Source organism: Ranitomeya imitator, chromosome 3 (genome assembly GCF_032444005.1).
Source record: "Ranitomeya imitator isolate aRanImi1 chromosome 3, aRanImi1.pri, whole genome shotgun sequence".
In the NCBI taxonomy this organism is placed as follows: domain Eukaryota; kingdom Metazoa; phylum Chordata; class Amphibia; order Anura; family Dendrobatidae; genus Ranitomeya; species Ranitomeya imitator.
In genome coordinates this window covers 562,829,391-562,901,479 of record NC_091284.1, presented here as the reverse complement: position 1 = coordinate 562,901,479, position 72,089 = coordinate 562,829,391, and positions in this window count along the sequence as shown.

Sequence of the window (72,089 nt, the reverse complement as noted above, 5' to 3'; positions counted from 1 at the left end):
TTGCCGATTCCGAAGAGGCCCTGGACGCATATTTCCATGGATTTTATTTCTGATCTCCCTGTTTCTCAAAAGATGTCGGTCATTTGGGTGGTTTGTGATCGCTTCTCTAAGATGGTCCATTTGGTACCCTTATCTAAACTGCCTTCCTCCTCTGATTTGGTGCCATTGTTTTTCCAGCATGTGGTTCGTTTGCATGGCATTCTGGAGAACATCGTCTCGGACAGAGGCTCCCAGTTTGTTTCGAGGTTTTGGCGGTCCTTTTGCACTAAGATGGCCATCCTCAGACTAATGGCCAAACCAAACGAACTAATCAGACTTTGGAGACATATCTGAGATGCTTTGTTTCTGCTGATCAGGATGATTGGGTGTCCTTCTTGCCTTTGGCTGAGTTCGCCCTTAATAATCGGGCCAGCTCGGCTACTTTAGTTTCTCCTTTTTTCTGCAATTCTGGTTTCCATCCTCGTTTCTCTTCAGGGCAGGTTGAGCCTTCGGACTGTCCTGGTGTGGATGCGGTGGTGGACAGGTTGCAACAGATTTGGACTCATGTGGTGGACAATTTGACATTGTCCCAGGAGAAGGCTCAACGTTTCGCTAACCGCCGGCGTTGTGTTGGTCCCCGACTTCGTGTTGGGGATTTGGTTTGGTTGTCATCTACTCACGTTCCTATGAAGGTTTCCTCTCCTAAGTTTAAGCCTCGTTTCATTGGACCATATAAGATTTCTGAGGTTCTTAATCCTGTGTCATTTCGTTTGGACCTTCCAGCTTCTTTTGCCATCCATAATGTGTTCCATAGGTCGTTGTTGCGGAGATACGTGGCGCCTATGGTTCCCTCCGTTGATCCTCCTGCCCTGGTGTTGGTCGAGGGGGAGTTGGAGTATGTGGTGGAGAAGATTTTGGATTCTCGTGTTTCCAGACGGAAACTCCAGTACCTGGTCAAGTGGAAGGGTTATGGTCAAGAAGATAATTCCTGGGTTTTTGCCTCTGATGTTCATGCTGCCGATCTTGTTTGTGCCTTTCATTTGGCTTATCCTGATCGGCCTGGGGGCTCTGGTGAGGGTTCGGTGACCCCTCCTCAGGTCATAACAGTGAGGGTAAAGCTGGTCGTGCAGTGGTTTGGTCAATTGGTGGTTACTGCAGGTTGTAGGCTTGCCGGAAGATGTGAATATGTTGTGGTAGAGAGTTCCAGAGTAGGGGTGATGCGCGAGAGTAATCTTGTATGCGATTGTGGGAAGAGGAGATAAGAGGGGAGTAGTGAAGGAGATCTTGTGAGTTTTATATTTTTTTATTCTGTGGAAGCACAGTTGAAAAGCAATGCCTGACTTATATTTGTTCATTTTCATAGATTTTTAATTTATTATTACTTTTGTCAGATTCAAATTATTTCTGTGACCATTGTGGGTTTTTCTATCATTAACCCCTTTACCCCCAAGGGTGGTTTGCACGTTAATGACCAGGCCAATTTTTACAATTCTGACCACTGTCCCTTTATGAGGTTATAACTCCGAAACGCTTCAACGGATCCTGGTGATTCTGACATTGTTTTCTCGTGACATATTGTACTTCATGATAGTGGTAAAATTTCTTTGATAGTACCTGCGTTTATTTGTGAAAAAAACGGAAATTTGGCGAAAATTTTGAAAATTTCGCAATTTTCAAACTTTGAATTTTTATGCAATTAAATCACAGAGATATGTCACACAAAATACTTAATAAGTAACATTTCCCACATGTCTCCTTTACATCAGCATAATTTTGGAACCAATTTTTTTTTTTGTTAGGGAGTTATAAGGGTTAAAAGTTGACCAGCAATTTCTCATTTTTACAACACCATTTTTTTTTAGGGACCACGTCTCATTTGAAGTCATTTTGAGGGGTCTATATGATAGAAAATGCCCAAGTGTGACACCATTCTAAAAACTGCACCCCTCAAGGTGCTCAAAACCACATTCAAGAAGTTTATTAACCCTTCAGGTGTTTAATAGGAATTTTTGGAATGTTTAAATAAAAATGAACATTTAACTTTTTTACACAAAAAATTTACTTCAGCTCCAATTTGTTTTATTTTACCAAGGGTAACAGGAGAAATTGGACCCAAAAAGTTGTTGTCCAATTTGTCCTGAGTACGCTGATACCCCATATGTGGCAGTAAACCACTGTTTGGGCGCATGGGAGAGCTCGGAAGGGAAGGAGCGCTATTTGACTTTTCAATGCAAAATTGACAGGAATTGAGATGGGACGCCATGTTGCGTTTGGAGAGCCACTGATGTGCCTAAACATTGAAACCCCCCACAAGTGACACCATTTTGGAAAGTAGACCCCCTAAGGAACTTATCTGGATGTGTGGTGAGCACTTTGACCCACCAAGTGCTTCACAGAAGTTTATAATGCAGAACCGTAAAAATAAAAAATCATATTTTTTCACAAAAATTATACTTTTGCCCCCAATTTTTTATTTTTCCAAGGGTAAGAGAAGAAATTGGACCTCAAAAGTTGTTGTCCAATTTGTCCTGAGTACGCTGATACCCCATATGTGGCAGTAAACCACTGTTTGGGCGCATGGGAGAGCGCATGGGAGAGCTCGGAAGGGAAGGAGCGCAGTTTGACTTTTCAATGCAAAATTGACAGAAATTGAGATGGGACGCCATGTTGTGTTTGGAGAGCCACTGATGTGCCTAAACATTGAAACCCCCCACAAGTGACACCATTTTGGAAAGTAGACCCCCTAAGGAACTTATCTGGATGTGTGGTGAGCACTTTGACCCACCAAGGGCTTCACAGAAGTTTATAATGCAGAGCCATAAAAATAAAACAAAATTTTTTTCCCACAAAAATTATTTTTTAGCCCCCAGTTTTGTATTTTCCCTAGGGTAACAGGAGAAATTGGACCACAAAAGTTGTTGTCCAATTTGTCCTGAGTACGCTGATACCCCATATGTGGGGGGGAACCACCGTTTGGGCGCATGGGAGGGTTCGGAAGGGAAGGAGTGCCATTTGGAATGCAGACTTAGATGGAATGGTCTGCAGGCGTCACATTGCGTTTGCAGAGCCCCTAATGTACCTAAACAGTAGAAACCCCCCACAAGTGACACCATTTTGGAAACTAGACCCCTCAATGAACTTATCTAGATGTGTTGTGAGAACTTTGAACCCCCAAGTGTTTCACTACAGTTTATAACGCAGAGCCGTGAAAATAAAAAATCTTTTTGTTTTCCCACAAAAATTATTTTTTAGCCCCCAGTTTTGTATTTTCCCAAGGGTAACAGGAGAAATTGGTCCACAAAAGTTGTTGTCCAATTTGTCCTGAGTACGCTGATACCCCATATGTTGGGGTAAACCCCTGTTTGGGCACACAGGAGAGCTCGGAAGGGAAGGAGCACTGTTTTACTTTTTCAACGCAGAATTGGCTGGAATTGAGATCGGACGCCATGTCGTGTTTGGAGAGCCCCTGATGTGCCGAAACAGTGGAAACCCCCCAATTATAACTGAAACCCTAATCTAAACACACCCTAACCCTAATTCCAACGGTAACCCTAACCACACCTCTAACCCTGACACACCCCTAACCCTAATCCCAACCCTATTCCCAACTGTAAATGTAATCTAAACCCTAACCCTAACTTTAGCCCCAACCCTAACTGTAGCCCCAACCCTAACCCTAACCCTAATCCTAGCCCTAACCCTAACCCTAGCCCTAACCCTAGCCCTAACCCTAGCCCTAGCCCTAACCCTAGCCCTAACCCTAGCCCTAACCCTAGCCCTAGCCCTAACCCTAGCCCTAACCCTAGCCCTAACCCTAACCCTAGCCCTAGCCCTAACCCTAGCCCTAACCCTAGCCCTAACCCTAACCCTAACCCTAGCCCTAACCCTAGCCCTAGCCCTAACCCTAGCCCTAACCCTAGCCCTAACCCTAGCCCTAGCCCTAACCCTAGCCCTAACCCTAGCCCTAATGGGAAAATGGAAATAAATACATTTTTTTTTATTTTTCCCTAACTAAGGGGGTGATGAAGGGGGGTTTGATTTACTTTTATAGCGAGTTTTTTAGCGGATTTTTATGATTGGCAGCCGTCACACACTGAAAGACCCTTTTTATTGCAAAAAATATTTTTTGCAATACCACATTTTGAGAGCTATAATTTTTCCATATTTTGGTCCACAGAGTCATGTGAGGTCTTGTTTTTTGCGGGACGAGTTGACGTTTTTATTGAAAACATTTTTGGGCATGTGACATTTTTTTATCGCTTTTTATTCCGATTTTTGTGAGGAAGAATGACCAAAAGCCAGCTATTCATGAATTTCTATTGGGGGAGGCGTTTATACCGTTCCGCGTTTGGTAAAATTGATAAATCAGTTTTATTCTTCGGGTCAGTACGATTACAGCGATACCTCATTTATATCATTTTTTTATGGTTTGGTGCTTTTATACGATAAAAACTATTTTACAGAAAAAATAATTATTTTTGCATCGCTTTATTCTCAGGACTATAACTTTTTTATTTTTTTGCTGATGATGCTGTATGGCGGCTCTTTTTTTGCGGGACAATATGACGCTTTCAGCGGTACCATGGTTATTTATATCTGTCCTTTTGATCGCGTGTTATTCCACTTTTTGTTCGGCGGTATGATAATAAAGCGTTGTTTTTTGCCTCGTTTTTTTTTTTTTTTTCTTACGGTGTTTACTGAAGGGGTTAACTAGTGGGCCAGTTTTATAGGTCGGGCCGTTACGGACGCGGCGATACTAAATATGTGTACTTTTATTGTTTTGTTTTTTTTATTTAGATGAAGAAATGTATTTATGGGAATAATATTTTTTTTTTTTTCATTATTTTGGAATATTTTTTTTTATTTTTTTTACACATTTGGAAAAATTTTTTTTTACTTTTTTACTTTGTCCCAGGGGGGGACATCACAGATCAGTGATCTGACAGTTTGCACAGCACTCTGTCAGATCACTGATCTGATAGGAGTGCAGGCTGCTTCACAGTGCCTGCTCTGAGCAGGCTCTGTGAAGCCACCTCCCTCCCTGCAGGACCCGGATCCGCGGCCATCTTGGATCCGGGGCTCGAGCAGGGAGGGAGGTGAGGAGACCCTCGCAGCAACGCGATCACCCCGATTGCTGCGGGGGGCTCGGGGAAGCCCGCAGGGAGCCCCCTCCCTGCGCGGTGCTTCCCTGCACCGCCGGCACATCGCGATCATCTTTGATCGCGGTGTGCCAGGGGTTAATGTGCCGGGGGCGGTCCGTGACCGCTCCTGGCACATAGTGCCGGATGTCAGCTGCGATAAGCAGCTGACACCCGGCCGCGATCGGCCGCGCTCCCCCCGTGAGCGCGGCCGATCGGCTATGACGTACTATCCCGTCCAGGGTCAGATAAGCCCAGGGCACCTCGACGGGATAGTACGTCTAAGGTCACAGAGGGGTTAATTGATGGGTACCAACAATTTTGACCATGTGTGTATAGGCTACATCGCAAGCGCCGGTGCCATTTTGCTGGAGACAATTTTTTTTCTCCAGCAAAATGGCGTCAGTGGCAGTTGCGCAGTAGCATCTATCGGTACACGAAAATGAATAGAGATGAGTGAACCTTCCCCACTGGGGTTTTTGCAGACTGCAGACAGGATAGCCAGGATCCAGCAACTGGTGAGCGAACTGCAGAGTTTAGGCTGGTCAAAAGAGAGAAGGAGACAAGCCAGGACAGGGCAACCTGGGGGTGTTGTTAGGTATCACTGGCAGCAGTGACGAGGGTTCATAGAAAAATTTAGGACCTGTCATCACATCTTGTTCAACCTGCAGGCAGTAGAAACGGAACACTTGCGTTGAATGCTGCAAGAGCTGATGGCTGGTACCAGGGTCTCGTTCCTCAAAATGGAGGGGCAACAACACTGGTATGCAGTGGCTTTTATCCAAGAAGAATGGGAGCAGGATGGACCTTTGTTGTGAAATAAATGAACCTTGGAAAGGCTTCGTAAGCAGCTCGAGGCGGGGCTATCACCCCCGAGAGATTGTATTGTCTTTGATTTTCCCTATGTGGGAGCAGGCAATGGTGCAGGTGACATAGGGGCTGTTTCCCATTTCTACATGCCGGAGGCTCAGGCACTACCTGAAGCCTGGTCACTTACAAATCAGGCATCTTGGAATCAGGCTCCAGGAAGCAAGTGGTGGCAGTCCCTTCAGCCTCCCAAAGAAGGAGAAGAAGGAGGAGAAACCTGAAGAGGATTACAGTATTATCCTCCTCATTATTTTTTTCCTGGCTTTGTACTTTGTGCAAAGCCTTTATGAGTGTAAGAGTACATCAACTACACTTTCAAAATGTTTGAATGAGTCCTGCCAGTTGTTGCCTTTGAGCCCTAGGCTATCCCTAATCCCTGGGTTACTTCTGAAAATGGAGATGCCCAGTTCTTCTACCTCTCTTTGCTCCTGCAATATCCTATGCAACTCCCACCCTCCCCCCAAGGGCGGAAAGGGGTAGCAGTAAAAGGGGTATCACCTGCTGGATAGACATGGGAAAACAGTGACACAATTAAACAACAGACATACAGGTTAAAATACAAATGGCAGATGGGAGCACAGTAAAGAGGCAGAAAATGGGATGGAAAAGGTATTCACAACAAACCGCATACAACAATCTCAAAACAAGAAGAGCAACTTTCCAAAACACCTTCTCCATTGGAGCCAAGAACAGGATGAAAATTCTATTGCTTGCATGGAGGGAAGCCAGGCACAGGTTTGTATAAAGGTTGGGTGTTAGTGATAAGCGAGTGTTCTCGTTACTCGTGTTTTCTGAGCATGCTCGGGTGTTCTCCGAGTATCTTGGGCATGCTCGTAGATTATTATGTTGTATTCTGCGGTTACCACTATGCTATCTCAAGAGAGACTTGCTAAAGCAGCCCAGGTGTTCAGGAATACGGGCTCTGATTCAGCAGAAAGTAATGATTTTGCCACACATTTAATTGAAGCTGAGAAACTCATGAAATTAGAAACAAGACTATGGTGGAATCATACCACCTTGCAAAATTATGTGGCGAAAGAAATGATTCCACGTGGTTTGAGAATCAAAAAGGTCTCGACAACTCCTTATTCTGAGGAATTTAAAAGGGAGTGGAATCAAATTCTTTCCATCTGCTCACTAAATCTAATGAAATTAATCATAAAAAATGAACAAATGAAATTAGAGGAAACGCAAATTAATGTGGGCAAAATAAATAATACTCTGGAAGAATTTAAAACGTTGCCACTTTTTGAGTCCTCTTTGAAACAACTGAAAGATAATGTGAGCATGTTGGAAAATGAAATTATGAACCGAAAGAGAAGAAAATTTGAGAGAGATCTTAACGACTATAAGACTGATAGTGTTTATGATTGGGGTAAATGGGAAAGGATGCATAAAATACCCAAACCCATTTTGAAAAAAAGTTATTCCCAAAACAAACCGACCGAAAGACCACAGGTGTTTTTTACATCAACAGAGCCGGAGTCGTCTGACACCAATGCAAGCACGTCTGATTTATCAGTTGTGAGTAATACTCGAGAAAATAGAAAGAGATATACAAAAAACTCAAAAAACGCAAGAGAAGAGCTGGGAGAAAGCACAAGAAACCAACAGGGAATTACCACTCGATACAGAAGGAAATACAAGCAATAAACAATGATAATGTGATAAATTTATCTTCTCAGTCTCTTACCAAAGACCAACTGGATGTATTAGCTTTGGGCTTGAATTTTGCACCGGATTCTGATTTTGATCTTTTTTTGACAATTCTAGACATTAATAAATTCATAAGAAACCTCACCATAAAAAGACATTTTTTCTTGGAAAAGGATGTATCAAAACGAACAAATACAACTCCTATAGAAGTGAACGAGTTTGAAGGTTTGGAATTCAGAGAACAAGTAACATTAAATTGTTTATTAAAATTATCCAAAGATCAACAAGAAGAAACTACTACTGATAGATGCAACTCCTCTGAAAATTTTACAACAAAAAATCCTTACTTCTATCCTCTACAATCTCGAGTAGAATGTATGGATAAATTCCAGGAACTAATTGAAAAGGATCTAAAGAACCTCAAAGATGGCTGGAATAAGACTAATTGTAACAATCTATCCCGAAGACAACGTAGAGCACTTAATGAACTTAAAAATATGAAAAATATTATCATAAAAAAAGTGATAAAGGAGGTCTCATAGTTATTCTTAATGAACAAGATTATAAAGATAAAATGTTTGATCTCTTATCTGATACTTCAACTTATGAGAAACTTCCAAATAATCCAACTAATAATATTAATGCTAAAATTGCTAAAATTATAGAAGAGGGTCTTAGTCTATCAGTCATTGATAAGAAACAGGCTGACTATATATATGTACAATTTCCTAAATTACCCATTATGTATGGGCTACCCAAAGTACATAAAAGTGACGGCATACCAGCTATGCGTCCCATAGTGTCAGGTATCGGATCCATGACAGAACATTTATGTGAATGGGTGGATTCATTACTGAAGCCTTTAGTCAGCAAGTTACCAGGTTATATAAAAGATTCAAAAGAGGTTCTAAAAACACTGAGTAGTTGGAGATGGAAACATAATTACACTTGGCTTAGTTGCGACGTTGTGTCTTTATACACAAGTATTCCACACAATGTGGCCATGGAAGCACTTCAATTCCATCTTACTGAGTCCGGGCAATTTTCCCAAGATCTCGTAAATTTTACGTTGCAAGTTTCTTTCTTTCTAATGAAGAATAATATTTTTTCTTTTGATAGACAAATTTATGTACAAAAGTCGGGAGTTCCGATGGGTGCCAAATACTCCCCCTCCTTAGTGAATCTGACTATGGCATATTGGGAACAAAAATTCATTTATTCAGTTAATAACCCTTTTTTGGACCACATCTCCTGGTATGGCAGATACATCGATGACACCCTCATTATTTGGGGGGGCGATGTGTCTGCCATACCGGGATTTGTGGACTATATTAATGCCAATGATTTTGGGATCAGATTCACGTTTGTTTCTGATCCACACAAAATTTCCTTTTTGGACCTTGAGCTATCTGGGCATGTGAATGAAAATATTGTTAGCAAGACACATGTAAAACCAATTAGTGGTAATGCAATTCTCCACGCTACTAGCAGCCACCCAGCACACACAATCAAAGCGATACCAACTGGGGAATATACAAGATTAAAACGTAACTGTAGCAGAGAAATTGATAGGGATAGTGAATTTGAGAGCTTAAGAAACAGATTGAGAGCTCGAAAATATCCACAGTGGTCACTAGATAGAGCTAATGCTATAGTTAATAAGAAAACGAGGGAAAACTTGTTGGTCTCTGATAGGGTTAATAATACGCATGTCACCAAGTATGAAAATAAGCCATATGTTTCTTTAAAATTTAGTCCTCAATTTGACTCTATTAGAGACATTATCAATAAAAGATTACCTATCTTATATGAGGATTCCACGCTGATGCATATTCTTAAGGATGGCGTTAGCGTGGTGTCCAGAAGAGCCCAAACTATAGGGGATTCTATCGCTCCTAGTGCTCCTTCGGCGAGCTGTAAATCCAGAACCTGGCTCGATTGCAAAGGATTTTTCAGATGCGGTACCGCTGCGTGTAGCACTTGTGCACACGCACATTTGGGAAATACGTTTCAGAACTCCGAAAATACAAATAAATACAATATCAAAAGTTTCATAAATTGCCATTCTAGGAATGTGGTTTATAAGATAGACTGTATAACCTGTGGAATCTCCTATGTAGGTTGTACCTCGAGAAAAGTAAAAACACGGGTCACCGAACATTTGAGGGATGTGAACAAATTGAATATACCTAATAGAAACATCTCTATGGTGTCAAAGCATTTTGGTACAGTGCACGGTGGTGATGTATCCAATCTTAGAGTACATGGCATTGAAATAGTATATCCACATAATCGTGGTGGAGATATAAAAAGACGCCTTTTAACTAGAGAGGCATTTTGGATATATAATTTAAACACCCGTTTTCCCGCAGGTTTAAACAAAAGAAATGAAATATTATATCATTATTGCTGATGTTTTAATTGTTTTGCATTTAATTTGTGTTTTATTTAGTTATTTGTTATATGTCTCTGTTATATATGTTTAGGACCTTTCCGGATTCATCACGTGTTCATTTGGAATTGTGTAATTGGTTAATGCTAGGTATATTTAGACCTTGTTATCCGGTTTATCCTAAGGCATGAGTAAGATCCTTATGGATCGAAACGCGTAGCCGAGACTATCGCTTTCATCCACCTGTCCACTATGTGCGTTGGATTACCATTTTTAAATTTGGATTAATAAAGACTTTCACCTTTTTATTGGAGCTGGAGTTCCCATTCATCTCTTCTATTTGCACTCGTAGATTATGTTTGTGTCCCGGCAGCTGCATGATTTGCAGCTGCTAGACAGCGTGAATACAGGTGGGGATTAACTAACAAACAGGCAATCCCTGTATGTGTTCAGGTTGTCTAACAGCCGCAAATCATGCAGCTGCGGGGACACAAACATAATCTACGAGCACGCCCAAGACATTCGAGAGAGCACCCGAGCCTGCTTGGAAAACTCAAGTAACGAGCATACTCGCTCATCACTAATGGGTGTGATTCCAATATGTAGCACAGCCAGTAGATCATGAACTCTAAAGCCTTTCCATGCCACAAAAAGCCTGTTAGCTCATGAATGGCCATGTAGATTTAAAGAGGACCTGTGCTCAGCAAATCACCACAATTTTCTAATCTTCGATGTACCTCAGGTCCCAGCAGAATGCAGCACATTTGTGAAAGAGGATGGTGGTGGCTTGGCGTTTGTGCTATTTTTGATCAAAAACAGTATTACTAAAAAATCTGTGTTATTTAAATGCACTTTTTGCTTTTTATTTACTTAGCTACAGCAGAGTTTTTGCTCATTTTTTCTCTTGTAGGTTTCATATGTTTTATGGCCAATGTGAACATGCGCTTATGAGCTGCATGTATACCAACTCAAGTGAAGCTTAGTTTTTGTGTTTAGTCACATAGAATGATTGCAGACTTTTATCAGAAGACAACCCTTTTAATGTATGGTAAGAAGACTTTAAGGTATCTTTAGATGACATGAACACTTGCAGTATTTGGTCAGTATTTTACCTCAAATACTGATGTAAAACAACTCACCAGATACTCAATGTGTGTACTTGGCCTAACAGTCAAACTTTTGTACTTTAACAATAGAAAGAATTAAAGAGTGTTATAGGTTATGTCATCACTTTATGACAGGCAAGGTCAGGCCTTTAGAACTCCCACCAATCCTAAGAATGATAGAGTAGCACAGCCCCATTCAAATAAAAAATGGTCATCTGCAGTTCCCTGTATGGCCAGGACCACCAATGTGCAAGAAAATCAATGAAGGTAATGCAGAGCTTATTCTCAGTATTGATGAGAGTCATAGAGATTAGTGATGAGCGAGTGTACTCGTTGCTCGGGTTTTCCTGAGCACGCTCGAGTGACCTCTGAGTATTTATGACTGCTTTTAGCCAGGCTGAGTACATGTGGGGGTTGCCTGGTTGCTAGGGAGGTCAAGTGAGCGTGCTCGGGAAAACCCGAGCTGCGAGTACACTCGCTCTTCACTAATAGGGATCTGACATCTAGTAATGAGCGAATTTGTTCAGAAAACGATCACCAGACATAAATCTGGAAAGAATATGGCACATTCGGATTCGTGATTGGAAACACAAGCAAAATTTTATAAAATCTTAAAAACATTCGGTAAAAACTGCGGGAAAATATTTGCATTGCCACAAAAGTATTTTCAGCACTTTAGCAAGGATAATGGTGGTGTATCATGAGCATTTGGAATGCATTTGATGAGGGGAGGGGGTTTGCAGACCTCAGAGGAGCGGTGTTCTTGTAAACAGTTGTTTTGTTTTTTTCCCCTAAGGCTACTTTCACACTAGTCCGTCAGTATGGTCCGTCGCAAACCGTCGGCCCGATGTACCAACTGACAGTGTGATTGATTAGCACAATATGGGCAGTGGATGCAGTTTTACAACGCATTCGCTGCCCATTGTGAGTTTCGGGGAGGAGGGGGCGGAGTTTCGGCCACGCATGTGCAGTCGAAAATGGCGGACCCGACGCACAAAAAAGTTACATTGAACATTTTTTGTGCATCGCGGCTGCCAAAACAACAAAGCTTCCGTCGCACGACGGATACGACGTGTGGCAATACGTCGCAATGCATCGCTAATGGAGAATGCATCTATGGAGAAAAAATGCATCCTGTGGGCAATTTTGCAGGATGCGTTTTTCTCCAAAACGACGCATTGCGATGTCCGTCACATGACGCTAGTGTGAAAGTAGCCTAACTTTATGTGTGCACATTGCGGCTAGCCAATCAGGGCGCAGGAAACACCCACAATGTCCTGATACAAAAGCTTGTGTCATTGGCTGCTGAAATCACATGTCCCTCTCCATATAAAGAATGGACATCTTGTTTTAGCATCATTTTGACACTGCAACAGCGCAGAGAGGCTGCTCGTGATGCTGGCACTGTTAGCAGCTAGATTTTAGATAGGCGGTTGCATATCAGTCAGCTAGCGGAGCTAGGAAGTGTCCAGTGTGGCTGTTAAATTTACTTTCCAGCTTTTTTTTGCCATTACTGAGGTCCACAGACAAAGCCAGCAGGACAAATGTCCTACATGTGTGTTGTGCACTGCTTTTATTGTGCACCATACACGAGTATATATTCTAAATTAAAAAATGTCACTAGCTAAATGTGAAACAGCCTGCTGTATCCCACCTTGTCATTTAGTGCTGTAGCGATATGAAACTGTCTGCACATTAAAGGCACATTAAAAAAATTATTTTTTTTTTTACAGATAGATAGACAGCCCGTCATATCATACTTTGTAATTATGTTGGGTTGAAATTAAGTTGAAGAGGCATGATCCAGAGGCCACAAAAAGTTCTTCTGTTCCTAGTGTCATACAGTAGGGGCCTGACTTTAAAATAGTTTGAAGCATCTAGTGTGTCATAGAGGCCTTATCCAGACTCCACCAAAAATTCTTGTGTTCCTAACATTATCATACAGTAGAGGACATCTGACTTTCAAATTGTAGCATATTTTCTTTGTCATACAGGTCTCATCCACACTCAAACAATTATTTATTCTAGGAGTAACACAATACAGCATGGCATATTTCACCTTGGAATTTACTGTCACTGAAATTCAGCTGTTTGCAGAGGTCGTGCAGAGTTTAAAATCAATTTTTTGTTGCTAATTCTGTGCTCCTACCAGATTATCTGAGCAAAATGACTGGGAAAAAGAGAGGCCATGATGGAAGGGGAATTAGGCTTGGTGTTCAAGGTGTATGTGGGGTAGGTGATAATGTTTGTGAAAGCACTAGTGAACCAATGTCACGTCCTATGCAAAGACAACTGACAACTTCTGTTACTGGATGGGCTACTGCACTACCTTTCTTTGGCAGATGCACAGCGGAATGCCTTGTTGATGAGGCCCAGAAAGAGCATATGCTCGAGTATATGGCAAGTGCAGCTTCAAGTGGCCTCTCCTCTTCTTCCTCGACCTCAACATCACACCCAGTACAGTCCACAAAGGTGGCACCCAAATTCCCCTTGCTCCCTCCCACGTCTCAACTCTCCAATCTTACAACTGACTGTATGGAACCACAGATGGGTGAGTCTGAAGAACTTTTCACACTATGCCATGGTCATCAGAAGTGTACTCAAAAGCCTCACGGAGTCAAAAGGAGGAAATCTGCACCACTGAACAAATTTTTTTTGCTTGGAGCAAGTAGGGTCCGTACAGTACCCTGACCCTCATCATCAGACATTAACTTCTGGGGGAGGTGATCCTGATGTGACTAGGATATCTGAGGTTCATTCGGAATGTACTGTGCTGTCAGAGCAGAAAGAGGAGGAGGGTGCCTCCAAGACCGAGGAATATGATAACAAAGAGGATGATAAGGTGTTAGATCCCAGTTGGCGTGAACATAGAGGCACACAGCTGAGTAGGTCTTCTGAGGAGGAAGACGAGGAGGTTACTTTGCACCAGATATCGCAGACACGTAGTGATGCAGCCATGATGAGCAATGCATCCTCAGCCACAACTGTGTCAGTGACCAGCAGCATCCACGGATCTGCAGCTCCCAGGGTTTGGAAGGGATGCCTACCCTGGGCCAATTCACGTAATCTGCCAACTTTGCAAAAAAAAAAGTGAGTCGAGGTAAAAATTGCAATAATTTGACTACCACATGTATGAACTTTCACATGCCCAATCAACATGCGCTACTGTGGGATTCCCACTGTGCAAAAATGCAGACCTGCAGACCTCAACAACCATCAGCAGACCCATCAATCGCATCTACTGCTTCTTCCTTCTCCTCTTTTACTGTGCCAACTATTGAGATGTAGGTCTTCGATTGCAGAACCTCGGGTCTTTACCCTCTCCAGTCATGATGACTGAAAGGTTGCCATCAGCTGTAATGGAAGCGGACATGCCTGCTGATTTTGACTGATCTCAGAGAACAAGCACTGCACAACTTTCTCAATCCACCATAACATCTCTGCCTGCACCTCTCTCACGGTCCAGCAGTTTGTCGGGTTCACCGTACTCCACCTTCTCTCAGCACTGCAGCCAGCCCACGGTTCTGTAGATGTGGTCACGTAAAAGATTGTTTCCTCATTCACATGACAAAGCTAAGAAGTTCCATCATCTCCCATCTGTTGGCCACGGAAATGCTGCATTTCATTCTGGTAGATACAGACTGTTTCTGGAAGCTTATGGCCATTGCAGTTCCCCAGTATCAATTGTTCAATTGCCATTACTTTTTTAAGACCTCAGTGCCTGAGCTACGCCAGCATGTTGCAGACAATATCACCCATTCCTTGACTAAATCTCTGTCTGCCAGAGTGCATTTCACCACAGACACTCAGATGAGTAAGCATGGCCAAGGGCGTTACATCTCGCTGACTGGGCACTGGGTGATTCTGGTGGCTGTAGTGGCAGGCACTGCTCAACAAGTCTTGGAATCACCAAGCCTTGCATGAAAAACCTCTACATTTAACACTTCCTCCACTGCTTCTGCCTCCTCCTCTATCTCCTCTAGGGCCCCCACCTGCACCCTCAACCTCAGCCTTAATGAGACAGTGCAGAGCAAATCCCCACCACCTCTCTAGTGCGCAGCCAGGGCTCACCACAATCAGGCAGTATTACAATTGATATGCCTTGGAGATCATATAGCTGAAGAGTTGTGGGCAGCTCTCCAGGCTGAGTTTGATCATTGGCTGCATCCAGGGAAGGCCTTGTCTGATAACGATGTTAACCTGGTGGTGGCCCTATGGCGAGGCAAGTTCACACACATTATATACAACACTGATATGTGGTGAACCATAACAGCAGGAAGTGACCAGAGACCAAAGAAAATGAGTAAAATATATATCTTTTATTAAATTACAATATAAAAAACATGTAAGAATATAATTTAAAAAGGCAGGGGAATTAAGGGTAACCTCAAAGAAAAAAATGACTAATAACATTCCATATATGGCCTAATTTCTGAAACTTAACATGGACAAAACAGAATTCATCATCTTTCCCCCATCTCACGCGACCCCCCCAACGAACCTATCCATTACAGTAAATGGCTGCCCACTCTCCCCAGTCCCACAAGCTCGCTGCCTCGGGGTAATCCTTGATGCTGATCTCTCCTTCAAACCACATATCCAAGCCCTTTCCACTTCCTGCCGACTTCAACTCAAAAATATTTCACGAATCCGTTCATTCCTCAACCATCAATCTGCAAAAACCCTAGTCCATGCCCTCATCATCTCTCGCCTCGACTACTGCAACCTCCTGCTCTGTGGCCTCCCCTCTAACACTCTCGCACCCCTCCAATCTATTCTAAACTCTGCTGCCCGACTAATCCACCTGTCCCCCAGCTATTCCCCGGCCTCTCCCCTCTGTCAATCCCTTCACTGGCTCCCCATTGCCCAGAGACTCCACTACAAAACCCTAACCATGACATACAAAGCCATCCACAACCTGTCTCCTCCATACATCTGTGACCTCGTCTCCTGGTACTTACCTACCCGCAACCTCCGATCCTCACAAGATCTCCTACTCTACTCCCCTCTTATCTCCTCTTCCCACAATCGTATACAAGATTTCTCTCGCGTATCACCCCTACTCTGGAACTCTCTACCACAACACATCAGACTCTCGCCTACCATCGAAACCTTCAAAAAGAACCTGAAGACCCACCTCTTCAGACAAGCCTACAACCTGCAGCTACCACCGATCGACCAAACCGCTGCATGACCATCTCTACCCTAACCTACTGTATTCTCACCCATCCCTTGTAGATTGTGAGCCTTCGCGGGCAGGGTCCTCATTCCTCCTGTACCAGTTATGACTTGTATTGTTTAAGATTATTGTACTTGTTTTCATTATGTATACCCCTCCTCACATGTAAAGCGCCATGGAATAAATGGCGCTATAACAATAAATAATAATAATAATAATTGACATTCTCCTAAATCAGAGCGTATATCTATCTCCATGCAGCAACTATAGAATGCTATGGTATCAAAATGTTACCTGCTTAGGGTGTGTAGTTGCTGCCAAGTGGTGCAGTCAGAGAGAGGTGATTGTTATGACCTGGTGGTCAGGACAATAATGGACCTGGTGGTTAAGAGCACACGAAATGACCTGATAGTTATTGATAATATAGGACGAGCTCTGGGACGTGGGAACTCTGCTGACCGCAATCCCTAATCCTATCACACACACTAGAAATAGCCGTGGATTGCTCCTAACGCTCCCTATGCAACTCGGCACAGCCTAAGGAACTAGCTAGCCCTGAAGATGGAAAAATAAAGCCTACATTGCCTCAGAGAAATTCCCCAAAGGAAAAGGCAGCCCCCCACATATAATGACTGTGAGTAAAGATGAAAATACAAACACAGAGATGAAATAGATTTAGCAAAGTGAGGCCCGACTTACTGAACAAACTGAGGATAGGAAAGGTAGCTTTGCAATCAGCACAAAAACCTACAAAAAGACCACGCAGAGGGCGCAAAAAGACCCTCCGCACCGACTCACGGTGCGGAGGCGCTCCCTCTGCGTCCCAGAGCTTCCAGCAAGCAAGACAACAATCAAAATAGCAAGCTGGACAGAAAAATAGCAAACCAGAGAAAAACAAGCAGGCACTTAGCTTCTGCTGGAAAGACAGGTCACAAGAACGATCCAGGAGTGAACTAGACCAATACTGGAACATTGACAGGTGGCATGGAGCAAAGATCTAAGCTAACGAAATAAACTCGTCACCTGTGGAAGGAAACTCAGAAACACCCACAGCCACCAGAGGAAGTCCATGGATAGAACCAGCCGACGTACCATTCATGACCACAGGAGGGAGCCCGACAACAGAATTCACAACAGTACCCCCCCCTTGAGGAGGGGTCACCGAACCCTCACCAGAGCCCCCAGGCCGACCAGGATGAGCCAAATGAAAGGCACGAACCAGATCGGCAGCATGAACATCAGAGGCAAAAACCCAGGAATTATCTTCCTGACCATAACCCTTCCACTTGACCAGGTACTGGAGTTTCCGTCTCGAAATACGAGAATCCAAAATCTTCTCCACTACATACTCCAACTCCCCCTCAACCAACACCGGGGCAGGAGGATCAACGGATGGAACCACAGGCGCCACGTATCTCCGCAATAACGACCTATGGAACACAATATGGATGGCAAAAGAAGCAGGAAGGGCCAAACGAAATGACACAGGTTTGATAACCTCAGAAATCTTATACAGACCAATGAAACGAGGCTTTAACTTAGGAGAGGAAACCTTCATAGGAACATAACGAGACGACAACCAAACCAAATCCCCAACACGAAGTCGCGGACCCACACAGCGCCGGCGGTTAGCGAAACGTTGAGCCTTCTCCTGGGACAATGTCAAATTGTCCACCACATGAGTCCAAATCTGCTGCAACCTATCCACCACAGTATCTACACCAGGACAGTCCGAAGACTCAACCTGCCCTGAAGAGAAACACGGATGGAAACCAGAATTGCAGAAAAACGGTGAAACCAAAGTAGCCGAGCTGGCCCGATTATTAAAGGCGAACTCAGCCAACGGCAAAAAGGACACCCAATCATCCTGATCAGGAGTAACAAAGCATCTCAGATATGTTTCCAAAGTCTGATTAGTTCGTTTGGTTTGGCCATTTGTCTGAGGATGGAAAGCCGAGGAAAAAGACAAATCAATGCCCATCCTAGCACAAAAAGATCGCCAAAACCTCGAAACAAACTGGGAACCTCTGTCAGAAACGATGTTCTCCGGGATACCATGCAAACGAACCACATGCTGGAAAAATAATGGCACCAAATCAGAGGAGGAAGGCAATTTAGACAAAGATACCAAATGGACCATCTTAGAAAAGCGATCACAAACCACCCAAATGACCAACATCTTTTGAGAGATGGGGAGATCCGAAATAAAATCCATAGAAATATGCGTCCAGGGCCTCTTCGGGACCGGCAAGGGCAAAAGCAACCCACTGGCACGAGAACAGCAGGGCTTAGCCCGAGCACAAGTCCCACAGGACTGCACAAAAGAACGCACATCCCGTGACAAAGACGGCCACCAAAAGGATCTAGCCACCAAATCTCTGGTACCAAAGATTCCAGGATGCCCAGCCAACACTGAACAATGAATCTCAGAGATCACTCTACTAGTCCATCTATCAGGGACAAACAGTTTCTCCGCTGGGCAACGGTCAGGTCTATCAGCCTGAAATTTTTGCAGCACCCGCCGCAAATCAGGGGAGATGGCAGACAAAATTACCCCCTCTTTGAGAATACCCGCCGGCTCAGGATCACCCGGAGAGTCAGGCACAAAACTCCATGACAGGGCCTTCACATTCTTAGAGCCCGGAAGGTACGAAACCACAAAATCAAAACGGGAGAAAAATAACGACCATCGAGCCTGTCTCGGATTCAACCATTTGGCAGACTCAAGACAAGTCAAATTCTTGTGATCTGTCAAGACCACCACGCGATGCTTTGCTCCTTCAAGCCAATGACGCCACTCCTCGAATGCCCACTTCATGGCCAACAACTCTCGATTACCAACATCATAATTGCGCTCAGCAGGCGAAAACTTTCTAGAAAAGAAAGCACATGGCTTCATCACCGAGCCATCAGAACTTCTTTGCGACAAAACAGCCCCAGCTCCAATCTCAGAAGCATCAACCTCAACCTGAAACGGGAGCGAAACATCTGGCTGGCACAACACAGGGGCAGAAGAAAAACGACGCTTCAACTCCTGAAAAGCCTCTACAGCTGCAGAGGACCAATTGACCACATCAGCACCCTTCTAGGTCAAATCAGTCAACGGTTTAGCAACACTAGAAAAATTAGCGATGAAGCGCCGATAAAAATTAGCAAAGCCCAGGAACTTTTGCAGGCTCTTCACAGATGTCGGCTGAGTCCAATCGTAAATGGCCTGGACTTTAACAGGGTCCATCTCGATAGTAGAAGGGGAAAAAATTAACCCCAAAAATGAAACCTTCTGCACTCCAAAGAGACACTTTGACCCCTTCACAAACAAGGAATTCGCACGAAGGACCTGGAACACCATTCTGACCTGCTTCACATGAGACTCCCAATCATCCGAAAAAGACCAAAATATCATCCAAATACGCAATCAGGTATTTATCCAGGTACTCTCGGAAGATGTCATGCATAAAAGACTGAAATACTGATGGAGCATTGGAAAGCCCGAATGGCATAACCAGGTACTCAAAATGGCCCTCGGGCGTATTAAATGCTGTTTTCCATTCATCGCCTTGTTTAATACGCACAAGATTATACGCCCCTCGAAGATCTATCTTGGTGAACCAACTAGCCCCTTTAATACGAGCAAACAAATCAGACAGCAACGGCAAAGGATACTGAAATTTGACTGTAATTTTATTGAGAAGGCGGTAATCAATACAAGGTCTCAAAGAACCATCCTTCTTGGCCACAAAAAAGAACCCTGCTCCTAACGGTGATGACGACGGGCGAATATGGCCTTTCTCCAATGATTCCTTTATATAACTCCGCATAGCGGCGTGTTCTGGCACAGATAAATTGAACAATCGGCCCTTAGGAAACTTACTACCAGGAATCAAATTAATTGCACAATCTCAATCCCTATGAGGAGGTAGGGCACTGGCTTTGGGCTCATCAAATACATCCCGATAATCCGACAAAAACTCTGGAACTTTAAGAAGGAGTGGAAGACGAAATAGACAAAAATGGAACATCACCATGTACCCCCTGGCAACCCCAGCTGGACACAGACATAGATTTACAGTCCAATATTGGATTATGAATCTGTAGCCATGGCAACCCCAAAACGACCACATCATGCAGATTATGCAACACCAGAAAGCGGATATCCTCCTGATGTGCAGGAGCCATGCACATGGTCAATTGGGTCCAGTACTGAGGCTTATTCTTGGCCAAAGGCGTAGCATCAATTCCTCTCAATGGAATAGGATACTGAAAGGGCTCCAAGAAAAAACCACAGCGCCTAGCAAACTCCAAGTCCATCAAATTCAGGGCAGCACCTGAATCCACAAATGCCATAACAGAATAGGATGACAAAGAGCAAATCAGAGTAACGGACAATAGAAATTTAGACTGTACCGTACCAATGGTGGCAGACCTAGCGAACCGCTTAGTGCGCTTAGGACAATCGGAGATAGCATGAGTGGAATCACCACAGTAAAAACATAGCCCATTCCGACGTCTGTGTTCTTGCCGTTCAGCTCTGGTCAAAGTCCTATCACACTGCATAGGCTCAGGTCTATGCTCAGATAGTACCGCCAAATGGTGCACAGCTTTACGCTCACGCAAGCGTCGATCGATCTCAATGGCCAAAGACATAGACTCATTCAGACCAGCAGGCATGGGAAATCCCACCATGACATCCTTAAGGGCTTCAGAGATACCCTTTCTGAAGATTGCTGCCAGGGCACATTCATTCCACTGAGTGAGCACAGACCACTTTCTAAACTTCTGACAATATATCTCCGCTTCATCCTGACCCTGACACAGAGCCAGCAAGATTTTCTCTGCCTGATCCACTGAATTAGGTTCGTCATAAAGCAATCCAAGCGCCAGGAAAAACGCATCAACATCACGCAATGCCGGACCTCCTGGCGCAAGGGAAAATGCCCAGTCTTGAGGGTCACCACGTAACAAAGAAATAATGATCTTTACTTGTTGAACAGGGTCACCTGAGGAGCAAGGTTTCAAGGCAAGAAACAATTTACAATTATTTTTGAAATTCAAGAACTTAGATCTATCACCAAAAAACAAATCAGGAATTGGAATCCTAGGCTCTGACATCGGATTCTGAACCACAAAAACTTGAATGTTTTGTACACTTATAGTGAGATTATCCATCAAAGAGGACAGACCTTGAATGTCCATGTCTACACCTGTGTTCTGAACCACCCATATGTAAAGGGGAAAAGAGAGACAAAACACACTGCAAAGAAAAAAAAATGGTCTCAGAACTTCTCTTATCCCTCTATTGAGATGCATTAGTACTTTGGGCCACCTGTACTGTTATGACCTGGTGGTCAGGACAATAATGGACCTGGTGGTTAAGAGCACACGGAATGACCTGATAGTTACTGATAATATAGGACGAGCTCTGGGACGTGGGAACTCTGCTGACCGCAATCCCTAATCCTATCACACACATTAGAAATAGCCGTGGATTGCTCCTAACGCTCCCTATGCAACTCGGCACAGCCTAAGGAACTAGCTAGCCCTGAAGATAGAAAAATAAAGCTTACCTTGCCTCAGAGAAATTCCCCAAAGGAAAAGGCAGCCCCCCACATATAATGACTGTGAGTAAAGATGAAAATACAAACACAGAGATGAAATAGATTTAGCAAAGTGAGGCCTGACTTACTGAACAGACTGAGGATAGGAAAGGTAGCTTTGCGGTCAGCACAAAAACCTACAAAAAGACCATGCAGAGGGCGCAAAAAGACCCTCCGCACCGACTCACGGTGCGGAGGCGCTCCCTCTGCGTCCCAGAGCTTCCAGCAAGCAAGACAACAATCAAAATAGCAAGCTGGACAGAAAAATAGCAAACCAGAGAAAAACAAGCAGGCACTTAGCTTCTGCTGAGAAGACAGGTCACAAGAACGATCCAGGAGTGAACTAGACCAATACTGGAACATTGACAGGTGGCATGGAGCAAAGATCTAAGTGGAGTTAAATAGAGCAGCCAGCTAACGAATTAACCTCGTCACCTGTGGAAGGAAACTCAGAAACACCCACAGCCACCAGAGGAAGTCCATGGATAGAACCAGCCGAAGTACCATTCATGACCACAGGAGGGAACCCGACAACAGAATTCACAACAGGTGATGTGTCCTGCCCCGCACCCGACGAGCGCCGTTTCGCTGTAAGTGCTTCTTCCAAGGGGAAAAGAAGCACTTACTGTGAAACGGCGCTCGTCTGACTGAGGGCTTTGTGTATACACGGTTGCTTTATGGAGATGGATATACGCTCTGATTTAGGAGAATGTCAATTAGGCTATATATGGAATGTTATTAGTCCCCATACCTCCTCTGGTTGTTGATATTTTTTGATCTTACATAATCTTACATATTTTACCAATAAGGAGGTATTATCTTGGACGCACAAGGTTTATTATTCCTTCTTCATATCCTTTTTGGGACATTTGTTATTTCATAGCCATTTGCCTGCCGTACATTTTATGACACCTATTACTTTTTCTCCTAAACTTTTTTCATCTTGGTGCAGGTTCCTTTTCTATGTGTTGTCTCCTTCCTTGTTTTTTTCTTGGAGGTTACCCTTAATTCTCCTGCCTTTTTATATTATATTCCTACATAGTAACATAGTAACATAGTTAGTAAGGCCGAAAAAAAGACATTTGTCCATCCAGTTCAGCCTATATTCCATCATAATAAATCCCCAGATCTACGTCCTTCTACAGAACCTAATAATTGTATGACACAATATTGTTCTGCTCCAGGAAGACATTTATGCCTCTCTTGAACCCCTCGACTGAGTTCGCCATCACCACCTCCTCAGGCAAGCAATTCCAGATTCTCACCACCCTAACAGTAAAGAATCCTCTTCTATGTTGGTGGAAAAACCTTCTCTCCTCCAGACGCAAAGAAAGCCCCCTTGTGCCCATCACCTTCATTGGTATAAACAGATCCTCAGCGAGATATTTGTATTGTCCCCTTATATACTTATACATGGTTATTAGATCGCCCCTCAGTCGTCTTTTTTCTAGACTAAATAATCCTAATTTCGCTAATCTATCTGGGTATTGTAGTTCTCCCATCCCCTTTATTAATTTTGTTGCCCTCCTTTGTACATGTTATACATATTTTTTATATTGTAATTTAATAAAAGATATACATTTTACTCACTTTCTTTTGTCTCTGGTCACTTCCTGCTGTTATGGTTCACCACATATCAGTGTTGTATATAATTAGTTCACTGAAGTGCGCTTTGGCCTAGTGTATTTAGGACGATGAGAATTAAGTTCACACATGCTTTGCATGACTCGCGTCATCAACCTGGTGGTACGGTGTTTTCTCCATCACTATCCTGAACTAGGTGAGCTGCTCCAGAAATAACGTTAGCTGATTTCCGCCATTTGCACACCTCAAGTCATCGGCTTGCATCGATACAGAGGTCTTTGTCCATGCCAGTTAACAGGTTGGTATTCGATGTGCCGACACGGTGGAATTCCACTCTGCACATGTTGCAGTGACTGTGGCAGCAGCAACGAGCCCTGATGCAGTATGTCTTGTTGTATAGCCTGGGCTAACGCAGTACGGACATGGTGCATATCATGTTTATAGAGTAGGCAAAGATTAAGGACCTCTGCACCCTTCTGCACAGTTTAGAAATGGCTACTAAGATGGTTAGCGCTGATGATGCCATCATCAGCATCACTATTCCAGTGATCTATATGCTGGAGCAGACTTTGAATAGCCTGTGGGAGAAGATGGTGATCCCAGACGAAGAGGAGGAAACAGAAGAGGATGCGGAAGGGATAACATTGTCTCTAAGTTCCAGACTGTCGTCACACAGGCAGGTGCCAAGGGATGGTCAATTACTGTGATCAAGGGGTTATGGTGATAACAGAGAAACTGTTATCAATGGTGCAAGATCCAAGGAACAAATGGAGGAGGAAGAGATGATGGGCAAGCAACTGTCAGATTGAGAGGATAATCCTCCCCTCTCTGTTGTTCATAGTTGGCAGGAGGGGATGGAGGAAAAGAGCCTCATTGTTACCCAGCCACCAACACAACATGGGCTTGGACCTCATGGTAGAGCCCAACATATGAGTGCCTTCTTGCTGCACTACCTGCAACATGATCCCCGTATAGTTATCATTCGGAATACTGCTGATTATTGGTTTGCCACTCTGATAGATCCACATTATAAAATCAAATTTTGCCTGATGCTTCCCACCCAGGAAATGGATCCGCGAATGCTGGAATTTCGAAAAAACACGTTTTTACACAACCTTAAGAGAGCTTTTCCCCAAGACAGCAGTAAAGTACACAGTTCACATCGCAGCTCTAGACTTCCAACCTCTGGCACGTCAATTCGTCAATGCCAAAACATTAGAAGCAGCGGTGTAAGTGAAAGAAGCAATTTATGTGAGTCATTTTACACTTTTTTTACACTATCTCTTGCACCAGCACAACAGAGTCCAAGCCTTACACGTGGTGAATGAATGGAGAGGATGGTGCAGGAGTATCTAGAACTGAATATCAATACTATCAGGGAGGTTTTGGACCCTTTCATATTTTGTTCTTCTAAAATGGATGAGTGGGCTGAGCTCACCTCACACGCCTTGGAGGTTTTATCTTTCCCAGCAGCTTGCGTTCTCTCAGAACAGTCTTCAGCGCTGCTGGTGGTGTCCTGATGGATAAGTGCAGAAGGCTGTCCCCTGAAAGTGTAGACTGTCTACCTTTCATCAAGATGAACAAGTCATGGATTTCCCAGAACTTTTGCACCCCAATCACAGACTGTGCAGACTAGGTGATATTGCATTTTTATTGTGTTGCACTCTGTGATATCTTTAGTGTGACTTTTGTGCCTGCTGTGGCTGCTGCGTCTGCTAATGTTAACACAAATTTGTGGAAGTGTGAACAGCGGTAGGTGGGTCTACATTTGTTGAGTTAGCTGTAGTGGAAAACCTGTTGGTCCCTAATATACTATTTCTACTGTGGTGAAATTGATGCCACTTCTGTGGTGCAAGGTCCTCATTTGTTTAAATATGAACAATCCTGGCTGGGTGTTCATCTGCTGGATTGGGTGTAGTGGGAGACCTGTCAGTCCCTATTATACTATCTATACTGTGGTGAAATTGATGCCACTTTGGTATTGTTTTCTGAATAATTTTTGGAACACTCCGGGTTGGGTCTCCTTCATGCATGTTGCCTGTAGCAGTAGGCCTCTGAGACCGTCAGGCCTCCACCTCCTTGGACTCAACTACCTGTGTTACTATCCTTAAATTTATCTGACAATGGTAGTCTACGAAACTGATATTTGCGCCATCAGAGTATGGCTCAACATGAAAGCAGGTAGAGGTGTTGCATGTGGTATCGGGGTTCCAAGCACAGGAGGCCTACACTGTTCCCTCACCCACTTTGTCTTACTGTGGCATTCAATTGAAAGCTGTAAATCCTGTCCCAGACCCCGATACCTCATGCATGGCTGATTGCTGCAGTGCCATGCTACAATTTGTACTGTGGGTGAATTGAGGCCACTTTCCTGGTGTCTGACCCTCATTTTATGTGTTTTGGCAGCATTTGGAGCCATTATACGGTGTTGTGCATGCGTTTGTTTTTGCCTCCCATTGACTGTAATGGCGTTCGGTTATGTTTGGCGAATATTTGATGAACTGATCAGCAAATATCACAAATTCGGCAATCGTAATCTGAACCGAACATTGAAATATTCACTCATCTCTACTGACATCCATCAATATCATGTTGCAAAGTGTTTTTTATAAGCTGGTTCTGATCCTGATGCTCAAGACAGGCATATGATAGATATTGGTGGTATATCTGGCTTCTTTCTGAGAGGGATTCTTGTAATAGCTGCGCAGATGACTGGTATGCTGGGCAGTTAAGAGTGGTATTTGTTAATGGCTTTAATACATGCATCTTTTTGTTCTTCTCAGGTCCTACCTATTGCCCTATCCAGCGTGACTGAAACACTCAAAATGTTTCCTGCTAGCTGGAGGCTTGTTTCTTAGTGTGAGACATGAAAGGGGGATGTGGCTGTTGCATGTGACTATGATTGGGAGCACTTAAGAAACCACTTCCACCAAATGGGATTTAAATCAAGCAAATAGAATAAGCTCAAATGCCCCCGGCAACAATCCACAGCATAAATACAAGACGTCTCTTTTCAAAGAAAATGTGTTTATAAAAAAGGATTAAGCTTAAGTTACTAATTCCTCCTTCTATAAAGAATGGGTTAAACAAACAAAGGATCCTTCTCATCTTACACAAATAGTATCTTTATAACGCCTGCCATTGATGCCACTTGAGGAAGATGTCATTTCAGTGAACACTTCCAATTAAGACATTTCTTTTCATGTCAGTCTGTAACCTTATTTTTGCTTTTCAAAAGTTAAAAAGATGCAATTTCATGAATAGCTTTGAAAACGACAAGAATAAAAGTAAAAAAAAGTGAATCATAAATATATATGACTTATATTGTACTCTGATATCTATCTATCTATCTATTTATCTATCATATATCTTTCAAACTATCTATCTATCTATCTATCATGTATCTTTCTAACTATCTATCTATCTATCTAGTATCTATATGACCATCTTGACCATTTAACAACTTTGGTGCCTCAGAGCAACTAGATAGTTATATAGAGGGAAGGGTATTTTCCCTGTCACTCCATCAGTGTCCATGAGTGTCCATAACAAAGGCCTCTAGATAACAAATCTATAGGCACAGTCTAACGCATTGTCTGTCAGTTTATCATTCACAAGCAATAGTAAGCATTGCAGAAGTGACTACATTTTTAAAATGAGGCTAAAAAATGGATTACTTCGTTATGCCAAGAAACAGAAAGATGATCGGCACAGAGCTTCACTATAGCGCAATTGGAGATTCGCTTAAACGATCTGTTTCAGAAGAACAGATGAGGTCTCCCTTACTGTGAGCTGCGGGTGGTGCTATGCAATCGTCAGAGTTTTGTACAAGACCATATAATGAGAAGAAAAATGATGCAGCACTCACCCTTGCGCTTCTTCCAAGTGTGCTCTTTATTCAGCAAAACATACTATACATAGTATGAACCGGCATACGCAGTGATCTGTGAGGGAGCGGGAGTGAGGAGAGACCGGACGATGGCCGTTTCGCGCTACGGCGCTTCTACGGGTCCATGCATGCATCAATGCATGGACCCGTAGAAGCGCCGTAGCGCGAAACGGCCGTCGTCCGGTCTCTCCTCACTCCCGCTCCCTCACAGATCACTGCGTATGCCGGTTCATACTATGTATAGTATGTTTTGCTGAATAAAGAGCACACTTGGAAGAAGCGCAAGGGTGAGTACTGCATCATTTTTCTTCTCATTATATGGTCTTGTAAAAAATGGATTAAGTGATGTTAAAAGAAATGTTCATGGTAAACAATTTTGCAATAAAAATGGGTTTATTTTCAAAAGAGCAATTTTTTTTTACATGCATGTATAGCGTCAATAATTTCGACATTGCTTTACAGACATCATCACTGTCCCCATTGGGATTCAGAATCTAAATTCCCTATCAGTATGGGTATGTGTACACGTTGAGGATTTGCCTGTGGATCCGCAGTGGATTTGACGCTGCGGATTCGCAGCAGTTTTCCATCCGGTTTACAGTACCATGTAAGCCTATGGAAAACAAAATCCGCAGTGCACATGCTGCGGAAAATACCGCGCGGAAATGCTGCGGTATATGCGTTTTACACCTGCTCCTCAATAAGAATCTGCAGGTGTTAAAACGCAGGTGAATTCCGCACAAAAAACGCAGGAAATCCGCAAGTAATCCGCAGGTAAAACGCAGTACGTATTACCTGTGGAAAAATCCGCACAAGAATCCGCAACGTGGGCACGTAGCCTATGTCTTTGGAGTGTGGGAAGGAAGGAAACCCAAGCAGACATGGTGAGAACAAAGAAGCTCCTTGCTGATGACTGCACAGTGAACAGTGCTTACCAATGATCCAGCATGCTGCCCTGTAAAAAAAAAAAACCCTTAGGCCGGTTTCACATGTCCAGATAATTCCGGTACTGGAGAAATCGGTACCGGAGTTGTCTGTGTGCTCATGTGGCACATCAGTGTGGCACACGTGCAGCAGCCGTGTGTTGCCCGTGTGCCGACAGAGGACCACACGGACCGTGCAGGAGAAGGCGCTACAGTTAAGCGCTGTCCCCTGCTTTTGGTGCTGAAGCCGGCATTCATTCCTTCTCCCCAACAGCTTTCGCTGGAGAGAAGGAATGAAAAAATCAAGGTTTTTTTTTTTGTTAAAAATAAAGTTTGGGGTCACCTCCCATCCCTGTGCGCCTGCCTGCTTGTCGAGAAATAGTCACACAGCTCCTGTGATGTCTGCTCTCAGCACCGGCAGCCTGTCCTGTGTGAGCGGTCACGTGGTACCGCTCATTACAGTGAGGAACATGCGCATATTCATCAGTGTAATGAGTGGTACCACGTGACCACTCACACAATACAGGCTGCCGGAGCTGAGAGCAGACATCGCAGGAGCTGGGTGAGTACTTCTCAGCAAGCAGGCGGGCGCACGGGGGATGGGAGGCTTTAGGTGACCCCAAACTTTATTTTTAACAAAAAATTAAAAAAACCTTGATTTTTCATTCCTTCTCTCCAACAAATGTTGCTGGGGAGAAGTAATGAATGCCGGCTTCAGCACCAAAAGCAGGTGACAGCACTTACTGTAGCGCTCTCTCCTACCGCGGTACGTGCACACGGAGGAGAGTGCACACTGTCCTCCATGTGCACGTGTGCGGGCTCGCTTTGCGGACTATGCTGCCGGAGAAAAGCGGACATGTCTCCGTGTTTTCAACATGGACACACGGTACGTGAAAACACGGAGACATGTGCATAGACCCATTCATTTGAATGGGTCTACGTGTGTCAGTGTCTCCGGTACGTGAGAAAACTGTCAGTACACGTACCGGATCCACTGACATGTGAAAGAGGCCTTGGGCCTCATTTACAGGTTCGTGTTTAAACACATGCATGAAAAAATAGTACTTCAGAGATTTGGATCAGTGTGTCTTCAGTGTACGGTCCGTGTTTCCATTTTTAGTGTTTTTCATAGATGGATATATACAGTAAATAAATTACAAACCTGCACATATCCTTTGCAATGTTCATCATTGACAGTTCGCAGACTGTACACGGATGCCATCTGGATAAAAAAGAAATGTCTCTGCGAGTTTTACACAGACACACGGTCCATGAAAAAAAACATGGATATGTGAATAACACCATATATTACACTGGATTCTTGCTGTGAAAAAAACTAAATAGAACATTTATGTGCAACACGGATGTCTGAATGAGGCCTAATTATGTATTTTAAAACAGCATTTTGATGCATATGGCCATATGGATGGATCCATTAAGATAACAAACTTTTCAACAGTAATGTGCAAATCTCCAGAATCTCAACTTTGTCATTTTACTTGAAATTGTACAGGAAATTTGATTTACATCAATGGTATTTGATGCTAACTGAATGTCCCTCATTATATTCTGGGGTGTAGAGTATAATGAATAGCATAATAAATGCAAGATAAAAAACAATACTCGCCCGTCCCACTACTGGAGCCCCACCATCCAGGCCTCCTTGCAGCTCCTTACCAGGCGAGTGCCTTTTTGGCTCATAGATTGTAAGATTGAGAACAAGGCCATCACTCCTTTTGGTATCTGTTGAATTATGTGTAATTCTGTTATATTTTTATTGTCTGTACAAGTCCCTTCTGAAATGTAAAGTGCTGCAGAATAAGTTGGCGCCATAGCAATAAAAATTATTATTAGTAGTACTTTTTACATGTTTGCCAGGGCTTTGAGTAGACATCTGATATCACAACATGCATCACCCAAGGTCAAGTCAGATGCCTGCTCAGCATCAGAAGCCCTTGCACCACATCTGAACCCAACCTTATGCTTGTTTCTCACGTCTGACATCCATGGTCCGAGTATTTACCATTGTGTTTGTGTTGGCTGCATGTCTTCTGACTCAGACTCAACAGCCTCAAGTACATCTATATGTTATTGGCCTAAAGGTACCTTCACACATAACGATATCGTTGCTTTTTGTGACGTAGCAACGATATCGTTAAGGAAATCGTTATGTGTGACAGCGACCAACGATCAGGCCCCTGCTGGGAGATCGTTGGTCGCTGAACAAAAGGCCCCTTCACATTAAGCGACGCTGCAGCGATACCGACAACGATCCGAATCGCTGCAGCGTCGCTGTTTGGTCGCTGGAGAGCTGTCACACAGACAGCTCTCCAGCGACCAACGATCCCGAAGTCCCCGGGTAACCAGGGTAAACATCGGGTTACCAAGCGCAGGGCCACGCTTAGTAACCCGATGTTTACCCTGGTTACCAGCGTAAAAGTAAAAAAAAACAACCACTACATACTTACCTACCGCTGTCTGTCCCCGGCGCTCAGCTTCTCTGCACTCCTCCTGTACTGGCTGTGAGCACAGCGGCCGGAAAGCAGAGCGGTGACGTCACTGCTCTGCTTTCCGGCTGACCGACGCTCACAGCCAGTACAGGAGGAGTGCAGAGCACAGCGCCGGGGACAGACAGCGGTAGGTAAGTATGTAGTGGTTGTTTTTTTTTACTTTTACGCTGGTAACCAGGGTAAACATCGGGTTACTAAGCGCGGCCCTGCGCTTAGTTACCCGATGTTTACCCTGGTTACCAGTGAAGACATCGCTGGATCGGTGTCACACACGCCGATCCAGCGATGTCCACGGGAGATCCAGCGATGAAATAAAGTTCTGGACTTTGTTCAGCGACCAACGATCTCCCAGCAGGGGCCTGATCGTTGGTCGCTGTCACACATAACGATTTCCTTAACGATATCGTTGCTACGTCACAAAAAGCAACGATATCGTTAACGATATCGTTATGTGTGAAGGTACCTTAAGTCCAGAACTTTATTTCGTTGCTGGATCTCCCGTGGACATCGCTGGATCGGCGTGTGTGACACCGATCCAGCGATGTCTTCACTGGTAACCAGGGTAAACATCGGGTAACTAAGCGCAGGGCCGCGCTTAGTAATCCGATGTTTACCCTGGTTACCAGCGTAAAAGTAAAAAAAAAAAACCACTACATACTTACCTAACGCTGCCTGTCCCCGGCGCTGGTCTCTGCACTCCTCTTGTACTGGCTGTGAGCGTCGGTCAGCCGAAAAGCAGAGCGGTGACGTCACCGCTCTGCTTTCCGGCCGCTGTGCTCACAGCCAGTACAGGAGGAGTGCAGAGAAGCTGAGCGCCGGGGACAGACAGCGGTAGGTAAGTATGTGTTTGTTTTTTTTTACTTTTACGCTGGTAACCAGGGTAAACATCGGGTTACTAAGCGCGGCCCTGCGCTTAGTAACCCGATGTTTACCCTGGTTACCCGGGGACTTCGGGATCGTTGGTCGCTGGAGAGCTGTCTGTGTGACAGCTCTCCAGCGACCAAACAGCAACGCTGCAGCGATCCGGATCGTTGTCGGTATCGCTGCAGCGTCGCTTAATGTGAAGGGGCCTTAAGGCTAAGTTCAGTCAAGAAAATGAAAAAGTCATCGGATTTTCATCTAAAAGTTTTCATCTATATTGTCACCCACTTGCCATATTTGTGGCTATATTTTATGTCCGTGTGATATCACTGTGACATTTGCATTTACACATCAATAATTTAAACTATCAAATACAGTTTGCTAGCTAATTAATGACAATGTATCTGTAAATATTGGATGCTATACGGATTACCCAATTTTTTGGTGCAATTATACACTTGTATTAACAAGTCTCATCTGATAATCAGAAAAGAAAAAACTTGTCATCTGAGCAGCCCTATTGAACTTCATTGGTCAGTGTGTGCTCCTTGTGCAGCATCAGCACACATTTGTATAATTTGCTCCTCTGAACAAGCCCTTATTGTTTATTATGGAAAATACATATTTGCCTGGAATATATTCAACTATGCTTGGATGTGGTGTGCAGAACCTGAGTCTGTGCTTTTAGTTCTGGGTTTTAGCAAAGTAATGATGAATTGATGGGAATGTGAGCAATTGAAGGATCAAGAAGCAAAACAGTTTGCCAAAATGTTGTCTGTCTGTTGTTTATAGCTTGCATTAAGATTTCTCACCCCCCTCACAAACGTACACGTTTACAGTATTGCTTCATTATTGGAGAACTGCATCCTACAAATCATGTTTATATCCCAGATCTTAACGGGGGATTAGCCATTAAGGAGTTAAACAGAAATGTGGATACGCAGCTATTATGTTATCTCGCTAAATTGGAATCACCTGCAAGTTGTTCTGTGACTTCCCTTCTTGTTGGGAATTAATAACGAATCGTAACGCTCCCTAATACATAACAAATGGAACACGGTATATGTTTTAATGATCATATACAATTTATGGTACAGAGCCATAGCTAAAAACCATGCAAAAATGTTTTCAGAAAACGTGTGTGCAATATATGAATAGTCATATTGTATTGTCGTCTGTTTCTCTAAATTGCTATAATGTGTCTGCATGGTTATTGTCTCATTACCCCAAGCAAAAATTACTCACACATTTTAAAAAGAATATTTTGTGTGGTTTTCATCCCCTTCCAGATAACATTATGGAAAAGCAAACTAACTGGAACTAAAAGAAACCTGGAATTTCGATTCGTGGCACAACCTGACGCAATAAATACTTCTTAATATTTTTATACTGTAAAGCCTTATGCACACCAGACAGAGACTATAAAGTACAGATCCGGGAAAAATTAAGAGACCACTGCAAAATGTTCAGCTTGTCTGATTTTCTCCTTATAGGTATATTTTTGAGTAAAATGTAAATTGTTATTTTAGTATAAACTTCTGACAACATGTCTCCGAATTTCAGAGCAATAAATTTTGTATTTTTTTCTGACAAAGACAAATGGTCAAAATAAAAAAAAAAATCAGTGCTTTCAGACCTCAAATAATGCAAAGAAAACAAGTTCATAATCATTTAGAAACAACAATACTAATGTTTTATCTCAGGAAGAGTTCAGATATCAATATTTTGTGGAATAACCATGATTTTTAATCACAGCTTTCATGCATCTTGGCATGCTTTCCACCAGTCTTTCACACTGCTTCTGGCGCAAAAATGTAAGCAGTTCTTCTTTGTTTGAGGGCTTGTGACTATCCATTAAGTTGATTACATTCCAGAGGTGTTCAATGGGGTTCAGGTCTGGAGATTGGGCTGCCCATGACAGAGTTTTGATGTGGTGGTCTCTTAATTTTTGCCAGTGCTGTATATGGAATCCCTACATTTCTGTATTGGAAAGCAGTGGATACTCCACCAAACATGAGTAAGTGAAAAAACCTTTGTATGCCTCCATATGAAAATGAAGCCACCGAGCAGAACATTGTGGATCAAAAATTATGGATCAAGAATACACTTGTGTGTATGTGGACTCGGTCTCATTCAGATGTGCATAATTTTTGTGATACACAAAAATCTTCCCTAGATTCATCAGTGTTTGGTCAGTGTGTCAGTGTTTACCATTTGATTCATCACTGATTTTCATGTTTAGAAAATAAATAAATAACTTACCATATATACTCAAGTATAAGCCAAGATTTTCAGCCCATTTTTTTAGGCTGAAAGTGCCCCTCTCGGCTTATATTCGAGTCATTGTCCCAGGGGGTCGGCTGGGGGGGAGCTGCAGCTGTCAAATCATGCCCACCTGCTCCCGGCGCGTCTCTGCATGTCCCGGCTTCTCTGGCACCTGCAGCTCTTCTTTTGTTCAGCGGTCATGTGGTACCACTCATTAAAGTAATGAATATGGATGCGACTCCACTGCCATAGGGGTGGAGCGCATATCCATTACTTTAATGAGCGGTACCATGTGTCCGCTCAGCACTGGAAGAAGCTGCCGGCGCCCGGAGACCTTCTGTCAGTGAGAAGCAGGGACCACTCCGGGAGCAGGTGAGTATAACGGGGAGGGTGAGCATTACGATATTCACCTGTCCCCGTTCCACCGCCTGGCTCTGTCTTCCGCATCCTCTGGCTGTGACGTTCAGGTCAGAGGGCGCGCTAACGTGTTAGTGTGCGCCCTCTGCCGGAATAGTCACTGTGGAGAGACAGGATGCTGAGGAGCAGTGGGTAGCGACAAGAGGTGAGTATGTAATTTTTTTTTTTAATTGCAGCAGCAGCAGATATACAACACGGTTAATCATATCAGCACAAACTGCATCTTATGGGGTTATAATCAACTTTTATGCAGCATTACATTTGGCATATTTTCTATGGAGCATCTTATGGGGCCATAATCAACCTTTGTGCAGTATTATATGGGGCATATTTTCTAGGGAGCATCTTATGGGGCCATAATCATCTTTATGGAGACTATATGGGCCCATAATGAACTTTATGGAGCATTATATGGGCCCATCATGAACTTTATGAGGCATTATATGGGGCGCATTTTATTATGGAGCATCTTATGGGGCCCATCATGAACTTTATGGAGCATTATATGGGGCGTATTTTGTATGGAGCATCTTATGGGGCCCATCATGAACTTTATGGAGCATTATATGGGGCATTATATGGGGCTCCTGATTCAATATGGATATTCAAAAACATTTAACCTACTGATGTCTCAATTCATTTTACTTTTAGGCTGCCGTCACACTAGCAGTATTTGGCCAGTATTTTACATCAGTATTTGTAAGCCAAAACCAGGAGTGGAACTAGTGTTGAGCGATACCGTCCGATACTTGAAAGTATTGGTATCGGATAGTATCGGCTGATACCCGAAAAGTATTGGATATCGCCGATACCGATATCCGATACCAATACAAGTCAATGGGACACCAAGTATCGGAAGGTATTCTGATGGTTCCCAGGGTCTGAAGGAGAGGAAACTCTCCTTCAGGCCCTGGGATCCATATTAATGTGTAAAATAAATAATTACAATATAAAATATTGATATATTCACCTCTCCGGCGGCCCCTGGACATCACCGCGGGTAACCGGCAGGCTTCTTTGTTTAAAATGAGCGCGTTTAGGACCTGAGGAATGACGTTGCGGCTTCTGATTGGTCGCGTGCCGCCCATGTGACCGCGACGCGACCAATCAGAAGCCGCGACATCATTCCTCAGGTCCTAAACGCGCTCATTCTAGGAATTTAGGACCTGAGGAATGACGTCGCGGCTTCTGATTGGTCGCGTCGCGATCACATGGGCGGCACGCGACCAATCAGAAGCCGCGACGTCATTCCTCAGGTCCTAAACGCGCTCATTTTAAACAAAGAAGCCTGCCGGTTACCCGCGGTGATGTCCAGGGGCCGCCGGAGAGGTGAATATATCAATATTTTTTATTTTAATTATTTATTTTACACCTCACTATGGATCCGATACCGATACCCGATACCACAAAAGTATCGGATCTCGGTATCGGAATTCCGATACAGCAAGTATCGGCCGATACCCGATACTTGCGGTATCGGAATGCTCAACACTAAGTGGAACAATTAGAGGAAAAGTATAATAGAAACATATGCACCACTTCTGCATTTATCACCCACTCCTGGTTTTGGCTACAAATACTGATGTAAAATACTGACCAAATACTGATATTGTGACGGCAGCCTTATTGGTATCTATTTTTATTTTTTAAATTTACCAGTAGCTGCTGCATTTCCTACCCTAGGCTTATACTCGAGTCATTAAATTTTCCCAGTTTTTTGTGGCAAAATTAGGGGTCTCGGCTTATACTCGGGTCGGCTTATACTTGAGTATATATGGTACAATATTTCTCCTATTTATTACAATATTAATTATGGACAGCACAAATAATTACACTGGGATGCCATCCATCTGCTGTTTATAGACCCATAAACTTATATGGGTTATTTTGATCCATGACTCTAAAATGGACAGGTCTCCATGCTTTTTTTTGTGGACACCTGCAAAAAAACATGGATATGTAAAAAGTACCTTTTATCATAATGGGCAAGTGTTCTAAATGTGAAAAACAGTGTTAAGATGTACATGAAAAATGAACATCTGAATGAGGCATAATAATGTATGATCAGGGCATTTCTTAGACTATGCTGCATATTTATGCTGTGTTAAAATACAAAGTCTTACAGCTCCAGCAAAATGGATGGGATTTCATGCATAAAGTGATTTTCTTTACCCAGTGTAAACTGAGTGTTTCAAATCCACAGCATGTCAATTTGTATTGTGGGTGCGCTGAGTTTTCTGTGCATTTTCTAGCGCATTTTCAATACGGAAACGTATCAAAAACACATTCAATCCGCACTAAGTATATCATTAGAATTTTGTCAAAGCCAAATATCAGGAAGCATAAAGAACAAAGCAATTTTACTTAACCCCTTCACGATCTTAGATGTATGCATGAGTCTTGGCTGGGAAGCGGTTCCCGAAACTGGACGTATGGATACATCCTGGTGAAAAAGCAGCACCGAGATCGGAGATGTGGTGATTGCATTACGGTGCCTGCTGATTCAGACAGCAGGGCACCTTTGCTTGTAGCCATGGGGGGTTCTCAGCCCCCCCTGCAACTACAATTGCTGTGATTGGCTGTTCAATTCTGAACAGCCAATCTTAACGATTTCAGTGTTTCAAGCATTCAAACTGCCTGAAACACTAAAGTCCAGCCTTTGATCGGTGCTATAACCGCACCGATCATAGACTGGTGCGAGGCAATGGCAGCGTCACTGGTTTCAGCACTGATTGACAATGATGTCTGATTACACAAATCAGTGAGCACAGATTCGGTCTGACCTCATAGCGACCTCCCTGCACTTCCTCATTCCAGCTTAGAGATGTTGCAGAGTGGCGGTCACTGTGTTGTTCTGTTGCGCATCTGCTGGGCCTTGTGGTGCCACAGACTTTTTGAAGCCTGTGTCATTACTGCACCTGCTTCTTCTGTTGCTGAAAGAAGAAAGAAAATGTTCCTGATCTATTTCTGACCTGTTCCAATCCCTCATTTTTTCCTAATGCACAGCTTTACCCCTTTTTCACCCCTTTCACACCTTCCTCCCTCTCCCTAACCCTTCATCACTGCCCTTTCTGTCCTGAACGTTGATCAGTGCTTGGTCTCTGATCAGTAATTGATCACTCATTTTTGGCAGCTTTTGCATGCGTCCTGAAGTCATTGAGCATTGATCAGTGACGCACATCATGTCCATTTTTGCTTCCCCTTTTGTACCACCTCTGAATGCATCCTTCAGCCACTGAGGCACAGAGCCACTGATCAGTGGTGAACATCACTGATCAGCATCTGTGCTCTCTTTTGGCCAGAACTTTTTTTCCTGTCCAATTATTTTGCTCCTTTTCACCACGACACACAGATGTGGTTTAACAGAATAAAAATTCAAAATGTGAAGATTGCGAAATTTTCAAAATTTTCGCCAAATTTCCTTTTTTATCACAAATAAACACAGAATTTATTGACCTAAATTTACCACTAACATGAAGCCCAATATGTCACGAGAAAACAATCTCAGAATCGCTAGGATCCATTGAAGCGTTCCCGAGTTATTACCTCATAAAGGGACACTGGTCAGAATTGCAAAAAATGGCAAGGTCTTTAAGGTCAAAATAGGCTGGGTCATGAAGGGGTTAATCTCCCACAACTTATTTTTTTAGGGAGAATTAAAAAAAAAAAAAAGGGACTGTCCTACAATTACTATCTCCCTGCAGTAATCTCAGCCAGGTATGGCAGGCAGCAATAAGGAGTGGACTGCTGCACAAATTACATCAAAAGTGTGTACAAACAAAAAAGATAGCTGTGCAGAAAGGAAGGAACAACAGGATTTGTGCTTTGAAAAAAGCAGTTGGTTTGCACAGCGGCGTACACACAGCAATGCAGCTATCAGGGAGCCTTCTAGGGCAGCCCAATGAGCTACAGCACTGAGAAAAAAAAAAATGTAGCTTCCCCTGTCCGTGCAAACAAAAAGGTGGTGTTGGACAGTGGAAATCGCTACAGCAAAAGCGGTTTGGTGGTTAATGGACCCTGCCTAACGATATCCCTGCTTCTGACGAAGCGGCAGCAACCTCTCCCTATGCTCAGATCAGCAGCAGTAAGATGGCGGTCGGCGAGAACGCCCCTTTATAGCCCCTGTGACGCCGCAGACAGCAAGCCAATCACTGCAATGCCCTTCTCTAAGATGGTGGGGACCAGGACCTATGTCATCACGCTGCCCACACTCTGCGTCCACCTTCATTGGCTGAGAAATGGCGCTTTTCGCGTCATTGAAATGCTACTTTGGCGCGAAAGTCGCGTACCACATGGCCGACCCCACACAGGGATCGGGTCGGGTTTCGTGAAACCCGACTGTGCCAAAAGTCGGCGACTTTTGAAAATGAACGATCCGTTTCGCTCAACCCTATGTGCAAGTTTTGTGTGAGGCAACTTTTGCATGTGTTGCAACTTTTGTGCATGTGGCAATTTTTCTGCGTGTGCAAGTTTTCCATGAGGTGAGTTTTGCACATGTGGCAAGTTTTGCGTGAGCCTAGTTTTGCATGTGGCGAGTTTTGGGCATGGCGAGTTTTGAGCGGCGACTTTTGTGTTTCGACTTTTATGTGGCGAGGTTGGTGTATGTGTGGTGAAATGTGTGCTGAGGGTGGTATATGTGCTCAAGCACGTCGTAGTGTGTGGCGCATTTTGTGTGTGTGTTCACATCCCCGTGTGTGATGAGTATCCCATGTCGGGGCCCCACCTTAGCAACTGTATGGTATATACTCTTTAGTGCCATCGTTCTCACTCTTTAAGTCCCCTTTGTTCACATCTGTCAGCTGTCAATTTGCCTCCTACACTTTTCCTTTCACTTTTTCCCCATTATGTAGATAGGGGCAAAATTGTTTGGTGAATTGGAACGCGCGGGGTTAAAATTTCGCCTCACAACATAGCCTATGACTCTCTCGGGGTCCAGACGTGTGACTGTGCAAAATTTTGTGGCTGTAGCTGCGACATACACACATACACATTCAGCTTTATATATTAGATCTACCTATCTATCTATCTATCTATCTATCTATCTATCTATCTATCTATCTATCTATCTATATATTCTATGTGTATACTGTATATTTATTCTTTTTTTTTGTATTAGAATTATAACCTGACAGTGTGAATTTCACAGTAGCAGCATATGAATTACCTGTTATTCAAAGAACACCGGTGAAAAAAAACAGCGAGTGCTGTGCGTTTTTTTCTCGCATCCATTGACTTGCATTGGCAAGTCTCATCCGAGATACGCAGCATGCTGCGATTTTTTTCACAGTCTGATTTCAGCTGAGAAAAAAATCACAGATGAGATGTCACCCATTGAATAACATTGGTCCGAGTGCAGTTCGATTTTTTTATCGGATTGCACTTGTCCTTTTTTCTCTCAAGTGAGTATCAGCCCTAAATGTGACGTAGTCCCTAAAAAAATGGTTTTGTAAATTTTTAACTTTTAACCCTTCTAACTTGCTAACAAAAAAAATTATGTTTCAAAAATGATGCAGATGCAAAGTAGACGCGTGGTAAATGTTACTTATTATCTATTTTGTGTGACATAACTTTATGGTTTAAGGGCATTAGAATTAAAATTGCAAAATGATCTAAATTTTTTGCCAAATTTCTAATATTTTTACAAATAAGCTCAAGCCATCTCAAACATATTTTACCACTATCGTGAATTACAATATATCTCAAAAAACAATCTCATAATCATTGGGATCCGTTGAAGCGTTCCAGAGTTTTTACCACATAAAGTAACACTGGTCAGAATTGTAAAATTTGGCTTGGTCATAAAGATGCAACCTGACTTGGGTGGTAAAGGGGTTAACATATGAGACACCAACAAGAGACAAAAACTGCAGCATCAAAACGTGATAACAATGCATGTTAAGAAACGCACACAAAAACACAATGAAAAACAGCAAGTAACCTAATTTAAATAATTATTGCAGAAATGTTGCAGACATTCTGCAGCATCACCAAAAGCTCATCCTGGGTTTTTTTGGTGCTTTTTTCTGCAGCCAAAACCTGATCTCTTGGCAGAATAAAGTTGCAGACAAAAAGCAGGTTTGCTACTTTTTTTGCTACATTATTGCTGCATGTTTACTGCATTTTTAAGGATGTCAAAGTTGAGTTCAATTTCACACATTGGTCTGGAAGATTTTATTTTCACATAATGGTCAGGCTTTGTTTACTTTAGTACCTCACTAATTTAATTAAATGGTACTAATCCTAACTGCCATTCTTAGGTGAGGAAACCAAGACATTTTGGTTGAAACTTGAAAAAAATTACACCCTACTGTACATGCTTTTTTTTCACTAAAAATGCAACAAAACCTGATGGCAACGTTTTTTGCTGCTTTTTTGCACATACACATTGCTTTCTAAGGGTGAAAAAATGTTGCAAAAATTATGAAAGAAGTGCATGCTGCAGTTTTTGAAAAATCTGCAGTTTTACAATTCAGTCAGGAAAAGCATCCAATGTGTGCATGAGATTTCTGAAATCTCATAGCTTTTGCTGGTTCTGTAAAATGCAGCTTTTAATTTTCATTTTGCAGCAAAATAAAAAACGCAATATGTGAACTTAGGCTGGTTTCACATTTGCGTTTTTTTTGCGTTTTTGCGCAAAAAAAAACACATGCGTTTTTTTCCCTATACTTAACATTAAAAACGCATGCGTTTTTTGCATGCGTTTTGACAACGCATGCGTTTTTTCTCTGCATGCGTTGTGGTGCAGAAATGCAACATGTAGTAATTTTAGCGGCTTTGATGTCTATGTAAACGCATGCGTTTTTAAGCACATGCATTTGCATGCATTTTTATAGAAAAACACAAGAATACACACTCAAAAGCCACCCCCCAACCCTAACCCTAATCCTAAGGGATCCTAACCCTAACCCTGAGGGTTAGGGTTAGGATCCCTAGGGTTAGGGTTAGGATCCCTAGGGTTAGGGTTAGGGTTAGAGTTTGTGTTTTAGGGTTAGGGTTAGAGTTTGGGTTAGAGTTTGTGTTAGAGTTAAGGTTAGGGTTAGAGTTTGGGTTAGGGTTAGAGTTTGTGTTTTAGGGTTAGGGTTAGAGTTTGGGTTAGAGTTTGTGTTAGGGTTAGAGTTTGGGTTAGAGTTAGAGTTTGTGTTTTAGAGTTAGGGTTAGAGTCTGTGTTAGAGTTTGTGTTAGAGTTTGTGATAGGGTTAGGGTTAGAGTTTGTGTTAGGGTTAGGGTTAGAGTTAGGGTTAGGGTTAGAGTTTGTGTTTTAGGGTTAGGGTTAGAGTTTGTGTTAGAGTTTGTGTTAGAGTTTGTGTTAGAGTTTGTGTTAGAGTTTGTGTTAGAGTTTGTGTTAGAGTTTGTGTTAGAGTTTGTGTTAGGGTTAGGGTTAGAGTTTGGGTTAGGGTTAGAGTTTGTGTTTTAGGGTTAGGGTTAGAGTTTGTGTTTTAGGGTTAGGGTTAGGGTTAGCATCCCTAGGGTTACTAGGGATCCTAACCCTAACCCTAACCCTAGCCATTTCTGTTTATAGTGGGTTTTCTAGTTGATTTTGATGATTGGCAGCTGTCACACACTTCTCATCATGCGTTTCAAAAATGCAAACGCAGGAAAAACGCATGTAAATGCGTCAAAACGCCGCGTTTGTGTTAAAACATGCAAAAACGCATGCACCTAAAAAACGCAGCGTTTAAACGCGTTTTTTCACCAAATGCGTTTGCATTTAAAACGCTGCGTTTTTAAACGCAAATGTGAAACCAGCCATAGCCAAATACATCAGCTGCAGTGTTTTTCCTGAAGTATCTTCTTTGTCGTCTTTCTTGTCACTCTTGTTGTGGCCTTGCCACTAGCATTTTCTTTTCTTTTTTTATTTTACATATAAAATAAAGATCTTGCATGTGGAGATTGCCAGAAGAATGGTCTGGTCACTGTTTTTTAGCTTTGCTTTTACACTTGCCCTTAGAGTATGTTCAACCTTAATGCTTTTGCAGTGTTTTTTCTGCAGCCAAAACCTTAAGGTCGCATTCACACGTTCAGTATTCAGTCAGTATTTTACATCAATATGTGTAAGCCAAAGCCAAGAGTGGGTGAAAAATGCTGAAGTGGTGAACGTTTTTCTATTACATTTTTCTTTTCTTTTCCTCTGATTGTTCCACCTCTAAATTTGGCATACAAATACTGATGTTAAATATTGACTAGTGATGAGCGAATAGTGAAATATTTAGATTCGGGAAAATTGGCACAAATACTTTCTAATATCCGTGTATTCGTACCGTATAACGGATCCAAAGCAAGTCAATGGAAAAGCCGAATATTTTTCTCCTGGACCCAACAAACAGGTCTGGGGGCCTAGGAAAAAAGCTGAAATGAATGGGATAGATAGAGATGAAAAGCTGGCAATTCATCTGCTGCATACAGTAAAATCACAGTGTGACAGATTACAATAGAATAGATAGAATAGATATATACATGGAATAGATAGATATATAGATGTCAGTGACACAGATATATATGCATACATATATTACATCTATCTATCTAAGAAAAAACAGCAATTCAGCAGCCACACACTGTAAAATCACAGCAGGAACTGACAGGATAGAATAGATGTATTACATACAGTATATACACATAGATATCAAGATATTCAGATGCCAGTAACATATACAATTAGTACAATTGGTGTGCATCTTACTGTACGTGTATTTAAATATTAAAATATTATTTTTCAGAAAAAATGGCACGGGCTCCCAAGTAATTTTCTTAACCAGCAGAGGGAAAGCCGACGTCTGAGGGGCTGATGTTTATAGCCTGGGAAGGGGGTAATACCCATGGAGCTTCCCAGGCTATTAATATCAGCTCACAGCTGTATAATCAGCCTTTACTGGCTATTAAAATGGGGGACCCCCTCAAAAAAATACATAGGGTCCCCATAAAATTAATAACCAGCAAAGGTTATGTAGACAACTATGGGCCAATATTAATAGCCTAGGAAGGGGCCATGGATACTGCTCCCAAGCTAAAAATATCAGCTCTCAGCCACCACAGAAAAGGTGCATCTCTAAGATGTGCCAATTCTGGCACTTAGTCTCGCTCTTCCCACTTGCTATATAGTGGTGACAAGTGGGGTGATAGTTGAGGGGGGTTGATGTCACCTTTGTATTGTCAGGTGACATCAAGCAAAGAGGTTAGTAATGTAGAGGTGTCAAAAGCTAACCCCATAGTCATATTATACAAAAACACACATAACCAGAAAAAAAGTATTTTAGTTGAAAGAATGACACAGACTTCTTTAATAAATCTTAATTAAACCATGCTTACGACATTGCCCATTCCACCAATGCCATTGTCTTCAGTAAAATTGTTAAAATATAAAAAATATTCTTCACCTTTCAGCAGAGAATATGATAATCCATTTGATCCACGACAGGTTTAGCTCTGCTACATTTAGCATAATGTGACCATACAGCCTGCCATCCAGCGGAGACACTGAGGAGCGTGTGCTACCTCTGCCCAGTGTCTTGCGGTGAACTGGTAGGACCTGTCTGACATCACCACAAGCGTGAGAAAGTTCTCACATTCCCAGTGCTGTCAGAAAGGTCCTGGGAGTTCACAGCCTATAAACTCGCTTCACTTTTTTTTGGTAATGCAAGTGCCATTAGAAATTTTCCACGGCACTTGCATCTCGATACCAGAGATGTCAGTGTCTGTGTGTGTAATATGTGTGGGCTTGATGTCACCAGACAATACAAAGGTGACATCAACTCCACAAATAGGAACCCCACTTGCCACGCTACAGGGCAAATGGGAAGTCAGGCAAAGCACCAGCATTGGCACATCTAATAGATGTATCTTTTCTGGGCGGCTGCAGGATGCTATTTTTAAACTTGGGAGGCAATATCCACGGCCCCTCACCAGCCTGAGAATACCAGCTGGTATTATTAATAATTTTAAAATAGGGCATTGGGACCCTTCTATTCTTGATAATCAGCCTTGTAGAAGCTGACAGCTGAGGGTTGCAGCCGCCAACTTTGAGTTTTGCCTGGCTGGTTACCAAAATACAGGGAAACCCAATCAGGGTTTTGTTTTAATTATTTATTTACAGTGCAAGAGCCAGCTAATGAATACACCAGTCGCTCCTGCTCTCACTGTTGGGCCTCTTTCACACTTCAATGTCTCCAGTACATGTGGTGACAGTTTTTACATGTTCTGAAGACACTGATACACGTAGACCCATTCAAATGAATGGGTCTGTGCACAAATCTGTTTTTTCACGGACAGTGTGTCCGAATGACCCACACATAGTTATGTCCGTTTTCGTGCAGCTGCACGGATCACATGGACACATTCAAGTCAATGGGTCCATGTAAACATGTACCACATATGGATGCCGTACGTGTGATGCATTAGTATCACACGGATGGCTGCCGGGGAAGAAGCGCTACAATATGCGCTATTCCCCAGTGACTGGTGCTGATGCCGGCTCTCATCATCTTCCCCTGCTCTGCTGGCGATCGGTGTGAGCAGAGGAGTATGATGAGAGTTATCTTAAAGTCCGAGCAATGACAGCAGGTGGTGGCTTTTGGGACTCTTACCCCCATCATCCGACACCTGCTGCTGCTAATAACAGTGACAGCAGTAGTGGAAGATGGGGGTATTCCACAGACGCTGCTTGCGATCTAATGAAATAAATGAATGAAAAACTGACTTGAGTTCCCCCCTATTTTCTTGAACCAACCAGACAAAACTCACAGCTGGGGGCTGCAACCCTCAGCTTCAGCTTCTGCAAGGTTGGTTATCAAGAATAGAGTGGTCCCCATGCTATTTTTTTAATTATTTAAATAAATAATTTAAAAACCTGTGTGGGGTCCCCCCATTTTTGACATCTAACTTTGCTAAAGCTCACACCTGGGGGCTGCAATTCTCAGGCTGGTAAGGGGCCATTGATATAGCCCCCCAGCCTAAAAACAGCAGCGTGCAGCTGCCCAGAAAATGCGCATCTATTAGATGCGCCTGTTCTGGTGCTTTTCCTGTCTCTCCCCACATGCCCTGTAGTGGTGGTAAGTGGGGTTCATATTTGTGGGGTTGATGTCACCTCTGTAATGTCATGTGATATCAAGCCTACGGCTTGGTAATGGAAAGGTGTCTATAAGACACCTCTCCATTACTAATCCTATAGTTATATGGTAAATAAAGACACAGCCAGAATAAAATCCTTTATTTCAAAATTTTACATAGACTCCTTTAATATTCTAAATTAAACCACACTTACTGCAACACCTAATTCCCTGATGCCCTCGATCTCCTGTAATAAAAGTAAAATAATAAAGCAACATAAACCTCCCTCTCCAACATCACTGATGGAGAGCTTACTCGTCTCCTCTCCGAATCTCACTACTTGTAAACTTGACCTCATCCCATCCCACTTCCTCCCCGACCTCACCACCATGCTAATCCCATCCCTAACCCATTTTTTCAACCCATCACTAACTTCTGTTATGTTCCCTTCTGCCTTCAAACATGACACAATCACTCCTATCTCTCGACCAGACCACTATGTCCAGCTATCGCCCCATATTGCTGCTACCATTCGCTTCCAAACTCCTTGAGCAGCATGTTCATGCTGAACTTTCCTCAAACATCTCATCTAAATCGCTTTTCGACAACCTACTGTATAATCTGGCTTCCCCCGCCATTCCATTGAAACTGCCCTGACCAAAATTACTAATGATTTACTTACAGCCAAAGCTAACAGACAATTCTCTATACTCCTACTTCTAGACCTGTCCTCTGTCTTTGACACAGTTGACCACTGCCACCTACTACAGATCATCTCTTCCTTTGTCGTCAAAGACCTTGCCCAATCCTGGATCTCCTCAAACCCGTCCAACCACACATTTAGCGTCTCCAACCCCCACACTAAATCCTCATCCCGCCCTCTCTCTGTTGGTTTCCCCCAAGGCTCTCTCCTAGGACCCCTACTTTTCTTACTTTTCTCCATATATACCCTAGGCCTTGGACAACTCTTAAAATCCCATGGCTTCCAGTACCATCTTATCACTGATGACACTCAGATCTACCTCTCTGGCACAGACATCACCTTTCTGCTGTCCAGAATCCTGAAGTGCCTATCTGCCATATCCTCCTTCTTCTCCTTTAGCTTCCTCAAGCTCAATATGGACAAATCAGAACTTATTATCTTTTCTCCATCTTGCACAACTTCCTTATCTGATCTATGTATCACAATTAATGACATCACACTTTCCCAGGGAACTGGAACGAAGCTATCTCGGGGTAACCCTTGACTCTGCCCTGTCCTTCAAACCGCACATCCAATATTTGCAGAATCTGTCATTTCCTCAACCCCCAATCTATTAAAATGCTTGTGCATGCCCTAATCATCTACCGCCTCGACTACTGCAAAATCCTACCTACTAACACTCTCACACGTATCCAATCTGTCCTTAAGTCTGCTGCCCAACTAATCCATCTCTCTCCTCACTTATCCTCCACTTCTCCCCTTTGCAAATCCCTTCATTGGCTTCCAGTTGCCCAGCGTATAGAGTTCATACTACTAAAGGCCCCGTCACACATAGCGAGATCGCTAGCGAGATCGCTGCTGAGTCACAAGTTTTGTGACGCAACAGCGATCTCAGTAGCGATCTCGCTATGTGTGACACGTAGCAGCGATCAGGCCCCTGCTGTGAGATCGCTGGTCGTGTCGGAATGGCCTGGGCCATTTTTTGATCGTTGAGGTCCCGCTGACATCGCTGAATCGGCGTGTGTGACGCCGATTCAGCGATGTATTCGCTGGTAACCAGGGTAAACATCGGGTTACTAAGTGCAGGGCCGCGCTTAGTAACCCGATGTTTACCCTGGTTACCATCGTTAAAGTAAAAAAAACAAACGCTACATACTTACCTACCGTTGTCTGTCCCCGGCGCTGTGCTTCTCTGCTCTGGCTGTGAGCGGCGGGCAGCCGGACAGACAGCGGTAGGTAAGTATGTAGTGTTTGTTTTTTTACTTTTAGGATGGTAACCAGGGTAAACATCGGGTTACTAAGCGCGGCCCTGCGCTTAGTAACCCAATGTTTACCCTGGTTACCGGGGACCTCGGGATCGTTGGTCGCTGGAGAGCTGTCTGTGTGACAGCTCTCCAGCGACCAAACAGCGACGCTGCAGCGATCCGGATCGTTGTCGGTATCGCTGCAGCGTCGCTATGTGTGACGGGGCCTTAACACTGACCTACAAAGTCATCTCTAATCTATCTTCTCCGCACTTCTCTGAACTAATCTCCCAATATCTTCCCTCACGTAATTTCTGGTCCTCCCAAGACCTCCTTCTCCCCTCAACTAAGTGCCTCCAAGACTTCTCCAGAATATCCCTCATCCTCTGGAACTCTGTGCCCCAACACATCTGATTTTTCACCACATTTGGATCTTTCAGAAGGAACCTGAAACCCCATCTCTTCAAGAAAGCTTACAACCTGCAATGATCACGCTGCCACTTCAACACTATTGGAGCTTCACTATCCTGCATAATATAAGACCTCAAAGGAAGGGTCCTCTTCTCTCTGTACCAATCTATAATTGTTTGTTTTTATAAGTGTTATCTGTATTTTGTATGTAATATCTTCTCATGTACAGCACCATGGAATCAATGGTGCTATATAAATGAATAATAATAATAATAATAATAATAATAATAATAATAATTTGTTGCACAAAGTAGCCTATTTATGGTATATTCAGGGAGTTAAAAATCCCCAGAAAACTAATGCACATGCATATATGTCCCTTCTGCTTGTAAAGTTTTTCAGAATATATTGGAACTATAGAAAGAAAAAATATTATTATTATTATTATTATTGTTTAAGTAAATAGGATCTGTGAATAGATTCAGTCCTTGTATTAACAGTTGATATACATGTACTACATTTTTTTATAATTACACTTATTTTTATGTAACTAGTACTGAGTAATTGTATTATTTTTATTTCTAGTGTCAAACTTGTAAATGTATCCTAGGGACTGAAACTAGGAAGAACATTGCTGTTATAAGGGTTACTAATAGACTTTGGGTAAATCACAGGAGCTTAGTACTGTTTACATAGAAAGCAACATTTTCAACCACTTCCTAGCATTTGCTTTCAGCATTCTCAACACTTTTCCCTGCCTCTGTCAGCACAGATAATGGGCAGATATGACACACCTGGTTAGGGCACTACCCCAGTGATCAGGATGGATGACATCTGTTTTTCTTGCACATTTATTGTGCACACGTAGGAAATGTGGTGCAGAATGTTCTGCACTAAATCTGCATCTCCTGGCAGAATCTGCAGATTTTCTGCAATTTTTGTGTGTTTTTGTTGCAGATTTTCTACAGTTTTGGTGCAGAATTAGTGCAGTTTTTGTGCAGATTTTACCACTGCAGATTTCTATTAATGGAGGGGCGCAGAAACGCTGCAAAACTGCACCAAAGAAGTGACATGCACTTCTTTGAAATTTGCAGCGTTTCTGCGCAGATTTTTCTGCACCATGTGCACAGCTTTTTTTTTTTCACATTGATGTACATTGTATGGTAAATCACAGTGCAGTTCTGCAGCGTTTCTGCTACTGAAAAAATTGCTGCAGAACTGCACTAAATCTGCACTAAATCTGCATCGTGTGCACATCAAAACTGATACAAACTATAGAGATAGATAGATAGATAGATAGATAGATAGATACAGTTTCTTGCAAAAGTATTTGGCTCCCTGGATCTTTTCAACCTTTTCCCACATATCATGCTTCAAACATAAAGATACCAAATGTAAATTTTTGCTGAAGAATCAACAACAAGTGGATCACAATTGTGAAGTTGAACGAAATTTATTGGTTATTTTAAATTTTTGGGGAAATTCAAAAACTGAAAAGTGGGGCGTGCAATATTATTCGGCCCCTTTATTTTCAGTGCAGCAAACTCACTCCAGAAGTTCATTGTGGATCTCTGAATGATCCAATGCTGTCCTAAATGCCTAATGATGATAAATATAATCCACCAGTGTGTAATCAAGTCTCCGTATTAATGTAATCACAAAGAGAAAAAAGAGAGCCAGGGGGCACTACCAATGGGCAAGAAACCTATCACAATCTATAAGGTAAATATGAGCAGGGCTGCAACCCGAAGCACAGCAGCAAAATGTACAAGGAGAGCAAGAGAAAGAACCATGCATATAGAGTGCACTCCCAAAATATAATCTAATTACAAAAATGCAAAATGTATTGAAAAAGACAGTGAACACAATAAAAACATGTTAAAACACAAACAACAACACTGCTGGTACCCTAATAAATCAGCATATAAAGATGATCTTAAGGCACAATAATATATAAATGGTACCACATATATGCACAAAAAATGGCTTGTTCCTATATGAATATACACAATAAGGCAATGGGTATAGTCTGGGCGTCCCCAGAAAACCATATAGTGAAGGGGTACCCCTGTATAGGTAAGGGAGCAAATGCTAGCTATAGGGACCCAATAAGCACAAAAAAATTTAATCGCAGAAAATAAGCATAAACCATCTAAGAAGCGACTCCTATGTGTGAGGAAACAAGGCTACAGATATAATAGAAATATCAGTCCAATAAATAGTATGGAGACGCTTAGGGTTCACATGCCATCAAATGAAGGAATAGGGGGGGAAAAAACCTATGCCAAAGGGTTAAGCCGAGAGGCTGTATGTAGAAAAGAGATCACCATGTCAGGCAGTCCAGTACGTGGCGTCAGCCATCAAGAAATAGAAGGGGAAATAGTCCCGGGACCAAAACAGTGTGGGGGGGAGTCCCATGCGTTTCGCTGCAGGATGACAAAGCTGTTTAGGTCCTGGGACTATTTCCCCCTCTCTCTCTTGTCGGCTGATGCCATGTACTGGTCCGCCTGACATGGTGATCTCTTTTCTACATACAGCCTCTCGGCTTAACCTTTTGGCATAGGTTTCCTCCCCCCCCCCCCATTCCTTCATTTGATGGCATGTGAACATAGTAACATAGTAACATACATAGTAACATAGTTAGTAAGGCCGAAAAAAGACATTTGTCCATCCAGTTCAGCCTATATTCCATCATAATAAATACCCAGATCTACGTCCTTCTACAGAACCTAATAATTGTATGATACAATATTGTTCTGCTCCAGGAAGACATCCAGGCCTCTCTTGAACCCCTCGACTGAGTTCGCCATCACCACCTCCTCAGGCAAGCAATTCCAGATTCTCACTGCCCTAACAGTAAAGAATCCTCTTCTATGTTGGTGGAAAAACCTTCTCTCCTCCAGACGCAAAGAATGCCCCCTTGTGCCCGTCACCTTCCTTGGTATAAACAGATCCTCAGCGAGATATTTGTATTGTCCCCTTATATACTTATACATGGTTATTAGATCGCCCCTCAGTTGTCTTTTTTCTAGACTAAATAATCCAAATTTCGCTAATCTATCTGGGTATTGTAGTTCTCCCATCCCCTTTATTAATTTTGTTGCCCTCCTTTGTACTCTCTCTAGTTCCATTATATCCTTCCTGAGCACCGGTGCCCAAAACTGGACACAGTACTCCATGTGCGGTCTAACTAGGGATTTGTACAGAGGCAGTATAATGCTCTCATCATGTGTATCCAGACCTCTTTTAATGCACCCCATGATCCTGTTTGCCTTGGCAGCTGCTGCCTGGCACTGGCTGCTCCAGGTAAGTTTATCATTAACTAGGATCCCCAAGTCCTTCTCCCTGTCAGATTTACCCAGTGGTTTCCCATTCAGTGTGTAATGGTGATATTGATTCCCTCTTCCCATGTGTATAACCTTACATTTATCATTGTTAAACCTCATCTGCCACCTTTCAGCCCAAGTTTCCAACTTATCCAGATCCATCTGTAGCAGAATACTATCTTCTCTTGTATTAACTGCTTTACATAGTTTTGTATCATCTGCAAATATCGATATTTTACTGTGTAAACCTTCTACCAGATCATTAATGAATATGTTGAAGAGAACAGGTCCCAATACTGACCCCTGCGGTACCCCACTGGTCACAGCGACCCAGTTAGAGACTATACCATTTATAACCACCCTCTGCTTTCTATCACTAAGCCAGTTACTAACCCATTTACACACATTTTCCCCCAGACCAAGCATTCTCATTTTGTGTACCAACCTCTTGTGCGGCACGGTATCAAACGCTTTGGAAAAATCGAGATATACCACGTCCAATGACTCACCGTGGTCCAGTCTATAGCTTACCTCTTCATAAAAACTGATTAGATTGGTTTGACAGGAGCGATTTCTCATAAACCCATGCTGATATGGAGTTAAACAGTTATTCTCATTGAGATAATCCAGAATAACATCCCTCAGAAACCCTTCAAATATTTTACCAACAATAGAGGTTAGACTTACTGGCCTATAATTTCCAGGTTCACTTTTAGAGCCCTTTTTGAATATTGGCACCACATTTGCTATGCGCCAATCCTGCGGAACAGACCCTGTCTCTATAGAGTCCCTAAAAATAACCCTAAGCGTCTCCATAGTATTTATTGGACTGATATTTCTATTATATCTGTAGCCTTGTTTCCTCACACACAGGAGTCGCTTCTTAGATGGTTTATGCTTATTTTCTGCGGTTAAATTTTTTGGGCTTATTGGGTCCCTATAGCTAGCATTTGCTCCCTTACCTATACAGGGGTACCCTTTCACTATATGGTTTTCTGGGGACGCCCGGACTATACCTATTGCCTTATTGTGTATATTCATATAGGAACAAGCCATTTTTTGTGCATATATGTGGTATCATTTATATATTATTGTGCCTTAAGGTCGTCTTTATATGTTGATTTATTATGGAACCAGCAGTGTTGTTCTTTGTGTTTTAACATGTTTTTATTGTGTTCACTGTCTTTTTCAATAAATTTAGCATTTTTGTAATTTGATTATGTTTTGGGAGTGCACTCTATATGCATGGTTCCTTCTCTTGCTCTCCTAGTCTCCGTATAAATGCACTTGCTCTGTGATAGTCTCAGGGTTCTGTTTGAAGCACAGAGAGCATCATGAAGACCAAGGAACACAACAGGCAGGTCCGAGATACTGTTGTGGAGAAGTTTAAAGCCGGATTTGGATACAAAATGATTTCCAAAACTTTAAACATCCCAAGGAGCACTGTGCAAGCGATCATATTGAAATAGAAGCAGTATCATACCACTGCAAATCTACCAAGACCCGGCCGTCCCTCTAAACTTATATCTTATACAAGGGGAAGACTAATCAGAGATGCCGCCAAGAGGCCCATGATCACTCTGGATGAACCGCAGAGATCTACAGCTGAGGTGGGACAGTCTGTCCATAGGATAACAATCAGTCGTACACTGCACAAATCTAGCCTTTATGGAAGAGTGGCAAGAAGAAAGCCATTTCTCAAAGATTTCCAAAAAAGTGTTGTTTAAAATTTTCAGCAAGCCACCTGGGAGGCACAACAAACATGTGGAAGAAGGTTCTCTGGTCAGATGAAACCAAAATAAAACTTTTTGGCAACAATGCCAAATGATATGTTTGGTGTAAAGGCAACACAGCTCATCACCTTGAACACACCATCCCCACTGTCAAACATGGTGGTGGCAGCACAATGGTTTGGGCCTGATTTTCTTCAGCAGGGACAGGGAAGATGGTTAAAATTGATGGGGAGATGGATGGAGCCAAATACAGGACCATTATTGAAGAAAACCTGTTTGAATCTGCAAAAGAACTGAGACTGGGATGGAGATTTGTCTTCCAACAAGACAATGATCCCAAAAATAAAGCAAAATCTACAATGGAATGGTTCATAAATACACATATCCAGGTGTTAGAATGGCCAAGTGAAAGTCCAGACCTCAATACAATCGAGAATCTGTGGAAAGAGCTGAAAACTGCTGTTCACTTAGCTCGAGCTGTTTGCCAAGGAAGGATGGGCAAGAATTTCAGTCTCTCGATGTACAAAACTGATAGAGACATACCCCAAGGGACTTGCAGCTGTAATCACAGCAAAAGGTGGCACAACAAAGTATTAAGTTAAAGGGGCAGAATAATATTGCACACCCCACTTTTCAGTTTTTGAATTTCCCCAAAAAATGTAAAATAACCAATACATTTTGTTCAACTTCACATTTCTGTTCCACTTGTTGTTGATTCTTCACCAAAAATTTACCTTTGGTATCTTTATGTTTGAAGCATGATATGTGGGAAAAGGTTGAAAAGTTCCAGGGAGCCGAATATTTTCGCAAGGTACTGTAGATAGATAGATAGATAGATAGATAGATAGATAGATAGATAGATAGATACATAGATAGATAGATACATAGATAGATAGATACATAGATAGATAGATATCAGTGACGTCGCTGTGATGGGTTATTAAAATTAAGCACTTCTAACTTGGACCCTGAATGGTGTGCTGCCTCCATTTTTTAAGTTCTACATAAGGTTTGGTACATGCCTGGGGGTTTGCACCCGCAATGTGAATTTTTGTTCTGCTCTTATTTTTTCTGTTTATAAGATAGATAGATAGATAGATAGATAGATAGATAGATAGATAGATAGATAGATAGATAGATAGATAGATAGATAGATAAAAAAATGAGAACTTTATTAGCCCATCTGGTGAGGCAACATTTAGGCTGTGAACAGCCTTTCTCAAGCCTCTAGTGTTCTGGGCATTTGCAGTGCTTAAAAAATGGATCTATAAATGGATGATAGAAAAGAGGACGATCCTCGTTAATGATTAATTTCCAACAATTTCTTATTCTTTTTTTGAGCTTGACAAAAAAATTGTGCAGATTAGGCACTGATTCATTATTTGTGTTTTTTTATGTTACATTTTGTGTGCAAAATTCTACAAACTGGCTAACGTGGTTCATGATTTTTGCACAAAGTTAAAATTATTTTTCTTGTTTTGCATTTAACTTTTGCAAAATGTCTTTCAAATTGTGCAAAAACAATTCTGATCTAGACCTGTCTTTGCAGATTGAACTGGATTGCACAAAAATGTAGTGACTTTTGGAAAGATCACAAATGATTAATCAGGTGAAAACGTCTGGAAAGCATAAACTCTGGTCACAATAGCAAACTAAAAAAACTGAACTTATATAAAAGTGAATTTGAAAAGTGAAATGAAAAGCTAAATATAACGCATATATATACAGGTGTAAACACACAAATATTGAAAAAAAGCACAAAATCAATGATGAATTGATGCTTATGATTGATCCAGCTTAAAGAAGTTCTCCCATCAAAATGTTTATCTTCTTAATTTATTGCAATCATCATACTATATAGCACTGTGAACTCACAATTGCACATTTTGCCTTTCTACCTTTTTAAGTCTTCAGTATTTCTCTAGGTCTTTGACATCATGTGATTAAAAACTGACTAGCTGAATCCTTCTAGTTCTATGTAGAAACAGGAGGTCAATTTTTCCTGTATGACTCATCAGTCACAGCAAAAGTCCATGGCAAAGAAAGGAGGGAGCAGCTAGGTCAGGATCTGACAAGGGGAATGATAAATGCAGGGAAGGAGACTTCCTGTTTCTACATAGAGCAGATACAAATGTCCTGGGTGGCAGGGCAAAAAGAGCAATTGTAAGTACACAGTGCCGTATAATATGATGATTGCAATATACAGTATTAAGAGGATAAAAACTTTTATTTGACTGCTTCTTTAACCCCTTTCTGACATATCACGTACTATCCCGTCGAGGTGGGGTGGGCCCGTATGACCACCGATGGGATAGTACGTCATACGTGATCGGCCGCACTCACGGGGGGAGCGCGGCCAATCGCGGCCGGGTGTCAGCTGCATATCGCCTGTGTTATCTGTGATAATAAAAGTATCTGCAGTGTAAAATTGGGCATGCTGGATTGATATCTCACTCAACAATCAGGGATTCCCATATATACTACATTGTTGGCTGAACCTGTCGATAATTTGTATGGGGGGTCTTAAGACTTGTTCATACTCTTTAGGCTACGCGCGCAAACGCACGCAAAAACGCGCGCGTTTTGCGACGCGTGCGTCGTTTTTTGACCAAAATCGGACGCACAGAAAATGCAACTTGTTGCATTTTCTTGCGTCCGACACTAGCGTCGAAAACGACGCAAGTGTCGAAAAACGCCACCCAAAAAACGCACGCGTCCCCTATGTTAAACATAGGGGCGCGTCGCCGCGGCGTCACCGCTGCGTCGCCGGCGCAACAGCGACGCACATTGGCGGAACGCCAATGTGAACGTAGCCTTAGAGAGAAAAAAACCCACATTTTTCCAGGCAGACAATATGGTGAAGCCAAAAGCTATCATCAGCCTATCACTGTCTGTAGTATTTCCTTTGTATATAATCACCAGAGTTAATCTAAAGTAAGCAATGCCTTAGATAAACATACTGTTAATGCCTAGGTGCAAGGTTAGCACACATTCCTGGATGTCCCTGGGAGATAATGTTCAAGCTACAAGTAATTCCCAAGGAAAACTGGATTCTACAATCAGGTAAAAATCTAAGTATACGCTAAAGGTACCGTCACACTTTAGCGACGCTGCAGCGATACCGACAACGATCCGGATCGCTGCAGCATCGCTGTTTGGTCGCTGGAGAGCTGTCACACAGACAGCTCTCCAGCGACCAACGATCCCGAGGTCCCCGGTAACCAGGGTAAACATCGGGTTACTAAGCGCAGGGCCGCGCTTAGTAACCCGATGTTTACCCTGGTTACCATCGTTAAAGTAAAAAAACAAACGCTACATACTTACCTACCGCTGTCTGTCCCCGGCGCTGGGCTTCTCTGCTCTGGCTGTGAGCACAACGGCCGGAAAGCAGAGCGGTGACGCCATATATGGATTCAAAACTCCTTTCCATCTTAGAGTCAAAAAGTAGTATAATGGTAAAAATAAAAAATGGATGAAAATGTTTCTAAAAATGCTTAAAAATAACCCATAACTATTTACAGTCATAAATAAACAACTCTTTGGATTTTAACTGCTTCCCGTACAGTTCACCAATTTCATTAATGTATTTTTCACATAGGCATTGTAAAAAAAATTCATAATTTCTAAAAAGATGAAAACATATTATGGCGTGAAAGGTATACAAGTATCATGCATGAAAATAAACACAAATCTCATAACATTTCCACTGATTTTGCTGCCAACTCTTTGTAACTTACAGCATGTTTCACATTCTCCAGATAACCACGGTGAATATTGTTACACATGATTAAAAACTAGTATATATTTGGTAACTAGTGTTGAGCCACCTCCCTAGTGTTCGGATTCGGTTCGGTTTGTCGAACAGGGACGTGTTCGACGAACACCGTCGAACCCCATTGAAACCAATGGCAGGCAAACACAAACACATACAAACACATGGAAAACACATAGAAAACACCTTAAAAGGTGTCCAAAAGCTGACAAACTGCTCAGAAGACACAACAAACACATGGAAAAGTCACAACTACATATAGTCATGCGAAAAGAAAAGAGGTGGAGGAGTAAAAGGAGAAGAAGACACAGATGTAGGCATGTCATGCCCTTCTAAAATCAAGAAAGGCTGGAGTATAAATGTAAACTCACTCTACCATCACCCAGACGTCTTGACCAAAAAAAATAAAAAAATAAATATCTTAAGGTAGAATGGCGGCGGGTCCATTCAGAACACTTTCCTTAGAAGACGTAGTGGTACCCCTGTTGGGAGTTGTGCCAAAAAATGAACACAATACATTCAGACTAATCCACCATTTGTCATATCCAAGGGGCAGGTCAGTAAACAACAACATCGATGCGGAACCAAGTATAGTACTATGTACTGTATCTCCTTTGACGAGGCAATCAGGTGGGTCAAGAAGTTGGTAAGGGGCACCCTAATGGCCAAAACAGACATTGAGGGGGCGTTCCGGTTACTACCTGTGCCTCCGAATAGTGTCCTCCCATTGGGCTGCTTCTGTGAAGGAGCATACTACATAGATCACTGTTTGCCCATGGGGTGCTCCATATCCTGCTCACTATTTGAGGCATTTAGATGCTTCCTCAAATGTGTCGTCATGGACGTTTGTAAGGGGGCACATATTATCCATTACCTCGACGACTTCTTATGCCTGGGCCCAAAAGATTCGCCACAGTGTGAAAACACGCGGTAGTCCACCTGTGAGAAGGAGAGAGATGGAGGGAGAGTGGACAACCCAGAGCTGAGGGGTTAGATTGAGAAAGAAAGAAGGTGGTGTAGCAGAAATTGCTACTAGGCCCAGAAGGATTTCCTGGGCCAAATGCCGTTAAAAAATAGTACTTAGGTAACAGGCGGTGTAGCTTGCTTCATGGGTGGGGTACGCTGCTGAGTTGCACCAAATTCTACAAGGCCCAAAAGGATTTCCTGGGCTAGATGCCGTTAAAAAATAGTACTTAGGTAAACAGGTGGTGTAGTATGCTTCATGGGTGAAGTACGCTGCTGAGTAGCACCAAATTCTACAAGGCCCAAAAGGATTTTCTGGGCTAGATGCCATTACAAAATAGTAGTTAAGTAAACAGGCGGTGTAGCTTGCTTCATGGGTGAAGTACGCTGCTGAGTAGGGTTGAGCGAAACGGATCGGACAAATTCAAAAATCGACGACTTTCGGCAAAGTCGGGTTTCATGAAACCCGACCCGATCCTAGTGTGGGATCGACCATGAGGTCAGCGATCTGCGCACAAAAGTTGCGTTTCGCTTGATGCTTTCAGCGCCATTTTTGAGCCAATGAAGGAGGATGCAGATTGTGGGCAGCGTGATGACATAGGTCTCGGTCCCCACCATCTTAGGCTGGAGTCACACTCAGCGTAAGACAATACGGTCCGTATATTACGGCCGTAATACGCTGAAAAGTCCCAAAAAAAGTGGTCCGTAGCTCCTCCGTAGGCAGGGTGTGTCAGCGTATTTTGCGCATGGCATCCTCCGTATGTAATCCATATGGCATCCGTACTGCGTGTTTTTCTCGCAGGCTTGCAAAACCAACATACGGCTATACAAGGGATCCATGTGTAAAAAACAAAACAAAACATATATACTGTGTATATATATATATATATATATATATATATATATATATATGTCAGTAGACACATATATGTATATATATTATTACTTCATACAGCGCTAGATAGCTTTAACCCCTTAGCGACCGCCGATACGCCTTTTAACGGCGGCCGCTAAGGGTACTTAAACCACAGCGCCGTTAATTAACGGCGCTGTGGAAAAAGTGTATAGCGCCCCCCACAGGCCGATTTTCTCCGGGGTCTCGGCTGCCGAGGGTAGCCGAGACCCCAGAGAACATGATTCGGGGGGTTTTTAACCCTCCCCGCATTTGCGATCGCCGGTAATTAACCGTTTACCGGCGATCGCAAAAAAAAAAAAAAAAAAAAAAAAAAAAAAAGCGATCTCTTTTTAATTTCTCTGTCCTCCGATGTGATCGCACATCGGAGGACAGAGAAAAGGGGTCCCAGGTGGCCCCCCAATACTCACCTAGCTCCCCCGATGCTCCTCGTGTCTCCCGGTGGGCGCCGCCATCTTCAAAATGGCGGGCGCATGCGCAGTGCGCCCGCCGGCCGGCACCGGGAGAATCTTTGGGGTCTCGGCTGCCTGGGGTAGCCGAGACCCCAAAGAGCATGATCGGGGGTCGGTTTTAGCGACCCCTGTTTTGCGATCGCCGGTAATTAACTGTTTACCGGCGACCGCAAAAAAAAAAAAAAAAAAAAAAAGTAAAGTGTAATTCTCTGTCCTCTGATGTGATCGCACATCAGAGGACAGAGAAATAGGGGGATTCGGGGACCCTAGCATACTCACCTAGGTCCCTGGATCCTCTTGCTGCTCCTCCTGGCCGCCGGCAGAAGAACATGGCGGACGCATGCCCAGTGCGCCCGCCATCTGTCTCCATCTGCCGGCCGGCAGGAGAACAGCGGTTAGGGCTAAAATTAGGGTTAGGGTTAGGGGTAGGGTTAGGGGTAGGGTTAGGGTTAGGGTTAGGGGTAGGGGTAGGGTAGGGGTAGGGTTAGGGTTAGGGTTAGGGCTAGGGTTAGGTTAGGGGTAGGGTTAGGGGTAGGGTTAGGGTTAGGGGTAGGGTTAGGGGTAGGGGTAGGGTTAGGGGTAGGGTTAGGGCTAGGGTTAGGTTAGGGGTAGGGTTACGGCTAGGGTTAGGTTAGGGGTAGGGTTAGGTTAGGGTTAGGGGTAGGGTTACGGCTAGGGTTAGGTTAGGGGTAGGGTTAGGTTAGGGTTAGGGGTAGGGTTAGGTTAGGGTTAGGGGTAGGGTTAGGGGTAGGGGTAGGGTTAGGTTAGGGGTAGGGTTAGGTTAGGGGTAGGGTTAGGGGTAGGGTTAGGGCTAGGGTTAGGGCTAGGGTTGGGGCTAAATTTAGGGTTAGGGTTGGGGCTAAATTTAGGGTTAGGGTTGGGGCTAAATTTAGGGTTAGGGTTGGGGCTAAATTTAGGGTTAGGCTTCTTTCACACTTACGTCGGTACGGGGCCGTCGCAATGCGTCGGCCCGACATACCGACGCACGTTGTGAAAATTGTGCACAACGTGGGCAGCAGCTGTAGTTTTTTAATGCATCCGCTGCCCAATCTATGTCCTGGGGAGGAGGGGGCGGAATTACGGCCACGCATGCGCGGTCAGAAATGGCGGATGCGACGTACAAAAAAAACGTTTCATTGAACGTTTTTTTGTGCCGACGCTCCGCCAAAACACAACTGATCCAGTGCACGACGGACGCGACGTGTGGCCATCCGTCACGATCCGTCGGCAATACTATGAGCAAAAAACGCATCTTGCGGGCACATTTGCAGGATCCGTTTCTTGTCCAAAACGACGGATTGCGACGGAATGCCAAACAACGCAAGTGTGAAAGTAGCCTTAGGGCTAGGGTTAGGGTTGGGGCTAAAGTTAGGGCTAGGGTTGGGGCTAAAGTTAGGGTTAGAGCTGGGATTAGGTTTAGGGTTTGGATTAGGGTTGGTATTAGGGTTAGGGTTGGCATTAGGGTTACGCTTGGGATTAGGGTTAGGTTTGGGATTAGGGTTAAGGTTAGGGTTGTGATTAGGGGTGTATTGGGATTAGGGTTAGGTTTGAGGTTAGGGTTGAGATTAGGATTAGGGGTGTGTTGGATTTAGGGTTTTGATTAGGGTTATGGTTAGGGTTGACATTAGGGTTGTTTTGGGGTAAGGGTTGTGATTATGGTTAGGGTTAGTGATTAGGATTATGGATCAGGTTGGGATTAGGGTTAGGGGTTGGAGCTAGAATTGGGGGGTTTCCACTGTTTAGGTACATCAGGGGGTCTCCAAACACGACAGCCAATTTTGCGCTCAAAAAGTCAAATGGTGCTCCCTCCCTTCTGAGCTCTGCCGTGCGCCCAAACAGTGGGTTACCCCCACATATGGGGCATCAGCGTACTCGGGATAAATTGGACAACAACTTCTGGGGTCCAATTTCTCTTGTTACCCTTGTGAAAATAAAAACTTGGGGGCTACAAAATCTTTTTTGTGAAAAAAAATAATATTTTTTATTTTCACGACTCTGCATTCTAAACTTCTGTGAAGCACTTGGGCATTCAAGGTTCTCACCACACATCTAGATAAGTTCCTTAAGGGGTCTAGTTTCCAAAATGGTGTCACTTGTGGGGGGTTTCCACTGTTTAGGCACATCAGGGGCTCTCCAAACGCGACATGGCATCCAATCTCAATTCCAGCCAATTCAACATTGAAAAAGTAAAACGGCGCTCCTTCACTTCTAAGTTCTGCGGTGCGCCCTAACAGTGGTTTACCCCCACATATGGGGTATTGGAGTATTCAGGAGAAATTGCATAACAAAATTTATGGTTACATTTCTGTTTTTACACTTGTGAAAATAAAAAAAATGGTTCTGAATTAAGATGTTTGCAAAAAAAAGTTAAATGTTCATTTTTTCCTTCCACATTGTTTCAGTTCCTGTGAAGCACGTAAAGGGTTAATAAACTTCTTGAATGTGGTTTTGAGAACCTTGAGGGGTGTAGTTTTTAGAATGGTGTCACACTTCATTATTTTCTATCATATAGACCCCTCAAAATGACTTCAAATGTGATGTGGTCCCTAAAAAAAATGGTGTTGTAAAAATGAGAAATTGCTGGTCAACTTTTAACCCTTATAACTCCCTAACAAAAAAAAATTTTGTTTCCAAAATTGTGCTGATGTAAAGTAGACATGTGGGAAATGTTATTTATTAACTATTTTTCGTGACATATCTCTCTGATTTAAGGGCATAAAAATACAAAGTTTGAAAATTGCAAAATTTTAAAAATTTTCGCCATATTTCCGTTTTTTTCATAAATAATCGCAAGTAATATCGAAGAAATGTTACCACTAACATGAAGTACAATATGTCACGAAAAAACAATCTCAGAATCAGCGGGATCCGTTGAAGCGTTCCAGAGTTATAACCTCATAAAGTGACAGTGGTCAGAATTGCAAAAATTGGCTCGGTCATTAAGTACCAAATTGGCTCTGTCACTAAGGGGTTAAAACCGGTAATTCAATTGCCGGCTTTTGCTATCTCCTTCCTAAAACCCGACATGATATGAGACCTGGTTTACATACAGTAAACCATCTCATATCACCTTTTTTTTGCATATTCCACACTACTAATGTTAGTAGTGTGTATATGCAAAATTTGGCCGTTCTAGCTATTAAATTAAAGGGTTAAATGGCGGAAAAAATTGGCGTGCTACTCCGCCAGAGTAGCAAAGCCAGTGACTGAGAGCAGATATTAATAGCCTGGAGAGCGTCCATGGTTATTGCCCCCCCCCCCCTGGCTAAAAACACCTGCCCCCAGCCACCCCAGAAAAGGCACATCTGGAAGATGCGCCTATTCTGGCACTTGGCCACTCTCTTCCCATTCCCGTGTAGCGGTGGGATATGGGGTAATGAAAGGTTAATGCCACCTTGCTATTGTAAGGTGACATTAAGCCAAATTAATAATGGAGAGGCGTCAATTATGACACCTATCCATTATTAATCCAATACTAGTAAAGGGTTAAAAAACCACAACCGCATTATTAAAAATTATTTTAATTAAATAAAAACAAAGGTTGTTGTAATATTTTATTCTACGCTCAATCCAATCACTGAAGACCCTCGATCTGTAACAAAAAAAAATAAACCAACAATATCCATACCTTCCGCAGATCTGTAATGTCCAACGATGTAAATCCATCTGAAGGGGTTAAAATATTTTGCAGCAAGGAGCTCTGCTAATGCAGCGCTGCTCCTTGCTGCAAACACCTGGGGAATGAAGGTAAAGTAGGTCAATGACCTATATTTACCTTCATTTGCAGTGAGGCGCCCTCTGCTCGTTGTTCCTAGATCGTGGGAACTTTGCTAGAAAGCTCCCAGGCTCGAGTTCATAAGAGGTGCCCTCTGCTGGTTGTCCTCATATGAACTCGAGACTAGGAGCTTTCTCCCTTATCTGGGAGTAGCAAAACAGCTTTTAAAGCCGGAGCAGCAGGAAAATGTTTTGGCATTCCTTGCTGACTCAGCCTCTAACTCTTTCGCCTCCTCTTCAGAAAGTTCCAAATATAAAAGCAGCGAGTCATCAGTGGATGCTCCCGGTCAGGAACAAGATGTTTCCTTGTGTCCTTCACCCAAACCAAAAGTGAAGGATGCGTCAGGTGACACTACAGGTTACTCCATGGAGCTCTTTACACATACCGTGCCTGGGTTAGAAAAAGAAATTGTTAACTGCCCATTACAAGATGAATCGGACATGGAGTGAACTGATGCACAGCCACAGCTAGATTATTATACTGTTCCATTGACTCAGATCACTACATTGCCCTCTCAGTGTACTGAGCCAGAATCTGACCCTGCTGAGACTATGGTGCCCCGTCCCGAACGCTATAGCACCTTACACGGTGACACAGAGGAAGTTGCACATGACATTGAAGAGGAGGTGATAGATGACCCAGTTGTTGACCCAGATTGGCAGCCATTGGGGGAAAAGGGTGCACTGCCAGTATTTTAGAAGCGGAGGAGGATGATCCACAGCAGCCATCTACATCGCAACAGCTGTCATCTGGCAGGCCCGTATCAGGCCAAAAACGTTTTTCAAAAACAAAAACAGTTTTAGGACAGTGTGGCCATCCGGTGAAAGTAGCACAGCGTGCAATGCCTGAAAAGGTATTCCATAGTAGGAGGAGTGTAGTGTGCCAAATTTTTTAACCAAGATCCGAATGATCAGTCAAAAGGTATCTGTAAGAAATGCTCAAAGACCTTTAGCAGAGGGAAGAATCTTCAAAATGTAAATACAACGTGCATGCTTATACATTTAACCAGCATGCACTTGCAAGTCTGGACTAACTACCAAATGTCCCGTACCATTGGTGCACCTGCTCAGAATGAAGGTAGTCAGCAACGCTACATTGCTCCCCTCACTGTAAGGCCTGTTGTGAATTCTGTTGTCGGGCTCCCTCCTGTGGTCTTGAATGGTACTTCGGCTGGTTCTGTCCATGGACTTCCTCTGGTGGGTGTTTCTGAGTTTCCTTCCACAGGTGACGAGGTTAATTCGTTAGCTGGCTGCTCTATTTAACTCCACATAGATCTTTGCTCCATGCCACCTGTCAATGTTCCAGTATTGGTCTAGTTCACTCCTGGATCGTTCTTGTGACCTGTCTTCCCAGCAGAAGCTAAGTTCCAGCTTGTATTTCTTTGATTTGCTATTTCTGTCCAGCTTGCTATTTTTATTATTGTCTTGCTTGCTGGAAGCTCTGGGACGCAGAGGGAGCGCCTCCACACCGTGAGTCGGTGCGGAGGGTCTTTTTTGCGCCCTCTGCGTGGTCTTTTTGTAGGTTTTTGTGCTGACCGCAAAGTAACCTTTCCTATCCTCGGTCTGTTCAGTAAGTCGGGCCTCACTTTGCTAAATCTATTTCATCTCTGTGTTTGTATTTTCATCTTTACTCACAGTCATTATATGTGGGGGGCTGCCTTTTCCTTTGGGGAATTTCTCTGAGGCAAGGTAGGTGCTCAGGAAGGATATAATGGAACTAGAGAGAGTACAAAGGAGGGCAACAAAATTAATAAAGGGGATGGGAGAACTACAATACCCAGATAGATTAGCGAAATTAGGATTATTTAGTCTAGAAAAAAGACGACTGAGGGGCGATCTAATAACCATGTATAAGTATATAAGGGGACAATACAAATATCTCGCTGAGGATCTGTTTATACCAAGGAAGGTGACGGGCACAAGGGGGCATTCTTTGCGTCTGGAGGAGAGAAGGTTTTTCCACCAACATAGAAGAGGATTCTTTACTGTTAGGGCAGTGAGAATCTGGAATTGCTTGCCTGAGGAGGTGGTGATGGCGAACTCAGTCGAGGGGTTCAAGAGAGGCCTGGATGTCTTCCTGGAGCAGAACAATATTGTATCATACAATTATTAGGTTCTGTAGAAGGACGTAGATCTGGGTATTTATTATGATGGAATATAGGCTGAACTGGATGGACAAATGTCTTTTTTCGGCCTTACTAACTATGTTACTATGTAAGGTAGGCTTTATTTTTCTATCTAGGGCTAGCTAGTTCCTTAGGCTGTGACGAGTTGCATAGGGAGCGTTAGGCGCAATCCACGGCTATTTCTAGTGTGTTTGATAGGATTAGGGATTGCGGTCAGCAGAGTTCCCAAGTCCCAGAGCTCGTCCTTTATTATCAGTAACTATCAGGTCATTCCGTGTGCTCTTAACCACCAGGTCCATTATTGTCCTGACCACCAGGTCATAACAAAGGCCACCGGTTAGGACACTACCAGCAGCAAATGTTACATAGTTACATAGTTATTAAGGTTGAAGGAAGACTATATGTCCATCTAGTTCAACCCATAGCCTAACCTAACATGTTGATCCAGAGGAAGGCAAAAAAACCCCTTGTGCAAAGAGTAAGCTCCACATTGGGGAAAAAAATTCCTTCCCGACTCCACATACGGCAATCAGACTAGTTCCCTGGATCAACGCCCTATCAAGGAATCTAGTGTATATACCCTGTAACATTATACTTTTCCAGAAAGGTATCCAGTCCCCTCTTAAATTTAAGCAATGAATCACTCATTACAACATCATACGGCAGAGAGTTCCATAGTCTCACTGCTCTTACAGTAAAGAATCCGCGTCTGTTATTATGCTTAAACCTTTTTTCCTCCAACCGCAGAGGATGCCCCCTTGTCCCTGTTTCAGGTCTATGATTAAAAAGATCATCAGAAAGGTCTTTGTACTGTCCCCTCATATATTTATACATTAAAATAAGATCACCCCTTAGTCTTCGTTTTTCCAAACTAAATAGCCCCAAGTGTAATAACCTATCTTGGTATTGCAGACCCCCCAGTCCTCTAATAACCTTGGTCGCTCTTCTCTGCACCCGCTCCAGTTCAGCTTTGTCTTTCTTAAACACCGGAGACCAGAACTGTGCACAGTATTCTAAGTGTGGTCGAACTAGTGACTTGTATAGAGGTAAAATTATGTTCTCCTCATGAGCATCTATGCCTCTTTTAATGCATCCCATTATTTTATTTGCCTTTGTAGCAGCTGCCTGACACTGGCCACTGAATTTAAGTTTGTCATCCACCCATACACCCAGGTCTTTTTCATTGACGGTTTTGCCCAGAGTTTTAGAATTAAGCACATAATTATACATCTTATTACTTCTACCCAAGTGCATGACCTTACATTTATCCCCATTAAAGCTCATTTGCCATTTATCAGCCCAAGCTTCTAGTTTACATAAATCATCCTGTAATATAAAATTGTCCTCCTCTGTATTGATTACCCTGCAGAGTTTAGTGTCATCTGCAAATATTGAAATTCTACTCTGAATGCCCCCTACAAGGTCATTAATAAATATGTTAAAAAGAAGAGGGCCCAATACTGACCCCTGTGGTACCCCACTGCTAACCGCTACCCAGTCCGAGTGTGCTCCATTAATAACCACCCTTTGTTTCCTATCCCTGAGCCAGCTCTCAACCCACTTGCACATATTTTCCCCTATCCCCATTATTCTCATTTTATGTATCAACCTTTTGTGTGGCACCGTATCAAAAGCTTTTGAAAAGTCCATATACACTACATCCACTGGGTTCCCTTGGTCCAATCTGGAACTTACCTCTTCATAGAAACTGATCAAATTAGTCTGACATGAACGGTCCCTAGTAAACCCGTGCTGATACTGGGTCATGAGGTTATTCCTCTTCAGATACTCCAGTATCTGTGGAGGTATCGTCGCAAGGCCAAAGCAGTCAGGGAATCACAAGGTTATTGGTAGGAAACACTGTATGTAGGCCAACATCAAGAATACCATCACCAACCCTCTCTCAATCCATAATGTCCACCACCACCAATGCTAGTTCCACCATATGCAGCTCTCCAGTCCAGCTCACCCTACAAGAGACTCTTGTTAGGAAAAGAAAGTACTCATCCTCTCATCCGCGTAAACAGGGTTTGAACGCCCACATTGCTATACTAATCTCGTTAGAGATTATGCCCTACCGGTTGGTTGAAAGCGAAGCTTTCAAAGATCTGATGGCCTATGCAGTACCACGCTATGACTTACCCAGTCGGCACTTCTTTGCAAGAAAAGTCATCCCAGCCCTCCGCCAGCAGGTCAAAGACCGCATTGTCCATGCACTGAGGCAATCAGTCAGTGGAAAGGTGCACCTCACAACAGATGCATGGACCAGTAGGCATGGCCAGGGATGTTACGTGTCCATCACGGTGCACTGGGTTAATGTGGTGGATGCAGGGTCCACAGGGGACAGCCATAGTGCGACAGTTCTGTCTAGCCCACGGTCTAGGAAACAGTTGGCTGTAGGCGTTCACCACCCCTCCTCCTCCTCCTCCTCCAGAAGCAAAAGCTCATCCACAGAGCGCAGTCGCACGACCACTCCATCCGCAGCTGCCAGTGTTGTGTTGCACATAAGGTGTCCCATTATCGAACAGCTAATGGTAAGCATCAGCAGGCTGTGTTACAAATGAAGTGTTTGGGTGACAAGAGACACACCGCGGAAGTACTGGCCGAGTACTTGCAGCAACAAACTCAGTCATGGCTGGGCAGTGTACATCTTGAGGCAGGCAAGGTAGTCAGTGATAACGGAAGGAATGTCTGCCATAGCCCTTTCAGAACTGAAAATCATGCCTTGCCTGCCTCACACCTTGAACTTAGTGGTGCACTGCTTCCTCAAACATTATCCGGAGTTACCAGCCCCGCTCCTGAAGATGTGAAGACTTTACTCGCACATCCGCCGGTCGCCCATACACTCCAGCTGTATGCTGAACCATCAGCGATTGCTGAATCTTCCCCAGCACCACCTAATAATCGACGTTGCAATAAGGTGGAACTCCACACTGCACATGCTTCAGAGGCTCTGCGAACAGAGGCATGCTGTAATTAATTTGTGGCAAGATACACATACACGGGCAGGCACTTTGATGGCAGACATGGAGTTGTCTGGTGTGCAGTGGTCAAAGCTACAAGACCTCTGTCAAGTCCTTCAGTGTTTTGAGGAATGCACATGGCTGGTAAGTGCAGACGACGCCATCATAAACATGAGCATCCCACTAATGCGTCTGCTGATGCAAAGTTTGACGCACATTAAGGAGCTGGCGTCTGCAGCCGAGGAGAGAAGCCTTGATGACAGTCAGCCATTGTCTGGTCAGGGAACTCTCCTGGACGTGGTGGTGGATGAAGAGGAGGAGGATGATGGGGATGAATATTTATGGGAAGAGGATGCTTCTCAGGGGGCAATACAAACTGGTGGCATTGCAAGGTCAGGTGCAGGGTTTTTTCGGGACACAACTGATGTTGATTTGCAAGAAAGTGCTCCTCAACCCAGCACAAGCATTGAATTGACACCTAGAACATTCGCCCACATGGCTGAGTATGCCTTGCGTAACCTTAAAAGGGACCCCCGCATTATCAAAATGATGACCGATGACGATTACTGGTTGGCTTGCCTCCTGGATCCACGATATAAAGGAAAATTACAAAATATCATGCCACATGAGAAGCTTGAGCAAATATTGGCTACCAAACAAGCAACTCTTGTAGACCATTTGGTTCAGGCATTCCCAGCACACAGCGGCGGTGTAGGTTCTCACACGAGCCGTAGGGGGCAACATGGCAGAGGTGTTAGAGGTGCACAAATCCGAAGTGGCGTTGGACAGAGGGTTTTTATGACCAGTTTGTGGAGTGATTTCGCAATGACCGCTGACACGACAGGTACTGCTGCATCGATTCAAAGTGACAGGAGACAGCATTTGTCCAGTATGGTTATGAACTACTTTTCCTCCCTTATCGATGTTCTCCCTCACAGGTCATTCACCTTAGATTACTGGGCATCAAAAATAGACACCTGGCCAGAATTGGCAGAATATGCATTACAGAAGCTCGCTTGCCCTGCTGCTAGTGTGCTACAGAAAGAGTCTTCAGTGCTGCTGGTTCAATACTGACCAAAAAAAGGACACGTCTGGCTACCCAGAATGTTGATGATCTTACCTTCATTAAAATGAACCAATCATGGATTTCAAATTATTTTGCCCCACCTTCCCCTGCTGACACGTTTCTTGCCGGAAAAATGTCTTGCTTTTGGCCTCTTCTTACTGACTGCTCCAATTCCTCCATTTGCAGCTGCTGAATGTCCACCATAGGCCATTTTTATACCTCCCTAGATGGGCTGACTCCCCTCACAGGGCCGTGGTCACCACCTGGCGCAAGCATCCGTGCAAGTGCCATTTGCCTGGACAGGTGGGAGTGCCCACTCTTGGGCGATGGCACTGGCACAGGGTCCCTCATAGTACAATGAAGTGTCTCTGACGGTGGTGGTGCGCAACCAAATTCAGACACACCGTCGTAATATGAGGGACCCTGTGCCAGTACCGCCGCCCATGAGAGAGTGTTCCCCCCAGCTCAAACAGCACTCTACCAATTGCAATACTTGCTCCACCACTGTGTAGTCTGTGCTGTTAAATCCTTCAATGGCACTGCCAATACAAATTTGTTGAAATGATAGATGATAGTTAAAATATACAGGGGCCCTGGCCTCCATTTAGACCAATTAATACTTTGCGCCTTCTACCACTGTCTGCTGCTCAGCAGAGGAGCCCACCCCTGTACCTAGCTATGCCGCCCGTTTATTCCTGTTACCAATTTTGAACTGCATTTAGCCTATTTTAGTTTTTGGGCCTACTAACTGTGTCTGCCACTCATTACAGTTGTCCTCCACTGAACAAAGCAATGCCGCCTGTTTAGTCCTGTTACCAATTTTGAACTGCATTTAGCCTACTTTAATATTTGGGCCTACTAACTGTTTCTGCAACTCATTACAGTTGTCCTCCACTGAACAAGGCAATGCCGCCCGTTTAGTCCTGTTAACAATTTTGAACTGCCTTTAGCCTACTTTAGTATTTGGGCCAATATATATGTTTCCTCCTCATCCTGCCCATTGCCCAGCCACTGCTAGATGAGTCTGCTGGTACATTGACCCAGACCACTACATTCCCCTTGCACTCTACACAGCCAAAATCAGACCCTGCTGAAAGTCAGGTTCCCCTTCCCGCACACTATACCACCGTACAAAGAGGAAGGTGCAGATGAAAGTGCAGGTTCCTTCATCAGGTGGGGGGGCATACTTGTTGCCGACGTCACTGGCACAGGGCCCCTCATAGTACGCAAAAGTGTCTCTGCCAGTGGGAGGCGCCACCCGCTGTCAAACACATCGCCGTACTATGAGGGGCCCTGTGCCAGTGCCAACAAGTGCCCCCCCTGCTTGCTCAGGATCACAGCACTTGCAAAGTTGAAATACTTACCTCTCCCTGCTCCACCGCCGTGACGTTTCCTGGGCCCACGAAAATCTTGAGCCAGCCCTACCCCCCCACAACTTTAGCCAAATGACCCCCAGTTTTCAATGCCTAACTATTATTATAAAGTAAATTAAGATTGACAAGCTTAAGTAATAAGAATTGATGTTTTGGCATTAAAATGGGCACTGTAGATGTTTTCCTGGCCTCCACTCACTGCCGACTTTGATTCCCCATTGACTTGCATTGGGTTTCGTGTTTCAGTCGGCCCCCGACTTTTCGCAATAATCGGCCGATTTCACCCGACCTGGCTTTTGACAAAGTCAGGTTTTGCGAAACCCGACTTGATCCGAAAAAAGTAAAAGTTGCTCAACTCTACTGCTGAGTAGCACCAAATTCTACTAGGCCCAAAAGAATTTCCTGGGCTAGATGCCGTTAAAAATTAGTAATTAGATCAACAGGTGGTGTAGCTTGCTTCATGGGTGAAGTACGCTGCTGAGTAGCAAATTCTACTAGGCCCAAAAGGATTTCCTGGGCTAGATGCCGTTACAAAATAGTAGTTAGGTAAACAGGCGGTGTAGCTTGCTTCATGGGTGACGTACGCTGCAGAGTAGCACCAAATTCTACTAGGCCCAAAAGGATTTCATGGGCCAGATGCCGTTAAAAATAGTACTTAGGTAAACAGGCAGTGGGTGGCTGGGCTACTCTGCTGACTAGCAGACACTGAAGCTTTGGAGCAGACCTCTGAATCCCAGGCCATAGTATGAGTAAACAACTCTGCAGACGACCCCACCCACCTGGAATTGACGATGGCAACGTCATGTAAAATTCAGCAAGGTGACTAAATAAAAGAGTCTCCATTTTTTCCAAAAATTCGGCCACAGACACCTCTTAAAGGGACTCTGTCACCTGAATTTGGATCAATCTTGCCTTGCGCAGGCGTGTACTATGGAGGACAGAGAATGAACTTCAATCCAATATTGCAGCCAGCATGCAGCCAGCGGGTAAGGAAAGGGTGAATCAAACATCCGAAAACCCCGCCTCTATGGCTGAAAATTGTTCCCTCCAAATTCAGGTGACAGAGTCCCTTTAAGTTGCATCAATTTCGCCAGAGTTTTTTAAAACGTTTGGTGAGGTGATTTTCAAAAATCATCAAGCTTTTAGTGTACCCAAGATGACACAGGGGTAGAAAAGTCCTTGCGGTTCCAGGATTTGTTCATCTTGATGAACGTTAGTATGTCTACATTGTCACTGGACAGCCGCGTGCGCTTATCTGTCAGCACACCACCAGCAGCGCTGAACACACATTCAGAGAGAACGCTGGCTGCGGGGCACGACAAGATCTCCAAAGCATGAGTGGCTAGCTCAGGCCATTTTTCAAGATTGGAAGCCCAAAATGAGCAAGGGTCCAGTTCCACAGTCATGGCATCAATGTTAACTTGGAGATACTCTTGTACCATGCTCTCTAGGTGTTGGCTGTGCGTCAGATTTCTTGTCTCCTGTGGCCTTGCAAAGGATGGTCTTAAAAAAATCTTGAAACGATTGGAAAAAATTGCTGTTGCCACCAGATACGATGTTACTGTTACGGTTTGAGAGATGACTCGATAGTCCCACGGTTGGCAAGTTAGAACTCAGAGATTCACTACGTGCACCACTGGTGTTTTGTGGAAAAGCAGATGTTAGATTCTGTAACAGTCTCTGCTGATAATCCTGCATGCGTGAATCCCTTTCTATGGCAGGAATTATTTTGCCGAATTTGCTTTTGTACCGGGGATCTAAGAGTGTGGCAACCCAGTAGTCGGCATTACTTCAGATTCTGAAAATCCGAGGGTCATGTTGCAGGTAGTGCAACAAGAAGGCACTCATGTGTCTTGTGCATCCAGGA